We start from the raw sequence: 70,066 nt of genomic DNA, 5'->3' as shown, positions 1-70,066 counted from the left end.
AAACATTATAATGTCGAGTTAACGACAACATTATAGTAAATAAAATAATTACACCTAAATATACAATTAATAAAGTGAATAAAATAACGTTTTAGTCTCAATGTATGGTTTGATATTCTCAATCTTTTAATGATATTTAATTATTTACTACTTTTTAACCCATTATATTAATGGTGAAATATGTATATAGTCGAATGTAGTAGTAAGAATATTTATTGTTCTTAGATAAAAACGTAAATAATGAAATCCTTTCCCCTAATAAAACATATCCTCCTTTCCCTTTTACCGATTAAGCTATGCGGTGGGTGAGCTTCCATAAAAAGTTAAAAACAGAGCAAAACACAAAAACAGAGTATGAGGTGAATTAAATTTGATATGTTTGACTACTAAATGATCTGCAGAAAAAAGAGTGGTTAGAAGAAATGGTATCAGAATCCGTGAAATATGTTGGGAGTCCTTACTTGTTGGGACATGTTCAACTTGTGAATGGTTTTGTTTGAAACTACTTGTATTTGTTTGTTAAGACTTAAGAGGGTGATGGTGATCAAATAATTGAGGAACATGTGACTACTACTACACCAAAGGTACAACTCGTAAAGGCAGATATGGGCATCCAGAGTCCGAGCAGAAACGGATTATAAACATTATAAAACGAAACTAGTACTCAACTTTCTTTTAGCAAGAAATAAAAAATTAAAAAAACAATTAAAAAAAAAAACAATTGATAATATGGATCTGGCTTGTGTCAATGAAAAATTGATCCTCCTTTTTTTAATGTTTTTTTCATCGTTTAATATGGTTTGAACATGTAAGTATAAGATCCAGTGATGCCCCGGTTGGAAGGATAGAAGGGTGGCATCATGGTATCATAAATAAAAATACAGGGGGAGGACCAACGCGCGGATGGTGCAGGGGCCTGCACGTAGATCTACGTGCACCTGCACCAAAACGCAAAAACATTAAAAGAAAACGAAAAAGAAGATAATAAACTAAACAGAAAGAACATAATAAAGTAAACGAAAAGAACATTAACTAAAACCTGAAAAGAACACTAATGCTAAAAAACTAAAGAAAATATACAAAAATGAAAATAACATATTCTCTCTCCTGGTAAACTATAAAAAGAACAATTATTTTTCAAAAAGAACATCGTGTGAAAAATACAACAGAAAAACAAAAAAAAAAAAAATTGTCGATAATGTTATTAAATATTAAAAAACATAAATAAGTTAAAAAGAACACAAAATAATTAAAAAAAGAACAACAACTTTTTTACAAAACAGAAGAAAAAAGAACAAAACACATGGAAAAGAACAACATTTTCTTTTTCCTTATCAAACAAAAGAACAGAATGAAAGGGACGAAAAGAACAACAAATCTATGTTCTTTTATTAGTTGTATTTGTTCTTTTCAAACCACTTAGTGTTCTAATTAAAAAGACGAAAACGACGATATTTTGATGCACTTAAAACTAGATCTATATTTTTATTTAAATGTATTTTTGTTCTTATCCCACGCATCAGAACTATGTTCTTTTATTAAGTGTTATTTGTTCTATTCAAACGATTTTATGTTCTAATTAAAAAGACGAAACGAAGATTTTTTGATGCACTTAAAACTAAATCTATATTTTTTTAAAAAGTATTTTTTGTTCTTTTACCACAAATCAGACTATGTTCTTTTTTAAGTGTTATTTGTTCTTTTCAAACCATTATATGTTCTTTTTTGACAATCTATGTACGTTGATATAAAAGAACAAACTATGTTGATTTAAAAGAACAAACTATGTTGATGACACAGTAAAAGTAAAGTTGTGAAAAGAACATAACAACTTGAAAAATAACATTAGAGGAAAGAACAAGGAAACGTACCTTAATCACTTGATCAACATGTATCAGGAACATCAATATCTTTTAATAAATCTTAAAAAACTGATCTCAATCCTCGGAAAATATCACGCTCTCCATAGATTCTCTTGCTTCGAAAACTAACCAAATTGAACTAGTGTTTTTTCTTAATTCACTCATTTTCAACAAACAAGGAACATTCAGAAGGAATTTTAGAGGGAGAATAAGGAGAAAATGTTTTTTTTACTCTATCATTCACCATCTAACTCTTTCTCTTTCAAAAAATCTCTCTTATGTTGAGAGAATATAAATCATCTTCTCTTTCTCTCTCTAAAATGTATTTATAAAATGACTAATGGTTATGACTCATAAGTACAATTATTATATATATAGTTGCTGAAAAATAGAAAATGAACAAATAGGAAGTATAATCAAATAATTGAAGAACAAAGAAGGAGAAAGGAAAAATTGTTAAAGAGTGCATAATGAGAACTGTGCACGTGTTTTTATTTTGTTATTTTAACAAAGTATTATAAAAAGAACAAATGAAAAGACTAAAAGAACAAATATAGAGACTAAAAGGAACAAGTCAAGTACTTTGTCCCACAATAACATATGATTCGGAATCATCATTTTCATCATTCTGTTATGAATTATCAAGCACATTATTCTTAATATCTGGAAAAAAAAATAGGTTAACATGTATAAAAACAAGAAAAAGAACGCAATCAAAGAAACAAAGGATAAATAAAAAGTAACAAGAAAAATAACACAATAAAATAAAAAGAACAAGTTATGAAACGCAAATAAAATTGAAAATAATAAAAAAGAAGAACACAGTAAAATAAAAGAACAAATTATGAAACGCAAATGGTCTATTTTTCTACTATAATGAAACTGTTCTTTTAATACGAGCATAATGAAACTGTTCTTTTAATACGAACATATGTTCCTTTAATAGGTAAAAATGTTCTTTTCTGGGAAAAAAATCGTAATTACGTAATCAAAATCTTCAAAATCAACGATTTCAACAAAATCAGCGTGTTATTACATAATTTGATTCATTAAAATCATCAAATTCATCAAAACACGATTATTACACAATCAAATTCATCAACATAGTCAAAATCATCAAAAACACAATTATTACAAAATCAAAATCATCAAAACATACCATTTATTATTACAAAATTGAAAAATTACCTCCCAAAATCATATTACCAGCTGCAGAATTCAGGTTTGAAGAAGAAAAATCAATTTAATTTGATGTTGAAGCAGAAAAATCAACGAATTTTTGGGGATTTTCATTACTTTCTCTCTCTAAAACCCATTTAAGAAAACCTAGTTCACAATTTCTCTCTCCTCTTCATAGTTTGAATTCAAAATATAAAACCCAGAAGAATATATATCGCAAAAATAACAACGAATCAAATAAAAACGCGACAAACATAGCTGAAAAGAACAGAGCCTTTAATGTTCTTTTGTTTAGGGGAATTGTTCTTTTGTCCAAGGGCATTGTTTTTTTTTTCTGGGAATTTAATAAAAACGCGCGTTTTATGTTTAATGTTGGCCGTTTTGATCCCGGTGCACCTAGAGCTACGTGCACACGCCTGCACCATCCAATTTGCGGGGGGAGGACACGTGGCATCATGGTATGCAAATTATCCTGCTTTAAAATACTCAATACGTCTTGCATTAGGGTAACTTTTACCCAATTTTGGTAACTTTCATATGTTCTTATCAACTTTTTATACAGATATAAAAAAATTTGAAAGCATAATTATTTATACAAAAAATATCACTAAAAGAAATCAATGTTACTTATATCAGGGTAACTTTTAAATATTCCAGGGTAATTTTACCTCCGGCTTACAAAATTTATAATATACCAGCTGGTAAATAAAAATTCCTGAAAATATTTATTCCGTTTTTCGGTGGAAAGCCCACATCTTTTGTAATTTCGTTATTTTTCCTTTAATCTTGTTTTTTTTAGGTTTATAGTAAATTTTTCTTCTTGTGCGATTAACTTTTCTCCTTCGAAAGACATTATTTTTCTTCTCCTTTGAAAGATAATTTTTCTTAGGTGATAGGTAGTGCATTTGTGCGTGAGGGGCAAATTTTATTTAATTTCGCCAGAAAAATTGATTCATTGATGAAGATTTGCGTGGTGTCACGATATATGTCATTTTTAAGTCCCTCTAAGTCTACAGTTAATCAAAACAGATTTAATGCAAATTTAAAAATGCAACAGATCGAAAGATCCCTCATTAAAGGTTGTATCAAACAATAAGTGAAAGAGAGTAAAAAATATGTTCAGCGTGCAACGATTATAATTTTGCTAATAAAATAACAAAAGGTCTTGTGCGCACAAGGTGCACAATAAATTTATTGTACACCAAGATAACTTTTACCCCTTTTCTCGTAACTTTAACCTAGTTTTGATTAACTTTTATATTAGTAAAAAAAAGTTGATAGAAATGATTAAATGATTAATTTTATACATTATAAGTGATTTTGAAGAAATAAGTTTTACTAAAATGAAAAAATTAATCACTTAAAAATAGACAACTTTTACATATATAAGCTTAACTTTTAAGCATTTTGAGTTAACTTTTACTTCGATGTACAATATTTATTGTACACCCATTGTAAATAAGAATTTGTGTTATCACAAATTCTTATTTACATGAGGTGTACGATAAATATTGTACACCGAAGTTAAAGTTGACGTAAAATGCTTAAAAGTCACCATTATATAGGTAAAAGTTATCTACTTTTTAGTAATAAAAATTTTCATTTTAATAAAAAATATTTATTCAAAATCACTAATAATGTATAAAATTAATCATTTAACACTTTAAAATGTTTATCTATTAACTTTTTTTGTAATAGTATAAAAGTTAGAGAAAACTGAGTAAAAGTTAGAGAAAACTAGATTAAAGTTATGTTGGTGCACAATAAATTTATTGTACAACTTGTGCACGCAAGACCTTTTGATAAAATAAAGTGTTTTATTTGATTCGATATATTATGTATTTGATAGATCATTATCTTTTTTATAAATATCATACTACGTATGACTTTCTATCATATCAATAAATTAGTTTTAAGATTTTAAAAAAACATTGTTACATTCCCAAATCTTAAACCCGATATTTTAATTACAGAGTAATTTGAAACAACTCTCTTATCCATCGACCTAACCACTTATTGAGTTATTTGGTGTAAATGGTGTTTGGTACCAGCAATCTAAAACACCTTGTTGTTTAAAAAAGGAAAGAGAAAGTGGATCGCGTATGATGAAATGAAAAAGGGACCCACCATACCAAAGCGTGAGTTGGGCCACGTGATTTGGGAGGCGACGTTGTGGTAGGCTACCCAATATTTTAATCACGTGAGGCGGTGCATCAACCATGCATGGTGCGACACGTATTCTATCAAACTATACATTAATTAATTTAATTTTGATTGATTAATTAAATAATTAATGGTACTACATTAAAGTTAAAGTATGATTATCCTAAGGCACGTAGAAAGATAAAGATTTTATTAACTGATCCCTATATTGATACTCTTAGCCAGAGAATGTCCATCTTCTAGGACCTTGCTCTCTATCATTATTATGGATTACTCCTTTCATTTCCTTTCTTCCCTTGTTTTTATTATTTATCTCATTTAAAACTTGTATTTAAACGAAAAGAGAGATCATCGATTTTGTACAAGGAAAAAAAAGTACTTATATAAGAGTCTGGTTAATTTTTTATTGTTACACACGGAATATCATAATATTTAACTATATAAATCTCGTTAGATAAAAGAAATACTCTATGAACTATGAGTATTAAAATTCATAAATATTAAAAGTTACTCTTATAAAATTTTATTTATTTATTTTTTGTTTAGAATTACTGAACAAAAGTGAATGGAAGTTCGTTGAATTAAATTGAATTTAATTGAATGTGCGTTATGGCGCTAGTGGGTCTTAATTGTACGCGGAAATAAAATGGAAAAAGGCAAGGTAAGTTATTCTAACGTGTTTAAATTTGACAATTATATAAATCACATGAGGTATATAGATTGAATACCTTTAAGGGATGGTAGGAGACAAAGAGATGGTATGCTTAGGTAATAAAGTATATAGAGTGAGTGGAATGGTTCAAGAGACAATTATAACAAGGTCTAAATAATTAAGCGGTAAGTAAATCTAGTTAAAGGACATAGTAACCTAATACTTCCTCCGTTTTTTTTTGTTTTTTTACGTTTGGTCTTTTGCACGTTTATTAACGATTAATAATGTGCATTGTGAATCCTCTATTTTTTTATTTAAATAAGGAAAATTACGTTTATTTATAATATTTTCACTCTTTTCAAAATTCTGATATTGGAAAAATTTGAAAATTTTAATGAACCAATAGAAAAGTTTGAGAGATTAAATGAGCCAATAAATTTAATTGGTAAAATAATCAATTGACACAAATTTTGATAGAATATTAAAGTATTTATGTGATAATATAAAAGGAAATGTAAAGAACATTTTAATACACCAAAAAATAAAAACGTAAAGAAAAAAAAATGGAGGGAGTAGGTATAAAGGAAACATTTATTAGTCGGTTTATTATTGACCCGTTATTGATGTGTGGTCTGTGTGTTTCACCCATTTTGACTGATTATAACTTAAAAGGTGTCCTGGCCCTCTTTTAATCTCACATAACTTGTACGGACTTGCTAAATAACATGGGTCAAATGGTAATTAATCTATACATAGGAAAACAATAGATAACTGGATGACACATGTCACCCCATCTATCATCCCTGTATTTATTTTTATTTTTTTCAATTTTTTATTTTGTTGTTCGTTATACAAAGTATTTTACAACTTTAACACATCTTCCGCAGTTCCATTTTATCTTTCTCTTTAACACTCAATATAAATTTACCATTTAATTTATATACTTTTCAACTTTCACCTAGGTATGTAGAAATCATATATTCCCACTAAAACCATAAACGCTCAATAAAATTAGCACTTTTAAATACGGCTAAACAATAATTACATAAAAATACGGATAAACAACTCCGTACTACACAGGTCGTTCTTTTAACGGGCTTAGAAGCTACCGTAGTTCAAGCGCTTAATTTTAGTTCTATAAAAATAATTATGTAAAATAGACAGGATATAAGTTTATTTTTGTGTAATTGTGTGTGTATGCGCGTGTATGGGATAATAATAGTGATAAATTATATTTAAACAGGTGGAAGTAATTATAATATCTTTGATTATAAACAAATTAAAAATGTGGAACCTTTTATGAGAGGAAATATCCTAATCAATTGGAAAATAGGTGGGGCGCCCATTGGGCGGGCAAAAGATCCCAAATCTTGACCATTTGGAAAGACCAAACACAAAACCCTACAATATCCCAATATATGTTAACACCTTGGATCTATTGAAAACAAACTTCTTCACTTCTATCGATTCGTGTATTTGTAAATGTTGTCGAAATATATTCTATCCTCCATGTTTAGGGGCTAACTAAATTGCTGATTTTAAGATATAGTGCAATGCACACGACAATGGCATAACTAATTGAGCTCAATATATCGGCAATTCATAATTTTGATACACGAAGTAACAAACATGTTAATTCCTCATTTGGGTAATAAAAGAGCGAAACATTGTTGATTTCCAGCTTCTTCACGTGATCAAATGGTAACTTATGGTATGCAAGTCTTTTGTTTGACACGATGACTAAATAATATGGTTAAACCAATCAACCATCACCAGCTTCTGCCATTTATTTATTTAAAACTTAATCTGTCAATAAAAACTCACTGGAACATGTTTTATAAGAATTTTTCGACATTCACATCTTCACACACTTTACATTATACGTAGGATATAATTAGGTAAAATATATACCTAGATTATGACCTTAATCAAGTAAACATAATATAAAAATTAGTCGACAATCCCATGTGACAACATACTAGTAATTGCCTCCCATTCCAAAAGCTTTGGTGCGTAGCTATCAACTAATGTCTAATGAATACCTAACTTAATATTATTATTTGATTGTGATTTACTTAGACGACGAACACACCCCATTTTTCCACCAATTAAATTAATTTTTAAGTAACATTTAATTTAATTAATTAATTTATTAATTCATATGTAATCCAACATTATACTCTTTTTCACACAAGTATCTTTTTCAAGCTACATTTTTATATAATTAAAATATAGAAAGGTCTTCGAATTACCAAATCATGTTCCACCGTCATCATAGGCTCAATTAATTAATTAGTTAAATAATTAATTAATAATATAGTCATAAGATAATAAATCTAACCTTTACAATAGTTTAATTAGTACCCTAATCTGTAAAATGAAAAAGAGACATTGCAATACTATCTGTATACATGCACCTCAATGCTGTCTTTTATGTATGGAATCTTATAGCCACCCCTCTTTAGCTCCTAATAATTAATTTATTAATTAGCTTGTTTAATTATATATCGGACTTACCTTTGCAAGGTATAGTTATATGTCGAGTATGTTTAAAATTTTAAGAATCAAACTACTACTTAATACTTATATTGTCTTTTAGTTGCAACGTTTCTATTTTGGGACGTTTCTTTTTAATTGACAACTTTTTCCACTTCACTTTATCAAACTATCCTCATTCATATTCAATATTTTACTATTTTCGCTAATTATTTTGAAAATGGGAGTTTGAATGTAATTGGTGTATTGTAAAAAGTGGGATGAATAGTAAATGTCACAACTAAAAAAGAACAAAGGAAGTATTAAAGTTCAGTTTATAACTAAAACAAATTTAATATGAATTCAGATAAGTGTATTATCGAATCAGATGAAAAGAACTCATGTGCTTTGGTGGTATATTGGTAAGTCTACCTACATTATCCATATTACTATCTTGGAAGCTTCCGGAAAGGGCTGAACTCATGCAGGTAAACTAAGAAACATATAATTAGGGGAGGTACCACCCCTCGTACCGGCCAGTATCTGGAGCAATTTACTGACAGAAGAACATAATTCCAAAGTGATATAAGGACCTTAATTAATTAGTACCGATTATTAAATTAATTGCTATTGAAAGTGTTGCTTTTCATTTTGAATTTTTCTCACGAATTCCAATGAAATAGATATAAATATATCTATACCTAGTATTTAAAAAGGAACACCATAGATTATTAGAAGCCATGTGGCATCTCTCATTTCATCCATCATTTTATTTTGTTTTTTTCAATTTTTTTTTTATTGTTTCTATGATTTACACCTTCTAATGCCTCTTCCACTCCATTTTCCTTATTCAACATCAAGTTATTAATAGTTTAATATACTCATTAGTCTCTTCCACTCCAACATCCAACATTTATTCAACACATAATTTTTATATTTTTCCATCTTCAAATTACACCTCTATTTAATTTGTATATTACCAAAAATCACAAGTACTCACTAATTAAAACTTCAAAAGACATCTGAAAAACCACTATACAACTGCTCGTTCTATGAACGAGCTCAAAAGCTAGTTAGTATAATTTACGGCTTTATTCTATTCATCTTCTTACTTAATTGTGTCAAAAGAAATAAGTTCAACAAAATTATTGCAATTGAAATACAATTTATAATTAATTATTTTTTTTGTAAAATTCAGATAAAGTGAAAATTACGTGAATATAATGAAATTTAAATCTTATCGGGTGAATCAGTTTTTAGGGATTATAGTGGGAATTTTCACACTTTTTTGTGGGTCGACTAAATTTAACAAGGATATAATAATCATAGATGATTTTTTTTAGGGATTGAGTGGCATGATTACATGACTAGTGCCTTTAACTTAAGGTCAATATAGTACGTACATCCCCCTAGTGGTTATGGTTAGAGTTACGTTGGTTATATAGTTATATATACGGAGTAGTAAACTATACTCTGCATAGTGAAGGGATCAAATAAATCTGCCATTATTTATAATTGAAGGAGCTAGATTTATGATCGAGCCTGTGGAAGAAGAACCGGTTTTTGATCTACGAAAGATGTCAAGAAAAAACTCATGTGCATTTGTGATATACAGTAACCAAGATTTAGCATGTGTAGATACAATTGACATGCACCCTTAAGTCACATTATTATATATTATTAAATTTGACTGCGCACATTTATTTTTTGTTTCAAGTTTCTTGTACTCCCTCCGTATTTATTTAAGAGATACACTTGGTCGGACACGGGTATTAAGAAAAAAAATTGAATGAAATAAAATAATAATGCAAGTGGGGTTGAATAGATATTTTAATAAGTAAATAAGTGGGGACCATGTCAGTTTGGTGGGGTGGGAGGTGAAGTGGGTTTATGAAATTATTTGTTTAATAGGATGGTGGATCATAGGGTAAACTAGATTTTAGCCCGTGCGATGCACGGATTCTATTAAATTGTTAAGTTAAAATAAAACTCATATATATACCAATTTTACATATTAGATTAGATTAATTTTTGATTTTTGATTGTATTTCATTTTAGATTTATTTTTTTAATTATGATAGAGTTTGATTTTTGGATGAAATTGTATATGCATAATATTAATAATTAATTAATAAATATATCTATGTGGCACACTCGACTTTTTTTAATTCAAAATTAATTTTGAAATCTTATTTTTCATTGGCCGAAACCATTATATTTCCTACGTGGCACTCTAATGTTGGATTAATGTTTGATTTTGGATTGAATTTTATTTTATTTTATTTTATTTTAGATTAGTGTTTGATTTTGGATAAATTTTATTTTAGATTTATTTTTTAATTATTAGAGTGTTTGATTTTGGATGGAGTTGTATGTATTAGCAATTACTTAATTAAAATATCTACGTGGCACCTATTTAAATATCTATGTGGCACTCGATTTTTTTAATTCAAAAATAAATTAGAAATCTTCTTTTTCATTGGCCGAAACCATTAGTAATCCTAGGTGGCGCTCTAATATTTCAGCAAATATGTCTCCTTTATATATATATTTTCATTGGCCGAAACCATTAGTAATCCTAGGTGGCGCTCTAATATTTCAGCAAATATGCCTCCTTTATATATATACTAGATTAGATCCCGTGCACGCACGAATTTTGATCATTCTTTTTTCACAAAATATTTGACTGAATATCTCCCAAACTATTGCATAGTACTAACATTTTTAACATACTCGTTTAAATTAATTTATTCATCTAATATGCATATTTAAAATGCTAATATGGTAATTTGACCAAAATATTGAGTGATATATTTTCCATTATTAATATATAGCGATTTGACTAAAATATTACCAATTTTGAATAATTATTATTATGTTATGCCATGATTTATAAATTAAATTTTGTTTCCATAAATAAATAGTTTATAAAAAAAGGTAGAGAATAAAAATAAAATAAAAACATACTACGCATATTTTTTTGGGGAAAGTGATTTTTGGCGGGAAAAAGTCGCACCAGTAATTGACATGTGTCATTCCTGGTGTCTCTTTTAGTATATAGTAATAGATATTATATTAGATGTACGTATTATTTAATTAGATGGTGGAGTTGATAAGTTACTAAAAATGGCAAGTGTATCTCTTAAATAAATACGGCCGGAAAAGACAAGTGTATCCCTTAAATAAATACGGAGGGAGTACATTCTTACAAAAAAATTATTGTACGGCTATTTTTTTTTTCTTTCAAATAAGCTATAAGGACAATGAAAATTGAGTACAAAAGAAAAGCGGATCAATACACACGGAGTATTAACCATGGAATCTTAGAAGATTGGGAGGAAGTACAAGCGCATATCAGATATGTATAGGTAAATACATATCAGAACAAAAGACAAAATAGGAAAAAGGACAAAAAAGAAATTAAATGGTACTTTTTTTTACAGAATGATACCTTTTTTATATGAATGGTACTTTTTTTAACATGAATGATACTTCATTTTTTGTCTTTTAGCTATTTATCTTTTAGTTGATATATGTGTTTTCACACATATCTGATATGCGAAAAAACAACCTCGTTGATTTACAAGACTCAGTCTTTTTTTCTCACGTCATACTATAAAATAAGTGAAAAAAAAATACAAAGTATTACGAGTACAAAAATCGATATATTGTCCATGGCGATACGGTCAAATAATCAAATTAATTAGAAAAAAAATTGAAATTAATTGTGGGGAGGTTGGGGGATTTGATTGGGCAAAGAAGTGAACACGAGGAGAAGTTAGCTAGGTAGACAAGGATGTAATATGAGCATAGTGATGTGACATATCATATCACATTATGGTCCATTTTGGACATGACACCATTCGAGTTTTTTTCATCTCCTCTTAACGGCCTTCCAATCCCAAGTGCTATCCATGTGCACCGTTTTAGACAACTTTGGAAAAACAAGTAAATTTCGGGATCAATAAGAGAGTTTCAATCAATTTCGAGTTTTTTCCTCACACTCGTATTCAATCATATCTAATAAGTTTTACTTAATTCAAACAAAATAAGTAAGTTTAAATAAGTTTAGGAGATTGCAGTTGAAAAAAAGCAGTCTACATTTTTATTAATTGAATTTATTTTCACTACGGAGTACATCATTTTTAAATAACTACTGCATTTGTCTCTTTGAATTGTTTTTCGACTAGTTAACCCATTTTCTCCACAACAAGGGTTTAAGTATTTTAAGTTTTTAACAGTTCTAATATCATGTAAATAAAATCAGGTTAAACTAAACTACTGACATGGAATTCGGCGCTCGCGTGATTAACTAAGCCCCTGTCCCTCTGGGCTTTTTTGGCTGAATTGAACTGAACTAAATTAACCTGAACTTAGTAAAGCTGAACTGAACTTAGTAAAGATGAACTGAACTTAACAACTGAACTGAATGAAACTAACATTAAGTCCAAATGAACAAGGCCTAATTAACATTCGAAAATAAGCCACAACTTATATCTCCAAGCTTTAATTTGTGCACAACCAGATATTGCTATTAGCGGTTAAACGGAGACAAAGGGAGTAATGATTTCTAAGATCTCCATAAGTTTTTTTGGTTATTGTTACTATGTGAAAAGACAATCAAATTACTCATCTGTAATTGTAGGTAAATCACAAAATGATAAAATGACAACCAATTACCTCGTGTGTGTTTGTTCGGGCAAATTAATTAAATTTGTGTTCGTTGTTAATTCGTATAATATACGAAATGTTATTTGTTATACATTTATATACATTTGACAAAAGTCTACAAATAATCATGATCCCTTCCCCCAAACGTACACTTATAAACTTGTCAATTTAATAATTTATCATGCAATTATATTAGGGACGTGTATATATGATAAAATAAGGCTACCATCTTGTCAATTTCAAAGAGTAACGCCTAGCTAACTACTTTGAAGAGAGATATGTACTTCGTATATACGTGTGAATTGAAGGTATGATTTCTTAAAAGATGGAGTACGTTTGTAAATGAAGTCATGTTCTTAGACACAATGCTGTCGTAATAGGTCACAACATTCAAACTCATCAAGACATATGTTGTTGCAATATGTCACAACATCCAGACTCATCAAGATATATGGTGTCGTAATAAGTCACAACATTCAAACTCATCAAGATATTGAACCCTATGTAAATAATAAATTTTTTATTTTATATCTTTAGATAAGTTAGGGAACAACTTTGAGAGAAGGCTACCTTAACTTCAAGTATTTTCTTTTTAAAAAAAATGTTCCTAGAGACAATCAGTAACACAATCAAACTTAAACTTATGCTACGATTTATGAAAGTGATATTCAATTTTAACGCAAATGAATAAATGATTGAGGGATGAGGGTGGCCATGTGGGTCCATTCATCGTACAATGGATTATACTTCGTACCTTATAATGTAAAATTTGTAAATCAGACTCATTCTCCATGGGATATAAGTATATAACAATATAACACTAGAATATTGTTATGGATTAATGGTGTAAAATCACAATACAAAATTTGACGAAGAAAATAAGTACAAATTATAACTTCACAAGTCTCGTCAAAAGAAGCGTATCTTGATATGGATCGGTCTTGATTAGGGGATTGTTGACGCTGTACATGAACAAGCAACAACACCTTATCTATTAGGGTGATAAATGTGTTTTAGGGGTACTGCCCATAAAAGACGGATGACCTTTTTATGGAAAGGCTTCGATCGTGAACGAGTAATTTCGGAAGAAATCACCAAATTGCAACCCTTTTCTAGCAAAGTTAATGCGAAATGAAATGCTTAATTAAGTATAAAGCAAATAAATATCATTGATTGATATATGAAAACTGGACAAACATTAAATCGTGAAGAAATGTACCTCCATGGTTGAATGCTTGAAAACACACTGACGTAAGTACGTAACTGCTTAAAGTTCTTCAATACATGGGGGAATTCTACGAACTACTGCTACGCTACTGCATGTTACACTGCTAGGCTACTAATTAAGCCTATGGCCAAACTAAGCGTTACGGCTAAAGCTAATGAACGCTACAAAAACATGAAAGGCTTTGTTTGTGTGTTGATGATGTCCTTCCAAAATGTTAGTTTATGTTGTATATATACCCCTAATAAAAGGTGGTTGAAGAGCGGTTTGTGTGAGAGTTATCTCCATATCTGCTTGAATAGGAGAGAGGAATTTTGTGATCATGGCCACGTCAGTCTTGACTTTTTCCACACTCTAAACTCCTTCGTATCCGGAGTTGAGAATTTGGTCTTCCTGAACATGCGCTTCTCTTGGGCCTTTCCTTCGTTGGGGTAGCTTCGTCTCTTCTTATTGGGCTTGTGACTTGATTGGGTCTGACTTTATTGTCAGCCTGTTACTGTTTTAGGGTAATTGGCCTACCATATGCCCTTACTAAGAGTAGGTTTTAAAATGTGTACAAAAGGGATGATTGATGGTTATCGAAAATAAGGAAATTTAATTCATTGAGCATCCATAGTTGGCAAACCAAAATAATACGGAGTATTAATTAGAAATCGGGAATTTTATTGCTCATACATAGTTGTAGGGTATATAAAGGAAAATGGAGGTATCTAAGTACCCAATGAATTTAATTGATTAAAATAATAATTGGACACAATTTTGATAGAATATTAAAACATTTATGTGGTAATGTAATATAAAAGGAAATGTAAAGAACATTTTGAAACACCCAAAAAGTAAAACGTAAAGAACAAAAAGAGACATAATATGAACATAATATGAACATGTTCCATCATCCATTCCACTTGAAACACACATAGTACATATAATAATAAGAAGGGGTTAATATGAATTGAACCCTTGGCTAACAAGAAGGTAATAAGGTAATTAGTTGAATACGAATTAGATAGTTGATTAACAAGAATTGGGAGTTTGGAAAATATGGGAAGAGTCACGTGAAGAAGGTAAAGAAAGTGGTTGACGTAAAGGAGTAAATAGTTGACTTAATGAAGCAAAACAACAATTACTCGTACTAATAGTACAAAACCTAAGACATGATTAGTGCACAGATCCCAATTAGTAAATGTAAGTTAAATTAACTTAATCAAATTTTAATAAAATAACAAAATAAAATAAAATAAAAGAACAATAAATGAACAAGTGTAGTATAGTGGTAAGCAGAGGATGTTGGTACAATGGTAGATTAGATGTCACGTGACTAGTGCCATAAGCCCAAATGCCCAAGTTGCATACCCCATACCTTCCGTTGCTCTTTTTTATTTTATTTTATTTTATTTTATTTTATTTTATTTTAAAATTTGTGAATTAATTAGGTAGGGACTGTAGAGAAGTAGGGTGCTACTGTTTTTATTTTAGCTGCGCCGGGAAACCCGGGACTCGTTCTCCCCATGTGCCCTTCTCACTTTCTCTTCCTTCACCCTCATTTTTACACTTTTTTCAAATTTTTTTTTTTAAAACAAAAAAACACACACCCATTTGAATTGTTATGTATGAACTCTTTCCCTCAAAGTGTTATCACTTTGGTGGATTTGGACTTGCAATAAAATTCCAGCCTAACTTTTCCCTCAAAAAAAATACATCTCCTTTACCTAAAAAAAAACTCTTTACATCTGGATAAGACCCATCTCCGGTCTCGGTCTCTTGTTAAAAAAATAAAAAAATAAATTTGTCAAAATTAGCGATAGGTAGAGCGGTAAAATGGTTACTCGAATCAAGTTCGACTCTGATTATCTTGGATCTTGGTTCATAATTTAATTGGTTTGCGTAGGGCCATTTTATCACCTGAGTTCACGCCGGATTCGGTCAGATTGATTTCTGGTCAGGTCATATTGGGTTAATTTTTTTTATTTCAGGTATCGACCGGGTTCGGTCGGGTCTTATTTCGGCCGGCTATAATTCCGTATTTGGGTCTTATCGAGTTGAATTTGAGTCGGGTTTGTAGCTTTGATTTCGGGTTCGAGTTAAGTTCGGATCGGATAGTTATCGGGTCGGTTAAAATTCAATCCGGGTTCACTCTCGGACACGGAACAGGTTCGATAACTATCAGGTCTAGTCGAGTTTTTAATATAATTAATTTTTTTATATTGTAAAAGTTAATGATTAATTTATTTCAAATTTGAGTTTTGTTTAAATCAAGTCATCGTGTGTTTTTATCAAGTCAATAAGCATATAAAGTTAACATGGGATTACGAGTAAATAATCGATTTGGTCATCTCAACATTTTAAAGCGTAAATGTATAATTATACTACGGAGTATTAATTAAACATAGGCGAAACATATCTTGTACGGTATTACATACTAACAAATAGGTTAAGTTTAGTCAAAATTATTGTATATATATACATTCAAGTTAGTTTCTTCTAAAAAAGGGTTCGAGTTTATTTGACTATAGGACATAAAAGTGCGAGTTTATAACTACCACTTGGTTTAAAGCGATAATGATGATCAAGCCACGTAGAAAATATTTACCATTAAGATTATTAAGATGTCAATAAGATTATATTCTAGTATGACTATTGAGAGTATAAGCCTACAATAGTATCGATTAGCATCTACAAGCCTATAAGTTTAGTTATAGCAGTTATACTAGTTAGTTATAAGCTCTTATATTAGTTAATTTTTTTAGGTTTAACACTTTTCACTTGTTCTGGATTAGATAATTATAAAGATAATATTAATTTGATTTAAGTTACTATTTGGATAGGTCAATGACAAGTCGGGTTGTCAACAGGTCAGGTAAAATCAGATAAAGAGGTTTCACAGGTCTGTTCAATAACATGTTTTATCGGGTTAGAATCGGTTTTGAGTTATCATCGGGTCGGGTGTTGAATCGGGTTCGGGTGATTGTCCAATCGTGTCAATTCTGTTATAGGTTATATTCCGGTCGGGTGTCAGGTCCGGAACATACATTAGCGGGTCAAAATCGGTCATCTGTTTTAACGTGTTGGATAAGGTCGGGTTACTGGTTTCCTGTTTTAACAACATTTCAGTCTCGGTGAAAAAAATAATGCCCTTAGTACAAGTTTGCGTTTAATGCAATTAATGCTAAGTCATATATATACGGTTCAGTATTAATTAAACAAGTTAATTATTCAGTGAGATCAAGTGATCTGAAAGCCTAGCTAGAGGCCGATTCAGTTCAAGTGGAATTAATATTATTAATGCTACAACTTACTCTTGACGGAACCCGTAGGGTCACACAATACTCAAATTGGTTTAGGTGAATATTATATTCAATAAATACTCTAATTATTTAGATGAATACGATCAAGTATTTCGGTGAATATTATATTCAGTAAATACTCAAATTATGGATATTCGAAAATGATGGATGTTGGTTTCAGTGTGAGTTAAACAAACTATCAAAAGGCAAAGAAAAAATATTTGCCGGAAATGAAAATATTACCGGAAACGGAAATATAAATATTATCGAAGTCGAAGATATTGCCGGTAACGGAAATGTCAATATTATCGAAGTCGAACATATTGCCGGAAACAAAAATATGGTTTGTATCGGAAATAATAATGGAAATAAAAATATTGCAGGAATCATAAATATTACAGGAATCAGAATTATTGTCGAAATCGAAAATCGAAAATATTGTCGGAATCGAAATATTATCGGAAACGTAAATATCGTTCGAATTGGAAATATTTTTCCGAATCGGAAAACGAATCGGAAGCACGAAACGAGCGACGATCGAGATCACACGAGAAATGACACATTGCTCGATAGGCCGTAGCAGCAGGCAAATAGAGCTGATAAACATGGACCCGGCCCGTTGGCCCGACCTGGCCCGAAAAATACCGGGTTCTGGGCAGAATATTTCGACCCGATTTTCGGGCCCGACCCGAACTTTTGAAAAAGTTGCGGGCTTTGGGCAACGTAAAACGACAAAAATAGTTATAAATTTGGCCAGACCAGAAATTGGCCCGAAAAGGCCGTTATTTTTAGCCCGAAATAGCGGGTTTTGGTCACAAAAAATCGGCCCGAAGCTTGGCCAGACCCGACATAATGGGCTGAATTTTTTTGTCCTCGGTCCGGCCCGACCCGCCTTTTGATCAGGTCTACAGCCAAAGCAAGTTGGGCAAGCGTGCCAGCGAACAAGGCCAGCGCGCGTGGCAGCAACAAGCTGGCCAGCACTGCTGTGCCTAGAGAATGGACCAATGTTGTTGTGCCTAGTGCTTGGGCCAGCGCTGCTGGCGCCTTGCGTGCAGGCTTGGGCCAAGCTTGCTTGATATGCAAGCAACTTGTGCACCAAGCAGCCGGCCATGCGCGCCCTATATGGCTTAGGGTTTTGGGATATTCCTAAAACTGCCTAAATTACTCTAGGATTTTGGCATCTAGGTTTTCATATTTTCCTATAAATACATGACATATTGTCATAAAAAAATACATCAATCAATACACTTTGCACGTCACCTAAAAGTGAGAAACCCAAAAAAACCTTTGTTTATATCCTAGTTGGTACGAAATAAGGCGGACAAACGTATTGTGAACTTACTACGGAGGGACACCGTTTGACGTTCTAACTTGTTCTTGTTCGGTTCGAGAGCATCTAGGGAAGACACGCATCATAAAGTATGTGTATTAATTATTCTAATTGACTAAGCACAATCAATTTGGATTCTGGCATTTATGGTTTATTCCGCATGATATTGGATTGTTCATAACCTAACACTCGGGTCGGGTACTGGTCCTTCCAAACACAGGTCGGTTCACGTTTTTTTTCTCGGGTCGGGTCAGTTTTTGACAGCTCTAGCGGTGGGGGATAACTTTTAACAATTGAGTTATGAGTAGTGCGGTTAATGATTAATTTCATAATGGCGGATAACTAGTATATATATGACTGGTCGGTAAAATTAGCAGTTGATTCAAAAGTACAATAAAAGCTTTATACAATAGTATTGTTTTAAACTTTACTGAGAAATATAATTTTATCAATTGTTATCCACTACTTTTAAACTGTACTATTTTTATCGTTTGGGAAAACCTACCTACACATACCCCTACCTCAACTGATAACAATTACTTAGACTTACTACTTCACTAAACTCTAACAAGTCTTACAAGTAGTGTACCCGTTACCACTGAATACACCTTTTGTTTTTGTGAAACTAAAAATCATAAATATGAAATCACAAAAAGTGGATTCATAGTTTTTATTGTCATTTTTCAAAATCAATATGATTAGAATATTGAATAGGCTCCGTTCTATTCGATTTATTTTTTCTGAATTTATATTATCTAAACTTATTTTATATGGAAAAAATTATTTGTGCGTGAAAATGTCTGATTTTTTTTATTATCTGAAAAATAAGTCAAACAGAATAGAGCCTACTTTTAAATTTATGACAACCACATAGCTTTTAACTTCATAAGCGAGTTAAGCTAATAAATGGGGTCTAACGTTTGAACTTTTCACCGTTTAGGACCTATAACTTTTTTTTTCACCGTTTGGTACCTCATTCCCCTTTTCCGGTCAAATTTAACTAGAGTGCATTAAAAGGTTAGGTCATTGGGTTAAAAGGTTAAAGTAAATCAAAAGTTTGAGGGCTAACCTTTTCATTTTTTCACCTTTCAGGACCCGAACTTTTTTTTTCACCTTTTGAGACCTCATTCATATTTTCATGTAATTCCAATTCAATTATTAAAGTTTCTAATCATTGACATATTATAAGCTCAAATTGAAATAATAAGTAACTTAATTCATAAACTTAGCCCATATATATATAAAAATTGATTTGGGTATCAAATAATCTAATGAATAAAGAAGCAAATAATTATTTACAAGTTGATCATATTTTATATATTCGGTTATGGTGTCCAATGACAATAGAAGAATTAAGAAATTTATATAATAGAGTACGATATTTATACAATTATACTCAAAGGTTTACAGGGGATGGTGGAACTAAAAATACACTACGGAATTTTCCGCCCCGGGACCCAAGTTGTAAGGAAGATCCGCCATTGATGGTATATCCTCGCAATTATTTGTGGTTTGATTGAAGAATATTAATAATGTCCACACAAAAACGTAAAAATAATAAAAATAGGTTAATTTTAAATGACTTCTGATTTTGATCACAAGTTAATACTTCGTATATCATACTAGTTCTTGAGTGTTTTATGAGAGTAGAGACAATTGGATTATTGATGCCCATATTTGATGAGGTACATAATGATTTATGCTTATCTCGATCATAATTAATCAACAATTTCCGAATTAAAATTTCTGACCTCAAATTTTCTATAAACATATTCAAATCAGTTGTTATTGGATTACGTAAATTAAGTTTCAACTATTAAAGGTCTTATAAATGAGTAAAGATTATGTAGGATGTTTGGAGAAGAGTATTGTGTAGTTTAATTGTATGAAGGGGTTTGGAAAAGATGAATTATTATTATTATTATTATTATTATTATTATTATTGTTATTATTATTATTATTATTATTATTAAATATAATAATAACAATTATTATATAATAATAATTAATAAAAATAAAAATATTAATAACTATTATTATAATTATTAATTAGAGTGCTAATTTTTTTTTTGCATTTTACTGATATTTTTAGTAAATAACGTTTGTACGCAAAAAATGGGCATGAGGTCCCAAAGGTGAAAAAAACTATTTGGGTTCTAAACGGAGAAAAAATCAAAAAATTGGACCCTAACCATTGTCTTAATTTATTATTTGAGTGATAGTATGGTTAACGGTGGGTTAAACTATATGGTTAACTGGCCGAAAAATGAATATGAGTCCCCAAAAAGTGAAAAAAAGAAAAAGTTGAGGTCCTAAAGGGTGAAAAATTCAAAAGGTTGGACCCCAACCTTTAGCTTAACTCCTTCATAAGCTAACAGCAGTACCAACTGGAGCATATAAAATCATGATTTGGATCATAAAGTTCTACAATTGCATTGAATCACTCAGAAAATCGCAATCCATAAGCACTCAAAATTATAGAGTATAACCATACATAATTGTATAGCAGCGCGTCTCCTGTGAGACCAGTCACACCATCAACTTGATGGTGTGACGAGCGCGAAACCAATAGCGTACCTCTCCTAAAACTATATATAAAAAAAAAGTAACAGATCTAAACTATAGAAATAACATAACCTAAACTAAAAAAGTACCTCCTCTAAAATTATAAAAAAAAGTAACATGTCTAAACTATAGAAATAACATACCTAAACTAAAAATGTACCTCCCCTAAAACTATTCCGTATAAAAAAAAGTAACATGTCTAAACTATAGAAGTAACATACCTAAACTAAAAATGTACCTCCCCTAAAACTATTCCGTATAAAAAAAAAGTAACATGTATAAACAATAGAAGTAATATACCTAAACTAAAAAAAGTACTTCCTCTAAAATTATAAAAAAAAAGTAACATGTCTAAACTATAGAAATAACATACCTAAATTAAGAAGGTATCTCCCCTAAAACTACTCCGTATAAAAAAAAGTAACATGTATAAACTATAGAAGTAACATACCTAAACTAAAAAAAGTACCTCCTCTAAAATTATATATAAAAAAAGTAATATGCCTAAATTCGCAAGTGTGAACTGGTCTCACCATCAGTTGATGGTGAGGACAGTCTCATATAAGAATTTGGAATTGTATAGAATCATGAATCTTGATTATTTGATTGTAGCCTTATGTTTATTTTTTTTTTGAAAAAGAAACTCTAAATAACCATAATAACATTAACTAGAAGCACATTGAGCCAAGTCCAATACTCCCTCCATGCTACTCCAATTTGACTTTTCAGGATCTTTAAGACATTAATTATTAATGGATGCATAGGTATACATGTATCTCTACATGCATACTACATGAAACGACGGCGTTTCTTAATAAAAGAAACACGCTATATTTATATTACCTGCCCAGATTTTTTGCCATTTTCTCTCTCCTCTAACCTCTCTCCATTTTTCTCTCTCCTCTAACCTCTCCCCAATTCCTCTCTCCAGGATCTCGAATTTGCGGATGACTTCGCCGGAGTTCAGAGTGTAATTTGCGGATGAATATTGCCCTATGTTCTGATTATTTTGAGTAATTTTGTTATTTTATTGTGTAATTTGTTGATGTTGTGTATTTTCGGTTTGATTTTTTTTACAGTTCAAAGAACGACGTCGGAGAACGCGTTTGCTAGATCGGAGTCGTTTTGAGCTGGAGAAGAAGATGAAGAGGCGCTTCATTGGGAGGCGGTTGAGAGGCTTCCTACCTACGCTAGGGTTCGCCGTGGAGTTAACCGGAAGGTTCTAGGTGATATTAAAGAGATCCATGTCGGTAAACGTGAAGCTGATGAAAATTATTTTGGATCGACTTTTTAACTCCGTTGAGAATGATACCGAGTTGTTCTTCGAACTGATTTGAAGATTCGCCGATGAGACCATAGCAGGTGTTAATTTACATTCTCGTTTCTTCATAATTAGTTTACTTACTCTTTTTTTGGTGAATACGATTAGTTTACCTGCTTTTTTGAATAAGATTAGGTTACTTACTTTTTTTTTTGGTGAATACCTTGGAAATGATGAACTCTATGAAAGTAAACCTAGCTTCGGTGTGCAAGTTGTGCAAGTATGTCAAATGTTTCTGTTGTGACTTTGAAATTTAATCATGTTCAGATTTTATAAGATGATGTTCATTATTTTTACATAATGATCTAAAGTGGTGTGTTCAAAATTTGTCATGTTCAAATTGTAACAATAGATGTTCAAATTAATATTGTTAATGAAATCAATTATAATACTTTTGAGTGATGTTCAATTTTTCAACTCTCTTATCCAACCTATGTTGAATCATGTCCAACTAAATTGAACTAATAAAACTATTATATGTTCAATCTTTTGTGGAATGTTCAGTTTCTCAACTTTTATGTTCAACTTATATAAAATGATGTTCAACTAACCTTAACTTAAAAAATTAATATATGTTCAACTTTTGTATGATGTTCAGTTTCTCTAGTCTCATGTTCAACTTATAAAGAATTATGTACAAAATCATGTTCGACTAAAAGGCTAGCCATAACAGTAATTAGCAGCTGTTCATTATTCTTTACTAAAAGATCAAAAATCGCGTTGTATAAATATTGTCATGTTCAGTTTATGATTCACCATGTTCAATTTATAAAAGATGATGTTCACAAATAATAACACTTTTGTGTGATGTTCAGTTTCTTAAGTTTCATGTTCAACAAAAAGAACCATGTTCAACTTATAAAACTATGATATGTTCATAAATAAGAACACTTTTGTGTCATGTTCAGTTTCTCAAGTCTTATGTTCAACTTATACAGAATAATGTTCATATATTTGCCACCTCCTTGTATAAAAGAGAGCAGTTAATATATTTGCTTCTTAATCTTTTGGAATTGTTTCCTTGTTGCGAGCTTTTGGTTAGTTGATTGGAATGCGGAAAACTAATATTTTTTTTTTTTTTGGAAAACTAATATATGTTCAATACTTTTGTGTGATTTTCAGTTTCTTACATATCATATTTAATTTATAAAGAATTATGTACACATTCATGTTCACTTTACTGAAAGATCAAAAGTAGCGATGTCTAAATATTGTCATGTTCAGTTTATAGTTCATCATGTTCAACTTCTAAAATATGATGTTCATAAATAAGAACACATAAGAACACTTTTGTGCGATGTTCAGATTCTCAAGTCTCATATTCAACTTATAAAGAATCATGTTCAACTAAATTCAACTTATTAAACTATGATATGTTCATAAATAAGACTTTTGTGTGATGTTTAGTTTCTCAAGTCTTATGTTCAATTTACACAAAATCATGTTCAACTAAATTCAATATATTTTCAATAATTTCGTGTGATGTTCAGTTTCTTAAGTCTCATGTTCACATATATATATATATATATGTTTGATTTCTGGGTTTGTAAATTTGAATTATTGTTAAAATATTTAATACTCGATTCTGGAGTAAATATGTTTAAATTAGTAATAGGTTTTTTTTAGTTTCTAAACAAAATCACCTATTATTCTTAGTTATGTTCAATTTTTAAAACTCAATGTTCTGTTTTAGAAATTTAATGTTCATACTATGTTTGATATCCCGTCACTAGTAGAAATAACCCTTATTGCAGCGGGCTTTTAGACCCCTGTTGCAGCGTACATCGTATGCTGCAACTGGGGGGCCTGCAACAAGTCTGAACTTGTTGCAGCGTACAATGTTCGCTGCAAAAAGTGATTTGTTGCAGCGGGCTTTTAGATGTACGCTGCAACAAGTGCCAAAAAATTGGCAAAATTTTGGACTTGTTGCAGCGTACATATATATGTACGCTGCAAAAGACTCAACTTTTTGCAGCGTACATTTATTTGTACGCTGCAACAAGTCTGAATTACTCAATTTTTTGCAGCGTACATTTATTTGTACGCTGCAACAAGTCTGAATTTTTGCGAAATTTTTTCCCTTGTTGCAGCGTACAACATATATGTACGCTGCAAAAAAGCACTTTTGGCGGGAAAATTCTAATTTTGTTTAGGGATACCTAGAGTGCCTTGCACCAAATATAGAAACCTGTCAAAACAATAATAGAATAACGCAACCTGTATAACAAATATAAAAACAACAACTGGAGTTTTGTATACTATATATCCCAAAACCAAAGTGCACATATTACATTTAAATATATGTTCCAATTTCAACATAAACATACATTTTAATATAAAATTTATTCTATAACAACTAAACCAACTCGATCAAGCGCGCTAAAGCCAATAATAAATACTTGTTGGTAAAAAACTTAGCCCATTGCTCACGAACCACATCAAATTCCTCGCATAAGGCGCAATCCTCGGAGTGTAGACCTTTACAAAAACAGAAATTTAAATTAAACATTAGATTAAATACAAATTAAATATCACATTTTAACATTCAAGAAACTAATTACAATGTCCTAATAGTCTAAAATGAGTCCTTAGGTTCTTTAGTTCAAAGTTGGGAGCGAAAATGTCATTTTAGCCTAAATATGACCTATAACGACCCAATGAGCCTATAGGTGCATAAATAGATTGGAACGAGTCTTAGATCGTTAAAATTATGCATATTAAACATGTATTAAGTTTTAAATGAGTCCTTAGGTTCTTTATTTTAAAGTTGGGAGCGAAAATGCCTTATTTTAGCCTAGATATGACCTATAACGATCAAACAAGCATTAAATGGGTATAAGGAGATTAGAATAAGTCCTAGAAACTCAAAACTAAGCTTATTAATCATATAATAATTTAAAAATGAGTCCTTAGGTTCTTAAGTTCAAAGTTGGGAGCGAAAATGTCATTTTAGCCTAAATATGACCTAAAACGACACAATGAGCCTTAAATATGCATAAATGGATTGGAACGAGTCTTATAAAGTTAAAATTATGCATATTAAACATGTATTAAGTTTAAAATGCGTGCTTAGGTTCTTTATTTTAAAGTTAGGAGCGAAAATGCCTCATTTTAGCCTAAATATGACCTATAACTATCAAACAAGCATTAAATGTGCATAAACAGATTAGAATAAGTCTTAGAAACTTAAACTAAGCATATTTATCATATAATAAGTTTAAAATGAGTCATTAGGTTCTTAAGTTCAAAGTTGGGAGCGAAAATGTCATTTTAGCCTAAATATGACCTATAACGACACAATGAGCCTTAAATGTGCATAAATGGATTGGAATAAGTCCTAGAAAGTTAAAACTAGAATATAAAACATTTAGTAGGTTTAAAATGAGTCCTTAGGTTCTTTAGTTCATAGTTGGGAGCGAAAATGTCATTTTAGCCTAAATATGACCTACAACGACCTAATGAGCCTTAAAGGTGCATAAATAGATTGGAACGAGTCTTATAAAGTTAAAATTATGCATATTAAACATGTATTAAGTTTAAAATGAGTGCTTAGGTTCTTTATTTTAAAGTTAGGAGCGAAAATGCCTCATTTTAGCCTAAATATGACCTATAACTATCAAACAAGCATTAAATGTGCATAAACAGATTAGAATAAGTCTTAGAAACTTAAAACTAAACGTATTAATCATATAATAAGTTTAAAATGAGTCATTAGGTTCTTAAGTTCAAAGTTGGGAGCGAAAATGGCACTTTAGCCTAAATATGACCTATAACGACACAATGAGCCTTAAATATGCATAAATGGATTGGAATGAGTTCTAGAAAGTCAAAACTAAGCATATAAAGCATATTTTAAAGTTGGGATCGAAAATGCCTTATTTTATCCTAAAATCCACTGACACTTCAAATCCACTGGAAACAGAACAAACATATGGACATTTTGATCCGGTAATAATCTTTTTATCACAAACATATGGCAGATAGTTCCTATTGAAGCCATTAACAAACAGGAACAGAATTTAATGCAACCAAGATTCTGAATGGCAACAATAGAAACACAAACATAACCGTACGTTTCCAAGCACCAGATAATACAAATAAATCACCAATGACACGTTCAAATAGGAGCAACCACCCAAATTTCAGAGAGGAAGAAGGAAAATAGAAAAATAAAACTTTAAGAGAAGTCACTCACCCCGAATGTGACTGTTTGTCGAAAGTAACAATCATACTAGACCACAATGCAAGGAGCCTAACTCCACAATGCGCCTCAACTTGTCCTTGTACTCACCAATCACCATTTCTGCTGTCGTAGCCTCCTCTTCGTCAACAGAAAGTACACTCTCAGCCATGCGCAACTTTTCCTCTAAATTGCGAAGTTCTTCCTCTCTAATAACAATCTCTCTCTTGTACTCTTCCACAAGTGCTTTTGTACACTGAATCTTGAATTTCCGTTCAGTTTGAGTCTTTCTCAATTCGGATGATGGCCCAAGCATAGGGATAGCTTTCTTTGCTTCGTAAATCTCAACGAGCCTCTCTTTGAGCCATCGAACTTCTATACATGCTCCTTCAATATCACTAAGGCCAGCTACCATCTTTTCAAGCTCACTCGTAGTGATGAATGCAATACTAGTCTTCTTCAAAGTTTGAACAATGTCACATACATGTTGTATGAACAGAGAACGAACTGATGGTGTTTTGAAATTGCAGTTATCAGCAATATCCCCATGCTTGGAAAGAATAGAGCCGAGGAGGCCCGAGTCTTCAGATTTTACCTTATAACCCCCAACGAAGACATGACTGCTATCACATACAGAGTTCATAATGTCATCATCATCATCATCAACAACCATCTGTTGAGCCAGCTCCGTCAGAGTTAAGCTTGTGGTCTTTGTGGATGATTGGTCTTTATGATTGTTCATTGCAAAGATTGTATCTTCTATGCTGTTGGTATCATCTATTTCCATATCTATATCAGCATCTCCCTGTGATATATTCTCGACAGTTTGCAAATTGACAGCATCACCAGGAGTTCCTTCTCTTTCTACAGCAGACTGCATTTTCAGCTTCACTGCTTCTGAATGCTGAAATATAAGGGATACAAGTTCCATATTAGCAACAAAAGTTCATACAGGAAATTATTTAATGTATTCTCCATATTTCATATTCAGGGTAAAGTAACAGCAACATAGACATAGACATTACTGCTTAAATGCGGCAATTAAAATGTAACTTGCTGCAAACCTAGAAAAATGCAGCAAATAAGGCGAGGGAATTCAACATTATTCTGCTAGTGTAGGAAATCTTCTTAAACACCTGAATCATACCTGTACAGCAGACAACGGGATATCAGGTTGAGCGGCATCTGAACCAGAAAGATATTTGCCTTGTAAATTGTTCTGAATGAAGCTTGTGTTTTCTCCAATGTTTGGACTTAACCCTTGAGTCACTTCCACTATCAGATTCTCGAAATTTCCGGTTTCTAAATCCTTCTTTGGCATCCTTGTTCTCCGTCTTTTAGGAGAGTGTGTAACCGCGTTCTGACAATGATGCTTTAATACATCAGAAAAGAGGAGCCTAGCTCCTGAATTTGTCGATTGTGGTATAACAGTTTCCTATTCAATGGATGCACAAAGATGAGTGAAACTATTTCATTCAAAATTCTGCAGGCAAAGAGGTTGGAACATCTCATCTCCTAATTGAAAGTGAAACTGGTACAGGGCATATGGATATACATAAATTAAAAACAAACCATTCTCAGTTCATACAACTAAATGGCAGATGATTAATATTTACCTGAGCTCAAGGACTTCAAAAGCATGTTAAGATACTCAGAAGAGTCGGAACATTAAACTTGTTAATTATATACCAATATAGCAACATACAAAGAAGTCAACAACTCACACAAACTATACTCAAACACAATCACCTTCTTATAATCTTGTAGAGCCCTCATTTGACCACTCAAAACTTCTCCATCATTTCACAAGCGTAAACAACAAAAACATCCAAAATTCCAATACTATTCTTAAACTAAACCCTAAATATCCAACATTTCGCACAAATCAAGATTTTGTATGAAGTAATGAATGATTAAAAACCCATAAACATCATTTGAACAAACCCTAAGAAACCCATAAATCATCGAACTCAAAACTATGTGATTTTGTCAATCATAAACCTAAAATTGAACCCTAATCTGAAAACGAAAATCAAAAACTAAAATTGAACCCTAATCTGAAAACGAAAATAAAAAACGAAAATAGAAATTGAACACACCATACCGAAACCACCGGAACCACGACGCCGAGCAACCACCGGAACCACGACGCGACGGGGAGATGCTGAACCCCCGGCCGACCAAGAATATATCTTTCAGTGACAGGCCGCGCGAGAATTGAAAGGGATGGGGGAGATGAGGCGAGAACACCACACACCGGCGAAGACAGCGACGCAGGGCTGAGCAACGCTTGGGTTCGACGGCGACGCAGGGCTGAGTTCGACGGCGACGCAGGGCTGAGTTCGACGGCGACGCAGGGCTGAGTTCGACGGCTTCTTGGATATTTGTTTAAGGGAAAAAGCTTGGAGCTAGAAGAGAAGGAACAACGTACGTTTGAGCCCGCTCGTTTGAGCGCGGTTTGTTGCAACCTAGGAAAGTAAAAATTTGCTGCGAACAACTAAAATGTACGCTGCGATAACCCTTTAAAGGGTTTGACCCGCGTTGACCGACTGGTTGTTGAAGCGTATTTATACATGTACGCTGCAACAAGGGGGCTGCAACAGGGGTTTTTTCTACTAGTGCGTCAAGTTCATTTTTAATTAAAAAAATGTTCTATGTTCAATTTTCAGAATTTAACAAGGAGGAAAATAGACAGAATCGGAGAAGAAGTGGAGGAGAAGTTGGTGAACTCAATCCGTCTGCATTTGGTGGTAGAAAATTTATCGACGAAGAAGGGAAAATAAGAACTATTAAGATGGAGAAAAGTTGCAGATGAGAGAGAAAGAAACATAGAGGAAAGAGGAACATAGAAGAAGAAAAAGATTCATCAATGTTCATATTTTTTATTTGTTTATTTTCCGAATAATAATTTTCTACCGAAATGTAGCGTAGTGATTAAACTTGTGCAGACGTACTAGAGTTTTTGATATATTAATTAATATTATTTAATTAGTCTAAATATTATTTCTCAAAAGATAAGTATGAAGAATGATATTTTTTTCATGTTCATTTTTTTTATCATCATGTTCAATTTTAACTGTTTCACGATGTCTAAAAAACCTCATATCCACCCAACTCTGCATGCATAGGTATGCAGCCAAAAATCTGGGTTTAAGACATGACTTAAAACATAAATATTTCTAATTCTACACGTATAAAATTTATAAAAATTAATATTTTAAAAATATACTCCCTTCGTCCCGAAATACTCGACCCGGTTTGACCGGCACAGAGTTTAAGGGACTTGAATTGACTGATTTAATTTAATAGGTAGTAGTTGATAGTGGGGTATTATTTTAATGTAGTTAGTGGGAGGTGGGTTAAGAGGTGGGGTTGGGGGAGAGTAGAGGTTGAATTTTTAATTATTTTTTGTATGGAGTAGGGGGTAGGTGGGTTAATAGGGGTGGAGTGAGAAATAATATAATATTGTTAGAATATTTCCATTTTGAGAAACAAGTCAAGTATTAAAGGACGACCCGATAAGGAAAACAGGTTAAGTATTCCGGGACGGAGGGAGTATATTAAAACGAATGTAACAAGAGGGATTAAAAACTTTCTTATATCTTTTTACTTCAAAGTTATAATCACACAAATTGATCAGGTGAGCTTAAATAAGTACGGAGTACTTGTTACTCTTGCCTCTTAGATTGTTTTTCAATAAATCAAGGATAGGGGTTGGAGGACTCATATTAAAAATAAATTAAAAGAAAAGATGCATATCCGTCATTGTTAGTTTAAACATGCTAAAAATTAAAATTAAAACATTTGCTATTGCCTCATAGAAACATTTATTTACATAAAAAAATGATACGGATAATTATTATCAACATAATTAAAAATCTATCTATCTATCTATCTATCTATCTATTACATTATATTAAAACATAAATTAGGAATGACACGTGTCAATTCCTGTTACAATTTTTTCCTGCTAAAACTTTTTTTCATCTGTAAAAAAAACAATTGCATTACTTAAAAAAAAAAAACTAAGATAAAAATGAAATAAAAATATAATTCAATAACCATAAATGTAACTACATAATATATTATTGGAAAAAAGACGAATCAACATTATTCTTTCCTTTACCTTTTGATTTTATTTTTGTATTATTCTAAGTTTTTAGTTTGATAACAAATTTAAATAATATTGACGGACTTCTAACATTAGTTTATTGTTAATAATAATACATGGTTAGTGCGGAGGTAAATTAAAATAATAAGACATGGTATGGAAAAAAATAATAGTTTATAAATTATGGCAATAATAGATACCACGTAATAATAATAACGGCAACTTTTGTGTAAGACCGCCTCACCGGAAAGACCACTTTTGTTGCTTAACTAATTGGTTCAATTTCTTAACTAATTGGTTACATTACTTAATTAATTGATTCAATTGCTTAACTAATTAATTCATTTGCTTAATTAATTGGTTTCAGTGCTTAACTAATTGGTTCCATTGCTTAACTCATATGATACCAAGGTGGTCTTTTGTGTAAGACCGCCTTATAGAAAAGTTTGTATAATAATTTTTATAGGTAGTTTATAAATGGTATTTTTGTTTGTTAAATATTTACTCAAGACATCAAAGTAATTTATTTATTTATTTATTTATTTCCATAGGTAATTATTCTAAATGAGTATTAAACTATGGAAATGAAAATATTTAACTCTGATGCCTTGACTAAACATCATTTACGTATATTTTTTTTTAAGAAGGTAAGACGAAGTGTCTACCGGATTTGAACGTACGCACCGGTCAACTTGATTCGAGTTAGCAGGTTATACACTTTGAAAGTGCGGGGGACTTTCCTCAAAGTTCCATTAATGGTGATTGAAACCCCTAACTTTTTGATTGGAAGGTGAAATCTTTCCACTATACCGAGACATTGCTAGGTGAGTATTTCGTATATTTTCTCGTTCCATTCGGCATATCATTTCTCAATCAATTATTTGTGCCGATCAATTTCTTTCACAAATAATCATACTACCTCCGTTTCAAAAAGATCTTTACAGTTACTATTTGCACGAACTCCAATGCAATATTTAACTACTAATATATCCAATTTCGTATGTAAAAAAATTATAAAAATTTGATATTCTGAAAATACATCTCGAGACCAATCTAACAAGATCTTACATGTAACGTTTTGATGTATATAATGGTGAGAATTTACGGTCAAAGTTTTTATACTTTGGACACATTTTTCTAAGCGTAAAGAACTTTTTGAAACGGAGGTAGTAATTCTTAAAATCAGCCTGACTCTTTCTGTATATTTCTTTTACTTTTTATGATTAATTAATTTTATTGATGGTAAAAATAGAATGATAATTTAACAAATTGATGTTTCTACTTTGTAATGCAAACCAAATTAAAAAAAAAAAGAAGAAGAATATTGCGCAACTTTGTATCTGGGGATGTGTTTTCGATATAAGAGCCCTCCTCGGGATTGCCAAATATCATTAAAAAATCCCCAAATCTTAAACATCTCATTATCATTGTCTTAAATCTTAATTAATTTAATATTTTTATTTCTAAAAAAATAATTTAATTCAATATGTTATTACCACTCACACACTCCTTTTTTTTATTCTTTAAAACGAAAAAAATGACAACAAGGAACGCCGTTAAGGCGTTAAGTTACCCGCCGCAACGACGTTAATGAAACGGCGTTTACCCCCTCTTATAACGGAGAGAAAGAGAGCCACTGTATAAAAGATCTGCTCACTGCAGTAAAGAGGTTTTCGAAGAGAGAGAAAGTGAGAAGTAGAGAGAGAAAGTCTGAGAGGAAGAGAGAGAGAGAGGGGGAAAGCAGCGCATATCGCGCGTCAAGCAGTTTCTTCAGGAGAGAGAAAAAAAATATTTACCAAAGATCGAAGCGTAATTCTCACTGCATTTATTTTTCTCTCTTCAGCTCGAATTGAAGTTCCATTAGTTTTGTATTTTAGGGTTGGATTCAGCTGAATTTGTGATAGTTTAATTGGAATTATTGATTGAAAAGGTAAGCTTGATTTTAATTGTTCTTTTCCGTCTTAGATCTTGTGATTTGATTGATTTCGCTGAATTTTATGTTTTTTTCAACTGAATTATGCATAATTCTGCCGTTTTTTGCCTTTCGAAGCGTAATTCAGTTGAATATTGCACAATTCTGTTGTTTTTGGCAATTTTGATGCGTCATTCAGCTGAATTTTGCATAATTGTGTTATTATTTGCTCATTTAATACATAATTTAGGTTTTGATTATGGAATTAAATGGCAGATTTGCAGAACTGGAATTTAGTTGAAAAGAGTTGAAATAAGCAGCTTGTATCTGAAGAGTTTCGATCATCTGCGTCTTTTCCCTCATGCAAAATATAATTGCATGATTTTGGATCTGAAGAGCTGGATTTGAATTTCGCGAAAGTTCGGATTATCGCGAAATTCAGCAGAGTTTTCCTGTTGAATTTTGGAAATTTTGAGAATTCAGTTGGAATTTTAGGTTTTTTATTTAAATTTTATTCATGGAGCTCCCTCAATCCCGTCCTTTCGGAGCCACACAAGGTAGAATTTCCTTGAAAAAAGATTCGATTATATTTAAAAATAAAAAATTAGATTAATAATATATTTTTCGATTTATAACTTTTAATTTTTTTTTTCCTGTTGGTTGAAAATACAGGTAGAAAAGCTACGCATGACTTCCTTTCTCTCTACAATCACCCCTCACTTCAGCAAGATCCAAGGTCTTCTTCTCACGGTAAATTCCTCTTTCTCTATATCCTCACCGTCCTTTCTTTACTACAACGTACTTTCCTTTGGGTGACACATTGACACGTATACATGGTCGATTTTTGTGAAAGGTTACACCTTTTATATAAAAATAGAATATTACTCGATCCGTAATGCCATTTTCCTTGGGCAGATTTATGGCTTACGGAGTTTTAGATGTCGAATGACTTTCTATCCATAGACTAATTTTAGTTGCCCGTACTTGATAAAAAGAAAGTGAAACTTGTATTTTGATTTCTAAACACATTTAACCTTTTGGGAGGTTGGCTTGTTTTCTTTATGCATGTGAGTTTTGATAAAAGGGAAAAGAAAACTAAAATACTTATACTTTATCATACAGTAATTATTAGGTTAGAGTTGGAATATAAAACTATATATTATAATTAGGCAATCACAAAAAAGATGAATCATGCATGTGACAATCAAAATTGAAATACTTGGTATCTTTTTATGCTAACAAATCGCATTTTATAAGTGATTTGGTTGGTTATAGACTTATAGTCTTATAGCGATGACTAAAATGTTAGTGAAAGCAGGCTTGTATTGTTTTTCAGCCCAAATCTGGAATAATAGATCTGGGTTCTGGCCCATGGGCCCTTGTATAAAACTAGAAAGAAGGAGGGAAGAGGGTGGCCACTGATTCTTAGACACGTGGGGAGTGCTGTGTGGGGCCCATATGGAGGGAGACACTGACTGATTGATGTTACGTGAGGCCCAACCCACATAGAAATTGCAAAATCCTTTTTTTTTTTTTTTGTGTGGGGCTCATCAGAAAATACGCACGCTCTTGTCTCTGATTGTGATGTTTGTGCATTCAAGAGTAAGAAGAGAGAGAGATATATTCAAGTCGTGTGGTTCTGTGGTGTGTACCTTTTTGCAGTTTGGCCTTTACCCTTTTGAATGGAGTCCTGTCCTAAATGTTTACGGGTCTGTTTTGGTACAGCTTCTTTAACACAGCAGTAATTATTTTGACTGTTAATGCCTCTTCTCTTTTACTCCGTAATGATGTTCACGGCATCGCTCGCAATCTTTTTATCTACGTACGTAGTATTTGAAACCTACTCTGTATATCGGGTTGAACTGATTGTTATTTATTCTCGGTTGTAAATTTGTAAATAGTCATAAATCTCATAATACACAAACAAGAAAGAAATGTTATGGAGCATGCCTTAATCGTACTGCTATATTACTTGGACTCCAGAACTCATGTCAAATACATTTTGTTCAAAATTCCAAATGCCAAACTTCGCTGTTTAAGGAAAAATTTCCATGATTATTGGTCCAAAATGAAGTGTCGAAGTGTCAATTTTCACATCAATAGCCGGGGACTAGACACGAGTACTTGTAGTAAAATAAAGAGTCTAGAATCTCTAGATAACAGTAGATATTTTCCGTTGTAATTTCTTTGCCACGTAATGAACATTATAAGCCCTTACATCTATGCAATCGTGGCTGTAATGTTGTTTGTAATTTTTTTTTCTCAATAATGGCGACATTATGTCACTGAGGAAAGTGGATATCACATTCATAGCAACATGTTTTTTTTGTCAGTTAGAGCAACATGGTTGATGACTTGATGTCAATAATATATTGATCAGGTTGTTTTGTGTCCTTGCCATGTTAGTTTCAGTTGAGATTTATTTGCAGTCTATTTTATTTTGCTTGTGAGTTGTAACTCATAGTAGCTGATCTACATTGTTGTGCATTTACTAAACATGTCTCACTATATAAATACTATGAGCGTAATATGTCTAACTTACCTACATTATGCTCCGCATTACGTAAATCTGTTCATTACGTTCTTTTTTTTTGTCTGTCGTCTTTTCAAAAATTTTAAGCAGTTATATGGATAGTTCTAGGAAACATTTAATTGATTTGCACTTGTTATTGTCAGCTATTTATACAATATATATTCATCTGCACGTAGCTATGTGTAAGCGCTGATGTAAAGTGTTCAATGTATCGCAAAGTGTATAACTTTGTCTTTCTTTTCAACTCTGAAAGGAGCAGGAGGTTTACTTAAAACACATAATTTCCTGCAACCTCTTGAAGGTGAAGAAAAGACTGGTCCTAAGGAAGACAATATGGTAGATATAAATGTTAAGCCTCCACCAGCAGCTCCTCCTACTTCAGTTGTAGAACATGTACTGCCTGGTGGCATTGGAACATACAGTATAAGTCACATTTCCTATTTTAATCCAAGGGTGCCTAAGTCAGAGGAGAATATCTACTCAGTGGCTCCAGTAACCAGCAATGATAAAAACGACGATAACTCAAATTGTAGCTCTTATACGGGAAGTGGTTTTACATTGTGGGATGAATCAGCCGTGAGAAAGGGAAACACAGGGAAGGAGAATTTGGGGGATGTAAACGTAGTAAAAGGTAATTATCATATCCGTTCATTCAACTTAGATTAAGCATTGCATAGAAGGGTTTGTGGTTGATACTCAATATATAAAAGTTGCTGTTTAGACCTTGGTCCGATAAATTGTATTATGTTTTAGTTTGGCATACAAGACAACCTTAGAAGTAAGCAACTAAGCACAGGCCTCTACTAGCATGATGGTTGTTTACTTGTTGTCATAGAGATGCACGTATATGAGGCCTTTATGTGGGATTGGAGGTCAAACTCCCATATTAAACTTCTCATTTGTATCTTTAGCGTGTCACAAAGTTATTCTCATTCCCTTTTTTTAAAGTTACATTCACCTTCTACTTTTTATCTCTTCATCTCATCCCCCGTGTCATTTAGAAATGGAAAATATGAGATAGAAGGAGTATTTAAATGTTGGCACATCACCATTATGTTAAATACAGTTTCTTATCGGAAATTTGTTATCCAAAACTCCACACTGATTTTTTTTTTTAGGAATTTGGTATGGGGAGGAGGGTGGGAGTGGGCCGCAAACAGTGTTTGGATAAGAGGAAATGGAGAGAAAGGGAGGGAAGGGAAAAGGAGGGGAACAAGCTCCCTTGCTTGGATAAAAGGTTGGTGGAAAGAAGGGGAAGGATTCATTTTACTTCCCTACTTAATAAACACCATCCCTCCAAAATTGGAGAGATTTGAAGGGAAAATGGAGCTTCCCCTTCCCTTTCTTTTCCCTCCCCTTCCTTTTCCTTCTATCTATCCGAACACACCGTAAGTGTAGAGAAGCAACAAGGTGAAAGGGTTGAAGTGGTATTAAAGAGGTTCATAAAAATACATTGAATTGAATACTACTCCGTAGTAACTTTCTTTTTGAAGGAAAATTAAATACTAGTAGGTACTAAGTAGTAAAACTATCAGATTTTCTTTTGAGATAGAGTATAGATACGAAGTATAATTTTTGGTAGGAGGCCGTGGGCTCGAAGACTCAAAGTATTACTACAGTTGTATTCTATGGGTTTAATTTGATTTCGACTATGTTTCTTTACATAAGTTACGACTTGCCTTCCTGTTTTAAGGCTAACTAGATCAAAGTTTATTAGGAATTTGTTACGCGACTTTCGATAAAGATTTTTATTCCACCCGAACTTTTGAAATGGTAACTAGTTAACATTGCTAATCCTACAATTACAAGTACGTTTTTTCTCTCTCACCGATGAAGATAGTTCTGCTCCTCCGTCATAGCCTCATAGGAAATAAATATGGATTCTGAGTGACCAAGTCTTCTAACTTTTTTGTTTTTTGATAATCATTATTTTTCTGTACAAGAATTACGTTCTCCAAAATAAATCACTAGATTTTGAGTTTTCCCCTGTTTTTGATGGACAGAGTCAACAATAAAAATGGGGCAATGGCCTTTGGATCGGCCGCAGTCTTCTTCCAACCATCGCAGCAGTGTCAGCCCTCTTTCGTCTTCCCAGTCAGTGATTTATCTTAATCTGATTCTCTTATCCCCTCAAGCAATATGTCCAACTGATGAGGAATTTGGAATTTGTTTAGGGTACTTATTCAGAAGAGTCAAAGCTTTATGGAGATGATCAAATCAGCAAAAGGACCTCACTCCATGGAGGAAGAAGTTGAAGAGGATCTGAGCCTCAAAAAGGAAAGCGGCTCTTCTCAAAAGGGTTGGTATTCTGGTCACTTATTCTGTTCATGAACTTTTTGTTTTTTCTTGTGGGAAAAAAAAAAAATCAGTAATAGATGAATTTTTTTGGTGAACAGTTGAGCTTTTGTCCTCTCTTGATAACACAACATTTTCGACTAACTTCGTGTATGCTAATTTTTTTTCATAGGTATACAATTTAGGATAATGATATATGTAACCCTTAGGACTGCAGTTATAAGAGTATATAATCATTTGTTGATCATTCTGCAGGAGAATTACGCGTTAATGTTGGTGGTAAGAGCAATGATCAGAAAGCTACCACCCCCCGGTCCAAACACTCTGCAACAGAGCAGCGAAGAAGATGCAAAATTAATGACAGGCAAGTATACCTTACAGTCTACACATGAATAGTTTGGTAAACCAGTCTTTTTAGTACTGTCTGAATTACTGGAGCACCTGCTAGATGCACCCGGGGATATGTCCCTCAGAGAAAATAACATATTAATCCCCTTGTGTCCCTTTATATTGTTGCTGCATCATCAGGGGGTTTGTGTTTTTAGGGGCATCTAATAATTTTCTGAACTGGATTGAAATTAAGTTTTGGTTTCCCTAGACTTTAGCAAGACAACCAGTTAGCCATTCTAGTAGATACAAAGTATCATGCAGAAGAGCAGTTCCGATATATGTCACTCCAACTCGCTAAAAGTGTCAGATTTCCGACTTGGTTTTATGCAGATATAACACAGATATGGAAGGTAGTGTCTAAGTAAGCTAGGTTCCAAGTTTCCCATTGTGAAATGTGGTCCCCGAGAAAGTCGCTTGTTAGTCCAGTTTAAAGTCCTACATGCATTTTAAGAAATTTGATGTATTCCAAGAGTTATTGATGTCTGTATGTGCCTTAACAGATTTCAGATGTTGAGAGAACTCATTCCTCACAGTGACCAGAAAAGAGATAAGGCGTCATTTCTGTTAGAGGTATGAGGACAGGCACTTTCTTCTATTTGACTGTACTGCAGTGTCTAGGTTACTCTTTGATGTCTGTATTTATGCAGGTAATTGAGTACATTCAGTATCTACAGGAAAAGGTTAATCGGTACGAAGGGTCATACCCTGGATGGAATAGTGAACCACCCAAGTTAAATCCATGGGTAAGTTCTTAATGCCTTTAAAGATTCTGTTAGCAATATGAATTCTCTGAAAGGACTTCTTGCTTAGGAATATCAGCTTTACATGGTTCAATATTCTGATTGTCATTATTGGATGTTTGCCTTCGTTCAGCATTTTATTTGTTAATTTACATTTAGGCCTTGTTTGGCAATCATGCCTTGTTTGGCAATCATGTTGGCTATATTGTAATGGTTGTTAAGTTCGCTGTTCATAATTATGTTTGATGCCTTTGGGTGTTACTTTGGAAAATGTCCAACTTTTTGGATAAAAAGCCATTCCCAAAAGGCCACTCAAACAAGCTTCTGTGTTTTCGCTGAAAAGCCAGTATTGATTTACGAAACAGAATTCTGGACTCTTTGACCACATAAAAAAAGTCATTGCCCACTGAAAAAGCTGGAAAAAGCCATTTTCCGGACAAGGCCTTGGTTTTTTTTTTTTACGCAGTATAAATGATTAAAAAGACACCTCTAAGCAAACCATTGTTCATTTTTGATTTGTTTGATGCAGAGAAATAGCCATGGGGTAACTGAAAGTTTTGTTGATCAGTCTCGAGTGGTGAATAATGGTATAACCAGTCCTGGGTTAATGTTTGGTGCCAAACTTGATGAGAAAGCTACTCCTGTTTCATTAGATGCCCCGCACAATCCCCAGAATGCAGCAGAACCTATCATGGCCAATGCTATCAATGTCAAGGCAGTTGATCAACAGCCTGGGATGATTACTAAAGCAGAATCAATTTCTTCCCAACTGCAGCGTGATATCCAGGCTCCTATTATCAATAGTTGTGGTATACCACAACCTCCCGTGAGGCTTCCATCTGATGGTGGTAAAGCTTCTTTCCCTCAACTGGAGCTATGGCAAAGCAGGACTTGTGAATCTGAGCATTCTGTTGCCGCTGATAAATTGAAAGAGCAAGAACTGGCTCTTGAGGGTGGCACTATTAACATCTCTAGCCTATACTCTCAGGGGTGAGTATCATAGACTTTCTTTGTTGATGTTCTGCTCTTCCGTCATCAAATTAGAAAAATATTTTATTACCGTATTACTATTTGATATTAAAGATGATTGGAGTTAATGAGTAGCCCTTCTGTGCATTGAATCGGGAGTCAAGGACAGTGCTCTCGTACAACTTTAGTATAGGTTTATAAAGGCAAACATGACTTCTCTCGGATAAACGAACAGAAATGAAGAATCCTGTTTAAAGCCATGATAATGTTTTAGACTTTTAGTTACCTAGTATGTTAATCAGCAGATTATGCTGATCTTACTAACCTCTTTATGAGAATATAACTTCCCAGTGTAAATGGCATACTATATTTTGCTTTGTACTAACTTCAATTGATGATTTGAATCAGGTTGTTGAATACGCTAACTCGAGCACTGCAGAGTTCTGGGTTAGATTTGTCTCAAGCAAGTATTTCTGTTCAAGTTGACATAGGAAAACGAGCAAATAGTAGACAGAACTCCCAGGAGGCTGCTGGGAAGGTAAGCAAAACCCATTCTCTATACGAGTCTATGAAAAATGTTTCCAATATTGTGATTAAATCTAAGCAAAGAAATGTTTTGCTTTATTCAGAGTGCCGAAGCTCCCGCTGGTAATCAATCTTTGCTACACGCTAGAATCGATAGCACCAGTAGTGAGTCTGATCACGCGGTGAAGAGGCTCAAGACAGGCTAAAATGTTATATTAGAAGTTCGGTACATTCTTTTGCTTTGTGATTAGATCATTTTTTGCGGAGCTCTCCTGGGCGTCTGGTAATCAGTCCCATCTCTTCCCACATCGCCAGATAAACCAGCTGAAAGCTCGAGCCAAATTGTACATGCTATTAATTATTCTTCTATTTGATTTTGCCTAGTCTTAATTTCAGGACTTCTGATGAGTGAATAGGTAGTCCTACATAGAACATTCTTTTGTCTTTTTTTTTTCTTATTCTTCTTAAATCTTTGCAATTTTTGCAATTTATTATGTATTTATAGAGGCCTCCATATCGTGTATGAGGAGCCGCCTATTGATTATTAAGCTTCCATATTTAGGGAAGTTTTACTTGATTTCTTAACTTGTATCTTAAAGAGCTGTAGCAGATTAGCAGGTTATATACTGATAAGAGTTCTCATTTTTGTTTTCCTTGCAGGGGAAAACCTTACATGTAATAACAAATTCTAGATTACTGTTTTTAACCAGTTGAACTTCTTGAGATTGCATCAACTTAAGAGGATTTTGCTGGGCATTGGGTTTAAAGGATCACAATACTTCTGTATCTAGGTCTCCAAAATTAACGGCTAATGAACTGTATTAACCTGTGAATCCGAATTAATTGTACCCCTTTGGGCAAACTAAGTATTGCGCATCCAACTAACTGTACTAAGCCTTAACTTCTTTAGTAGCAACGTGAATGAACAAATGATGATTGAAGAACTTAATCATTAAACGAGTGTTTGGTTTGGTGTAAAATATTTTCATTTGAAAAAAAATAATCTCCCCTTTTAATAATTTTATGTTGTTGGGTTTGACGGAGAATGTAAACAATTTTCCATATCTCACTCAAATGTGGAACATCAATTTTTTATTTAAAACGAACTTTTTCTCCTTATCTCCCTCTTCCCATCAATCAAGAAGTCCTCTTATTTTTCTTTTCCTATGATTTTTTTTATAAGGAACCAAATAAAGAAAAATTATTTTGAAATTGTGTTTTTTTTGGAAAGTATGTCCATGGAAAATCATTTTTCACTGGAAATATTTTACACCAACCGAAACGGAAAGTAAAAATTTGATGCTACTTCGTACAGTTAGATGGTGAATACACTAATTAGTTTTTTCATACGGACACTTAATCTGACACATAAAAACTTGTCGTACCGGCTTTATAAGAGTATGTCAAATCTTTCTTTTGGAGTGCTGCTGAAAGAAAACACGAGGCTTATGTATTATACGTAGTACTTAGTGTCTCATTGGCATTTGGTATGTTGGAAGCCAAGGCTTGGAGCACAACTTCCTTTAGCTTGGATACATGATATGAAAAGGAAAATGTAGCTAAGCGATGGAACTTGGAGAACCAAAAAAACAGACCAAAGGCCTAAATAGTAAATACAAGAGTGGACCTAACATGGCTAGTCATTCTCTTGAAATCTATAACCCTTATCTATAACCCTTATAAAAGCCACAATCCCATGTTTGGAACAGTAAAATAATATGGAATACCCGTTTTACCCTTACGTCTTTGCCATGTTGGGCCTGCTTTCTTTGCCACGTTTGCCTCATTTCTTTGCCATGTGCGATCTTCCTCATCGGGAGCGAAATTTCGGCATGCTGTGATGTATATCACATGGGCATTTTGTGTACCATTCATTAAAAAGAAAGTACCATTTCGTTAAACGGAGTACCATTACGATGAAAATATGTACCATTACGATTAAAACATGTACCATTGAAATTCAATTTATTTACAAAAATGCCCCTGTGATATATTTTGAAACACAATCACAGCATGCCGAAATGACTTCCTCCTTCCTCCTCTCCCTCACTGAGTCAGTAATGGCGCCTCTCCTTTCTTCTCTCACCAGCCCAGCCCAGAAAAACTCACCATTCGCCCGTCTTTTTTCCTCTCCTCCTCTCACTAACCAGGCCATGGAATTCGAACTCAAAGTAAGAACGAACAAACCCAACATTTTGATGGGAGGGGTGGGCGATCTTTTGATGGCGGGGGTGGATCTTTCTTTTTCTTTTGAATTGCCAAAATTGAGGCAGAGGATAGGCTGCAATCGTAGGCGAGATTGGGTTTGTGTCGGCCTCTCCCTCATTTTTTGCGGTTCAGACGAAAATGAACAAGGTTCGTACGAAATCCTAAGAATTTGGAGCAGGATGGTTGATTATTTGTCCAGTTAGGTTGGTTTTTTGATTTGATGCGTCGTAATTTTGGGGGTTTTTTTGCCAGGTTTTCAGTTTTGTTTTTGGGATTGTAGGTTTTCAGTTTGGTTCGTCGTTTTTTGGGGGTTTGGTTTGCCAGATTGACGATTTTAAGTTTAGGATTTTTAGGATTATTAACAATTGTTTGGGATTTTGATTTTCAGTTTGGTTCATCTAATTTTTGGGGTTTGATTTGCCAGATTTTTAGTTTTGGTTTTAGGGTTAGAACATATCAAATTAATTTGTAAATGTTAGAAGGGTTAGAACATATCAAATTAATTTGTAAATGTTATAAGTTCACTTTTAATTTAAAGAAAACAAGAAAACAATTTGGCCTGCCCTCCCATCTGTTAAGGCTCACGTTTAATTTGTAGTTATGAATTATGCTATTTGGTTATGTTACACTCCTTTGCTTCCCTTGTGTTGTGTGCCAGGTATTGGAAAGAAAATGGGGGTGTGAGGCTGCTTATACAATTACATCATGCTTACAAGTATTGTTGCTTTATCTTTTAGAAGCCTTTTTCTTTCTTTATCATACTTTTTATTTGACATTTTTCTTATCTTAGATACTCAATGATCATGTGGATATTTGTTTACTGTACTTTTCAGAGTTAACCACTGGTTCAAAGATTTCATTTTTTTTTTCCCATAAGCTTCAATTGTTCTGTTATTTTTTTTATTATATATATGGAGGTGCTTATTGCCTTTGGTTCTTTGCCTTTCTGCTCTTCCTTTACCCTTCTTTGCTCATTAGAAACTAGAAAGGTTGGTTGTGTGGTTTCTCTCTTGGGTTTTCCCTTACTATAATCTGTTTATTATGAGGAAAGTTCATAATGCATACGTTTTGTGTTTGTATCTCACTCGATTAATATTCCCGGACATTTTCATATACCTTTGACTTTGAATTACCTAATACTAAAAAGAGGAGCTCATTTCATAACATGATCAGCACCATGACTGAATTGCCTTTGCTTTCTGCGTGTTGTGTGTTAAGGTTCTCGTTTTATTTGTAGTTTGTTTTCCTGTTTTGTTGCCCTTCTGTTTTGGTTGATTCTTTGCTTTCTGAAATGGGTGCTAGGAATTTGATCTTTCGTGTGTTTATGGTTTAATCTGATGAATATGTGTTTGGAATTTGGTATTTCCCGAAAGAGTGTTCAAATGTGTTGTTGGTGCTGTTAATCTTCTCAGATGATATGTGGATTTTTCTGTTTTCATTTACATATCAGATGATATGTGGAAATATTGACCCTTTATGATTTTCTAAAAATTGTGCTTGGAATTTGCTCTTTCACGAGTTTGTGGTCTACTTTGATGAATTCGTGTTTGGAATTGCTGACCAGGTGTGCTTTTCTATGCTTCATAAGTTTTCATTTGCTGTTGTATTGAGGTTCTTGTAAGTATTTTACTATTGATTAGATACGAGTAGACGACAGAGTACCGTTTACTTTAGTTTCTTTTGCCACAGTAGTGGGATTAAGCATGACCCTCCTCATATTGAACAACTTGATTGTTTTAAAATATGATTGCTGTAGAATGCAACCAGAAAATACTTCCAAGCAGGCCCTAGGTGTGAATTTGATTGGCTAGACAGACCAATTTTGTTGTTAGAGTGTATGGCTGATTTTCAAATACTGGTTTTTGTGAATATTTGTTCAGTTTCCCGACTTTTGGGTATTGGTAAACGGGTTAATAACTGTTTCGGTAGACTAAAGATTGCCAGGATATCAACCTTTCTGTTAGTATATCACAGGGATAATATTAAAGCATTCATATTCTGTGTTCGCCATAGTTTGGTGAATAAGTGTTTCAAAAATTGGATTTTTTTGGTGAAAGTGTTTCAAAAATTGGGTAATTCAAATAGTGCAATGTGTTGGATCATGGTCTGCTTTTATGGAATTTGTTCTTTTAGCTTGAAAGTCTCTTGTTGGCTAGGTTTCAGGTTAGTTTACTTTTTATGAATAACCTTACCTCTGGTATATGAAGGTGCGTCGTAAGCTCATGACAACATTTAGGTACCTCGTCGATGCTTGTCAAGTTTAAATTTAATGAAATCTTGGAACTGGTGTGGTAACTGTTGGTATTTTTACATTTGTTTTTTTTGTTCAATTGGTTGAATTTTGCTTCTCTCTTGGGTTTGCTCATTGTATTCTTTTATAATTCTTGATATTGTGTATGTTACAAGTACTTGGAAAGTAGCTTAATTGAAAGTGAGCTACCTGGTGCTTTGGTTGACTGGTATGCAATTGGTCTTCGTGGTTGAACTGATTCGTTGAGGTTTTGTTGCTTGAATGAATTTTGTGTATTTGACAAGCGGGTTGTGTAGTAGATACATGCTTGATTGTTTGAAACCTTTACTTATTGCCGCTGTTATAAAGTGAAGCGTTCTTGTCAGACTGTTGGGAAAGTATACATTAACGCCTCTGTTTATGCATAAATAGTTTCACAAGCACATGTCTGGAAACATTATATGGTTTCAGATTTCTGGGTTCCTCAGAGTTTTGGTTTTTCCCTGGTTATTTTGGGCTTTTGGGATGATCTTCTGATTTTTATGTAAGCTTTTGTCCCGTTTTAGTGTGTGGTTTCTTTGTCTCTCTTGCAGTTGCACAATGTTGCATTCGTTTTGTGTTTCTTCTGTTTTTACCTCTTTAAATTTCTTGGTTTTGTGCATGTTCTGTTTCTGGAGAGTTAGACCTTTGCTGAATTAGTGCCTTCTGAATTAGGGTCTGTTAGATTATGGCATACTTCTATTTTGATTGCTCAGTGTAATGTGTTAATTAGCTTCATGCTTCTTGTCGGCTAAGTTACACCTCGCTTATGTCTGGTACAACATACCACTGTTTCTTCAAACATGTCATCTCATTTATAGTTCAGGCACCTTGTACTTCCAAGGCGAGGTGGAATTTTAAGGTGATATCTCCTACACTGGTCAGCTTCCAAGAACTATTATTTTCATCCCTGAGGATGACATGGTTGATGCATGCAAACCCGGAGACGTGTTGCAATTTGTGGAATTTACAAAGCTCTGCCTGGAGGGAAAAAAACTAGGGCAGTGTGAGCTGCTTTTCGTTTTCCTTGGACCATACTTATTATACAAAAGCTATTAACACAAGCATTGTTTTCACAGGAAAATTCTTATTGCTAATACCTTGACCCTGCTGAATAAAGAGGTAAATGCACCCATTTATTCTGCTGAAGATTTGAAAAGCATAAGAAGATAGCTGATATACAAGATGTATTAGACATGCTTGGTAATTCCCTTGCACCATCTATTTATGGACACACGTGGATCAAGAAGGCAGTAATTTTACTAATGCTTGGTGGGACTGAGAAGAACTTGAAGAATGGTACACACTTGAGAGGGTTAGTTTCTTTAAGGTCCTTCTTCTACATTTCAGTTCCTGTTTTATTTCCTCGTCAGCCTTGTGGAGTTATGGTGGATCTATCTTAAAATCTCACGAGAAAGATTACTTGTCAACTAATATAATTTTTTCCAGGGACATAAACACGATGATGGTTGGTGATCCTTCAGTTGCCAAGTCTCAACTGCTAAGAGAGATCATGAACATTGCTCAGTTGGCCATTTCGACAACTGGTCGGGGCTCTTCAGGTGTTGGTCTGACAGCAGCTGTAACTTCTGACCAGGAAACAGGTGATGTCTTGTGAAATGCTCTAATAATTTTCTCTTGACTATATGACTGCTATGTTAACAAGCGTTTGCTGTATTCAGGGCAAAGCTGGCGCCATGGTTCTTGCTGATCGCGGTGTCATATGCACTGACAAATTTTAACAAGATGAATGACTTAGATCGTATTGATATACATGAAGTTATGGAACACAAGACAGTAACCATTGCCAAGGCTGGTATCCATGCATCACTTAATTCTCGATCGATGCAGTGTTGTCGCTGCTGCAAATCCTATCTATGGAACTGTGAGTTGAGCTGCTTGTTTTATATGCATGATTTCATATATACTCTCTGTTTTATCTCCTGTTTTCTGAATTTAATCTTGTATCACAGCATGATCGATCATTGACTCCAACGAAGAACATTGGATTGCCAGACTCCTTACTTTCCCGTTTTGATCTGCTATGTATTGTGTTGGACTAAATGGATCCTAAGATGATGGTTATATTTCTGAGCATGTCTTGCATATGCATCGTTACCGTTTTCCACAGGATGGAGGTAGCTACCCTTTAATATTGAGGTTTATTTATCTTTATATCTGTTTAAGAAAGGCATAACTGACTGTCCATAAATGTAGGAGATATACTACTTGATGGTTCTCAGTACGGTGGCAATCCAATGATCTAAGGTGATTCTCCGGCGAGGCCTGACAGCATATTCTATTCAAGGTGAGGTGGACTTTTTTTTTTTTTAGCTTGGATTTCATATATTATGTGTTCATGTATCATCAAGAACCATTATTCTCTCTTCAGATTACTTGAACTCTACATTTTATATCGGATATCCATGTTAGCTATTTGGTAGTCTGACTAGAATGTGGGCACTTGACGATTCTTTTTTTTACTTATTTTAAATTTGATTGAGTCTCAAACCGTTGCATATATCCATGTATATGTTGAGTAAAATTGGTAGCCTTCTGCAATCTGCAAATTAAGCGCACTTTTGGTGGATATTAATATTGCTTGTAATGTGCATTATCCTGATATCTGTCGGTGTCCAAGAATGCAAGGTGTTGACTGATTGCTGTGTTCCTGAAAGTATGTATAATACAAAGTACTATGTCCATTTAATCATGATTGGATTTTTTTTTAGTCATGCTACAACAGTGCAAGAATCCTCTGGATTTGCAGTACATGAGTGCATCAAATTACACACTCTTGCATTGTAGATGACATGATGCAGGTACATATGATCCAAAGACACATAAAACCTTTACCCTCACTTTGGTTTGATTTTAGGTGGCGACACAAGTTTAAGGAGTGGTCACCAAGCTTGACGAAGGATGATCTCATTAGAATAGGCTGAATAGCAATCCCAGAACGAGTCTTTTATATCTCCTCCCACAGTTCTAGGTTATTTTTATCAACTGTCTATTTAGGATTTTTGATTTAGGCTTGTAATATTTTTTGATAATGTGGTTGGTGAAGATGATAACCATATCTTGTGGTTAGGTTATTGCATAATCATGGAATGTTAAAAGAATATGTTATGTGATGTAAACAGTTGATTAATTAGTTTGATTCATATGGAATTTCTATGAGTTGCTCAAGAAACAAATTGAAAATTCGGGAAAGTATTGCTGAAGATTAAAGAAAATTGCTAGGTGTTGAAATTTGGTATAATTAATTAGAAATCAGAAGTTTCAGTTCGATGCATAAAAATCAGATTAGGATCAATAAGTGGCTACGTGAGATGATTTGCCGTAAAAGCTCTGAAGGCAAAACTTAGAAAGTTAGGGGTGAATGGCCTGACTTTTAGACTGAGTAGGGCTGAGTAGCTAGAATGCATTTTGAATAGAGTATTTTTATGTCGGGCCATTGTTGACATGTAATGCAAACATGTAGTAATATTATTAAATAAAGTTGTTGCAGATTTATATAAAATGGAGTAGAATTTAAGGATTTTAATTTTGATGGATTTTATGTTTGTGACACTGTCTGGTGTGTTGACAGGCCCTGGTCCTGCTGGAGAATTCCACCTCCTTTCTGGCGGAAGCTAAGTACATATGGTGGCCTGACTTCTTATGGGATACTGTATTCGGGGTTCGTATGGCGAGTTGGCTGTGTTTGGTGTTATGTGGGAGCCACCGCAGGCGGTGTTTGGGCGCAGTAAGGAATACATCGAAGCAGAGGCCTTATACTATGGGTTACAGAAAGCCTTGAGATTCGGTTACAAAAAGTTGATTGCTGAATGTTCATGTCTTCTACTTCTTACAAAGATAAGAGACAGGACGACAATACAAGACCTGGGGATTGCAGAAGTTGTTACTAAAATTCTTGAGTTGCTTTGCGAGTTTTAATTCCTTTTTATGTTCAACCGGATGGAAATTATGTAGCTTATGAAATGTCTAAGTGTACTGTTGCTGGATCGGAAACTGGATGTGAGGTTATATGGTTAAACAACTTTCCTACAGTTGCCTCTGATGCTGGAGAAATGCAGATAAACAGGTACTTAATGTCTGGTAAAAAGATGGCTTATGGAGTTGAAAAATATCACATAAGAATTGTTGCAGGCTCATTTCCTTTTCTAGAGGAGTATTGATGGTTCTGTTAACCGAATTAGTTGTAGATTGTGCAATTCAGTAAATCAGATAATAGATGGGTCCAATTCTTGTGAATTGTGAGGTAAATATTAACCTACTTTGTATATAATTTTACAGACATATAGTCCATGAAAATCCGCAAGGGTACATGTCTGATCATGTAGGTATGTTTGATCTTGGCTCAATCGGATGTTTTAATCATCTTAGTATCTATTGTTGCATTGATTTCTTGATAGCTATAACGAATTCCATTTTGATTATTTGGGTATCATCTTAGTATTTATAGTTTCATTGGTTAGGTTATTGCATTATCATGGAATGTTAAAAGAATATGGTAAAGCTATAATATGTTAAAAAAATAGGGTAAAGCAACATAATTTAGCAGTCCGTTAATTAATAAACGTTGATTACGCTTTGTTCTTGTATCTCTCTTCACAACCGTCAACTATAATAGGTGTAGTTTCATGAGCTTATTTGCGGCATGAGCTTGAGTACGTGCTACAAACCGGATCTTGTAAGTAAGATCAGGCCTATTCTGATTGGAAACTACAAAACAAAGCAAAATAAAATACATCTCTGTTCCTTAGTTTTTATCGTGTTTGATTTCGGAAGTCAAAATTTATCGTTTTGTTTGGTATCGCGCGCGGTCCGATCCTAGTGAAGTAAAAGACAATGAACCCAAACATGCTCGTGTAAAACGATATCGTTTTCTTTACTGTTTCTATTTGTCCCGACTTGTATTTAAATATCATTGCGTTTTCATTCATTCCCTATTATACACATTGTATATTATTGCTAACGCGCAGTTACTAAAACCAGTTGTGTGACCATTTAAGTACCACCAATTGAATACTTTATTTATATGTTAACTAACTTTTAGATAGGGCTGTCAAATCTCAACCCGAACCGTTGAACCCGTTGGGTTAATCCGATTCGTTAAGAACTCGAACCGTTAATAACCCGTTAGTTGGAACCCGAAAACTAACCGAACCGATAACATTCAACCCGAACTCGAATCGTCTCGAAAATATTAAACCGATTAAGACCCGATACCCGATAACAACCCGTCATACGTCAACCCAAAACCGTTTCTACCCGAAACCATTAATGACCCGGTTTATTTCAACCCGAACCGTTTCAACCCGGGGAAAACCCGTTCACAACCCGAACTGTTTCAACCCGAACCGTTTACAACCCGAACCGGTTCAACCCGGACCGTTTACAACTCGAACTGTTTCAACCCGAACCGTTTACAACCCGAACCGCTTACAACCCGTAACCCGTTTACACCCCGTTTAATTCAAACCGTTCATAACCTGCCTCAAAAATAAGTTTTTACTTGAAATGTTTTCCGTCAAACCAAACAGAGCCGAAATGCTAAGATATCAAATGATATACTCCGTAATTCGTAAGTAATTGTACTTCTTAAACCTTTATAAACCAAAGATATAATTCAATGTGCGTTGTTCAACCGAGTATTCGAACTGTTGTTTATCAACTGACTAAGTAACTAAACATGTTATCGTTTAACATATTGTTCTTTATTAGATGTATTTTCAATATAGCTATATTATTGTATAGTTATAATCTTGTAGAATTGAATGTGCACTCTTTTATTGACTCGTATTCAACTGACAAATTGTCTAATCAATCATTAAACTAAATTGATTTAATTCAATACCTTATTATCTTATAAGTTTGTAACCTAAGAACTAATCGAAAAATCATGATATTTTAATTTAATCGACTTAATTCATTAACAATTGAACTTGTTTGTCTCGTTTCGTTAATGAACATGTTAGTCTCGTTGTTGTTTAAACCAATATGAGTATATGACAAACTTGTATTTACAAACTTTACAAATTCATTACATATTAATTCATCATTATCGATTATTATTTACTACGTTATTATTTAGTTCATCAATACATGTTTCGTAATACTCTGGCATGGTGGGGGAGGGCATAGATGATTTTGATTCCATTTGTATCATTTGATTGGTAAATATATTACATGACATAATGAGATATTGACTGACTTTTCTTAATTAAGTTTATGAAATTAATTGGATAGTGAATATTACTACATTAGTTGTTCGTCAAAAAAGAAAATAACATTAGTTATTAATCACGTAATCAAATTATATGACCTCTTTTACCTGTCACTTTGCTTTAATAATGTAGATATTATAGTATAAACGTATTGAAAATTGTGATTTTAGTAATAACTCGACATTGTTTGTAATTTGTATCCGAATTAATCTAACTTAACATGAACCCGACCCGATATGAACCCGACCCGATATAAACCCGACCCGATTACATCCGGCTAAACCCGTTAACAAACCGAACCGAATTGACTCGACCCGACTACAAACCGACCCGATCTGACCCGACCCGGTATGCACCCGACTTAACCCGGTTATGACCCGACCAAATATGAACCGACCCGATACGAACCCAACCCGATATGAACCCGACCCGATATGAACCCGCCCCGATATGAACCCGCACCACATAACCCGAACCCGAACCGAACCGTTAATTTTTCAACCCGACCCGAACCGAACCGAACCGATAGCAAAATGAACCGGTTTCAACCCGAACCGAAACCGAACCGATGACCCGATTTGACACCCCTAGATACATGTGATCGTTATAGAAACATTGCTAGTAGAGACTGTATAGGACAAACTGATCACATTTACACATTATAGTTGTAATCTTGCACCATTGCACCAATCCATAAAATCATAAATTGGTGTTATCTAGGTACTAAAAACGATGATTTTGGACGTTGAGTGATAATTCGATCATGAAGCTAGGTTAAATACTTGGTGCCATGCATTGGTGGTTAATTTGATTTAAGGTGGAGTAACAATTAATGCAGGGGATTTCAATTTTGTAATATTGTGGTCATATTTGGAATTGTGTAGCCAAAAGAAGTAATTCAACAGGATTTGGATTCGCAATAATTTGAATAAGAAAGTTAAAGTAAGACAAATTCACAAGTATCACGGATATACTTAGAGCAACCCCACGTAAATAGGTGTAATGTAGTAATAAGTGGCTTACAAGTTACAAGCTTACTAATAGGAGTAGTACTCAGATCTCAGTTTCAATTTTCAATTTTCAATTTTCAATTTTCAATTTTCAATTTTCAATTTTCAATTTTCAATTTTCAATGGCCAGTAAATTGACTTGACATGCTCGTCTTACTCTCGTCTCTCCTCCAATCTTTTGCCTCAAAACAACACCCACATGACCCAATGCAAGATCTATCATAAATCTCATATTTCCGCATTGGACGACAACAACAACACACATAAACAGTAAAATCTTTGATAGTACGAAGTATCAAACTACAGATATCAGAGTATGAGAAACTAATTTTGACACATCCGTGGTGAGTAGAACATGGAAAACTGTGTCTCACAATGGTGCGTCAAAATCATATTTTTTATGTGTCAAAATCATTTCCTTTGTTTATGACATAGCCGCTCTTATACAAGTAAGTTGTATGATAGATTTTGAATGTCGTTTTTTTAAGGTTAGATTACTTACTGTGTAATTTTTGTGTTTTCACATTGTCAAACGGACTTGAAACAAGTTTTATTTTCCATGTGTCTTGATATTGAATGTATAGCTAGTTCGATACCGTAGTACTCCGTAAACAAATTTTGAAACAAAAGGATTCCAATAATACAAATATCAATTAAAAAACTTACTAAACATCGTCATAACACTATAAAGTCATAATCTATGTGGGGATCATAAAGAGATTACGCTCCGTAATTTAACTAATCTAATATATATATACTCACTTCAAAAAGTCTTGCGCGCACAAGGTGTATAATAAATTTATTGTACACCAAGATAATTTTAACCATTTTTTTTTGTAACTTTAACTTAGTTTTGATTAACTTTTATATTAGTAAAAAAAATTGATAGATAAATATTTTAAAGGGTTAAATTATTAATTTTATACATTATTAGTGATTTTGAAGAAATAAGTTTTACTAAAATGAAAAAATTTATCACTTAAAAATAAATAACTTTTACATATATATGCTTAACTTTTAAGCATTTTGAGTTAACTTTTATTCCGATGTACAATATTTATTTTACACCCATTGTAAATAAGAATTTGTGTACTTACTTACATGATCAAGTTGGAGATATAAGAGTAGTAGTAGTTTAGTTTAGTACGGATTATTACTTAATTGTTTGAACATTCTTTATGTATGTTCCATACACCATTTAAGTAGTTTAATAATCCATCCACCTAACCTCCTAATTAAGTAGTCCTAACTCCTCCGATAATACAGGCACGGAATGAGAATGAATCTAAATGGGACGTTTGGTTTCTAGGTATGGGAATTTGGAAAATACACAGTAGGGTACAAAATGAGAATTCAAGAAAATATGTTGATTCCCTTGTCTATTTTGAATAAAAACCATTTTGAATTCAAGAAAATATGTACTTTAATAATCCATTTTTGAATGTGTTTATTCATAAGAATAGATTGGGAGAAGTATTGAGAATAATGATAATATTACTAAATCGCCCTTATCTATTTTGAATAGACCCCTTTTATACCAATATAACATTTCCACAAACTAACATGAGAATATTAATTCTCACCTTCGGGACCATTTGGATTTTTATAAGGAATAAAAGTTTACCTGAGAGTAAATAAGTGGACCATTTGGATTCTTATAAGGGTATAAAGGAGATAAATATTGGACAAATAAGAAAAGATTTTAAAACGAACTACTAAAAAGAACAACTCAATACGAAAAGGGGACTAGTTATAACATTTAAGAACGGAGGAAGTAATTAATTTAATTTATAATTTATAATTAAATAATTAATCATTAATAATATATAATTGAATAATTTTTAGATTAATGAATAATAATAATTAATAATATTAAATACTTAATAATTTATATTTTTTTAATTAGTACAAACTAAATTATAAATGGTAACAATAATACTCTAATTAATAACTTATGTACCTTGTACTTAGTTATTACGTACTACTCCGTACATATTTATTAAAAAATGAATAAAAATCATAAATGTCCTTAAATGTCATTTTACATAGCTACAACCAACAACCAACAACTAATTTTACCAAATATATTTGTAAACAATTAATAGTCAAACAGTCGATAAAAACAGCCAGTTTAAAACATTCAGTCAAATCAACCAAGTAAAACAGGCAACAGCCAATTGCTAAACAGGATAAAGAAGTGGACATATTCAAACCAAAAAAAATATGGAAGGTATTGGTGTATTGTACACCAGTTCGGGAATCTGAATGACTTGGAAAAGAAAAATACAAAGGTTGTTTAGCTAACTTTAATAATGCTGGGCGTGCAAAGATTATCTACCAACTCCGTATAAATTAACCATTTTATTATTATTATTATTAGTGGATAAGTGTTTTAATTAATTACTTTCAACCTCAATTATCCCCCCTTCATATCCCACTAAGAACTAAAACGGCATCTTGGATCATAGAAGCTTTGCTTGAAATCTTCCCACATTCTAATCTTAGATGTTTGAAACTTCAAAAGGATGATATGTTAGTTCAACTTTTCTGTTATACTGCCTCCGTTTTAAAAAGTTCTTTACACTTTGGAAAATGTATCCAAAGTATAAAAACTTTGACCGTAAATTTTCACCATTATATACATCAAAATGTTACATGTAAGATCTTGTTAGATTGTTAGATTGCATTGGAGTCCGTGCAAATAGTAACTGTAAAGATCTTTTTGAAATGGAGGTAATAAAATATACTTCCTCCGTTTCAAAAAAATCTTTACAGTTACTATTTGCACGAACTCCAATGCTATAATTAACTACTAATATATTCAATTTCGTATGTGAAAAAATTATAAAATTTGATATTCTGAAAATGCATACCGAGACCAATCTGACAAGATCTTATATGTAACATTTTGATGTATATAACAGTGAGAATTTACGGTCAAATTTTTTATACTTTGGACACATTTTCCAAAGCGTAAAGAACTTTCAAAAACGGAGATAGTATGCGGTATGCCGGAATACGGAGTACTTAACATCGACAAAATTTACATGATACGTGTAATTTAATGGAGAAACTAATGACGAGTTGAGGGAGTGTGTTATTGTTTTTGTGGAGAAACTAATTTACCCTACCTCTATTTGTAATTTGTATTACTTTTGTGGTTCATGCATACCAAAAATAATATTTGAGGTAGTGTATTATGGTTAGGTCTTGTCTTTCTGAGTTTTTTGGTAGAACTTAACTTAACTTAACTGAATGGAACTGAATAAATAATAAATACGTCATCCGTTCCGGAATACTCGAAACGTTTTTCTTATAGGGTCGTCACGGATTACTTGCAACGTTTCTAAAAATAGAAACTTTTATTAATATTATATCAATTTCTCACTTATTCAAGAACCCACTTACATTCCTACTCCCTAAAAAAACATTAAACGTAGTCCCATGAACTCCCCTCCCCACCCTCATAACCCTTTAAAAGTTTGACACACATCCCATTATCTATATTAAAAAATACACCACTACCAACTATCATCTTATTAAATAATAAGTCAATTACTATGCATTAAACTCTGTGTAGGTCAAACCATTTCGAGTATTTCGGGACGGAGGGAGTAATAAATCAATAAATAAATAAATAATTATTACTAATATTTAACATTATAATAATAAACAAAATAATAAAATAAGATCTTTAAAAGACGAACATGAACACAATGCCGTTCTTTTGAACTAAACTGAAAAGAACTGAACTGAAATGAAGTAGACTGAATGAACCCGAATCGAATTGAACTGAATTGAAGTCTAAAAGAACCGGGCCTTAATGTGCGAGTTCATATATACATATTAAAAAAAAGGATAGATATTGCAAAAAAAAATTCAATATGGAAAGAATGTAGGTGTTTTTTCGTAGAAATTCTAAGTGTAATATGAATGGAGACCTCGTCCGAGTAGGCGACCGACGTCATATCCTCGGGCGACTCGTAACCTACAAAATCAATAAAGTGGACTACTTCGGAGCGTTTTCGAGAAAACCCTCCCCGACGCTCAAGTCAGTTGTGTGTTGCAAGCTAGAGATAGAAAGTAAAGAGAGATTATGTGTAAGAAGAATTGAATACCTCTAAAGTGATGTGACTCATAAATCATAAGTATTTTTATGAATGTGTGATGGCATTGTTGATATATATTTGCAATTGTAGGGGTATACAATAGGTGGACCTATGGTCGGAGGCTTAAACTTGGACCCCCGAGATTGACTTTAGAAGCCCATCTTGAGGGTGTCGTTATGGGAATTTTGATAATTGTATCCACTGCGGTATTTTGGTAATTTCCTTGTTTGGAGAACAGTAGGTTTAAAAATAACAGTGCTGGTTTATACCAAAATTTGATATCATACTCCGTATTTTCATATCATTTATAACCCAAGCAGTGGCGGACCCACGTTGGGGCCAAGGGGGGCACGTGCCACCACCGGGGAAAAAAAAAATTGAAAATGTTATAAAAGCAATTAAAACTAAGATATTATACGTTAATCTCACAGATAATGCACATAAATGGGTCTTGTTGTAGTGGTAGCAAAGTTATTCAGAAATAGAGTATCTAGGGTACACGAGATTTGAGGTTCGACCCCCCTTTAAGTGCCATTTTTGTTTCTCCTCCATTTGCACATCTTTTTGTCCTTTATTTTTATTTTTTATTAATCGTTCTTTTGGATGCAATTCTTTTAATCGTTTTTCCTAATAAATTCATTGTTTGTATTTTTCAAATCTTTTTTATCTTCTTAAATTTCTACACAAATTAAAGCATTTTTTCTCACTTTCACATTCAGTTGGACTACACTTAAAGAAAAGTTTATTCCCGACCATAACAAAATAAAATCAATCAATTACTATTCTATGATAATATTAGTCTCTAAAAAAAAGTCGTTATGATTCTTATACTTTTTTTTTTAACTTACAGTGAGATATTTATAAAAATAAATTTTTAATCAATTTGAACTTTGGGCGATCTACCATCTATATATTGATACAAAATTAACATTGTGAAAAATATCTTCGACTTGTAGCTACAAGTTACCCTCTTCGTAACTATACATTATTCCAAAACGTAGAAGCAATTTTTTTTTTGTATATATTCTACAACTACGAAATACTTGTCTAATTTTGTGTCACCCCTGGCCCAAAATCCTGGGTCCGCCACTAAACCCAAATGACATTTTTCTAAAGGTATAGGCAGAATAGAAACCAACTCTATCAAGATGAATTTGACCAATGTGTTAATGGCACATTGATAAATTTAGTTAATGATTACCAAATTTATCTTTTGTGGAAGTCTTAAAACCTTCGAGTTAAATTTGATTTTTCTTGCTCGATGGACAATTAAAGCACCTGATTATTGACATTTTACCCCAGCAGTCCGAGTGGGTATGAAGTCTGGGTCATCTATCTGAGTGACTGAGTGGAGTTGGGGCAGTGGATGATTTATACTATTTCATGTCCAAAAATACACTTCGTTGGTTTTTAAAAATATTACAACACCTTGATTAGCACGTTTTTTAAGATACGAATTTGACCGCAAACATCTCTAATTATCCATAATTATTAAAATCTTAAAAGTTTACTCCCCTTCTCTTTTTGTTCTTTACGTATTTCTTTTTGGTGTTCCCAAAATGTTATTTACATTTCCTTTTATATTATCACATAAATGCCTTAATATTATACGAAGTATCAAAATTTGTGTCCAATGATTATTTTAACTAATTACTCCCTCCGTCTCTTTTTGTTCTTTACGTTTTCCTTTTTGGGTGTCCCAAAATGTTTTTTACATTTCCTTTTATATCATCACATAAATGATTTAATATTCTATCAAATTTGTGTCCAATTATTATTTAAACCAATTAAATCTATTGAGTCATTTAATCTCTCACACTTTTTCATTGAGACATTAACTTTTTCTCATTTTCCTAATATCAGAATTTTGATAAGAGTGAAAATATTATAAATAAACGTAATTTTCCTCGTTTACATAAAAACTTTAGAAGAATCTCAATGCACAATACCAAACGTAAAAAATAAAAAGAGACGGAGGGAGTAATTTTTTTTTTCTCATTTTTCCAATAACAAAATTTTGATAAAAGTGAAAACATTATAAATAAACGTAATTTGTCTTGTTTAAATAAAAAAAAATAGAGGAATTTCAATGCACATTAATTAGTCGTTAAAACGCGTGCAAAATACCAAACGTAAAGAACAAAAAGAGACGGAGGGAAATATACATTAAAATCAATCCAACCACATTTTACTTATAACATTCGATTTTAGTAAATTAGTAAAAGTATATGGTCAAAGTTAGTACTTCATGAATAGTGACAATACTAAAAGTGTTGCAAAAAAAATTAAACGTGACTTTACGTTTTACAACGCATACTTTGACTCTTAATATCTCGAATTATGTATAAGATTTTTTTTTATTTTTATATTTAGAAATTATACATCGATACAAATCTAACAACATCTCACATGATATAATTTTTCTTAGGTATGAGTCACAAAAGATGACCAAAAGTTTAGTATAAATAGTGTAGAAAACAAGATGGTGCGATATATTTAAAACGGAGAAAGTATAAAATATATAAAAGCATTATAAAACAAACTAAAATGAAAAGTGTTAATTAAGAATATTGTGAAACGGAGGTAGTATACGTTTCTCAAAATCGGGTTCAATTAGGACAAAAGTATATCCCTCAACTTTGATAGCAGCCTCCCACCAAAACAACAATAATACAGCATAATCTCCAAAAAATTTGCGTTAAATTAGAACATGATGACTCACTAAACACTGTTCCTGTCAACTTCTAACAAGGCTAATGACCACTCCCAAATCCGTACAACTTAGGATAGCATAGGCTATTAGACTACTAGACTAGTGAGTAGTTATACACATACACCCACCGGCAACATGTCACCAACTCACCGCGATATGTGGTTTTATCGACACACAATCTAATATGATCAAATCATTAAATAACATGTTATTAATTTCACTTATAAGTTGTATGTTTAGATGTCATGAAATACCGCCTGTTAATAGAGATGATTGAAATCGAACATCAGTCTGCACCAACAAACACTATAATAAACTACGTTACAAAGCGCACAAGATAGATAATATACTATTGTCGTAATGTATCTTCCTTAAATAATAAACTACGTTACAATTTATACACGCACAAAAAAAATAAAAAAATAAAAAAATAAAAAGTGGATGGCCCAAATTGAAGATGACTTGCCAACAATACTACTCCCAGTAATGTTGGACAATATGATGCTCTATATTTTATGCCAAGTAGGAGACTCAACTAATGTATACATCAAACTATCAAGATCGAGAATATTTAGTGGTTGTTGAATATTTATAAGGCCGCCTTACCTCATGATGTAACTATAGCTTCCAACAATTTTCATTGGATTATTACTATTTAAATACAATCACTTTTTAATTAATTTATTAATTATGTTACAAGCCGTCAACCAACTAATTAAAATTTCTAATTTAGGGTTTTTATTTTATGTCAACTGAATATGATATTCATAGTTGTCATACTCTCGACGTGTCAACCACTATAAGTCCATTATGAATCATTATCGCCCTCATAATTTATTCTTAAAACAACCAAGAACAATATAAAATAAATTGGCAGCCGAGGTCGTAGGAGTGGGCAAGCCGGCATTTTTTTTTTTTTTGGCGCAAATGAACTACAAGAGCATTAATAAATTACAAATAGGAGAGGAAATTCGAACATGAGACCTATCGTACGGCGACGGATATGTTCGTGTAACGGGAGGTGTTTATTGGAGAAAATGCTGATAAAAAATTAGTGCAGGGGAGGGGAGGGGTAAGAATTTCCGACAATCATGCCGTTGGACGGCATACAAACACACTAAAAGCTAACACCACATGCAATGACCTCAACGTCAGGCAAAGTTTGTGAGTCTAACATGAAAATGTGCAATTACTTTTAAAAGTTTCTCATTTTGTGATACCAATAATGTTGATTGCATGATCTATGCAAGTCCAAGATTAAACGGGGAACTGAATTTGGCACAACAAATTTGCTATATTCACATAAAGGTGCGTCAAAATCAACCCGCAGGTGTGCCAAAATCAGTTTCCGATTAAATAATAGAGTTACAAATTACTTAAACAACTTACAGGTAGACAAAAGAGAGAACAATAATGGAATAATAAAGATCTTAATGAACTATTAAATGTAACATGAATAGGATCAGTAGAGTAGATATATTATATATATAGTCCTAAAGAAAAAAGAAATACAAAAATATGAAGGAAATGGTGGGGTAGTAAATCTACCTCAAAACTCCCAAGAATTTAATCAAACAAATTTTTATGTGGCAATAAGTCATTCCATGTACAAGGTAGATGCATCTAACTTCACCCCAGTAATGGTCAGGGTGTGTTTCTATACAAGGATTTCAGTTATTAACATCTACCAACATCATACTATGCTCCCTTCAGGACTATCTTCTCTAGCTCTCGACAAATTCCTCGATATTGTTTTACTCAAAAATGTCCGCCCCAAATAGATATATGTACGCCTAAAGCAACAACCATAATCCTCTTGAGAGGGCGGCCAAAACAATGCCATTCCATGTTAAAGCGTAGCATTGTAAGTTTTCTTTTACCTGAATTTTAGCCATCATAGAAGAATACAACAAAGGTATCAATCTTCTTCTCCAGGCATTTAGATAGATCACATGCTGCTACTTAAGGATTCATCGGATTCGAGACACTCCTGAGGATTTGAGTAGAAATAGTCTTCCTCTTTCGGTCTGTCAGGTATTATCAACCTTTTTGTTGGTTGTCCACTGCGATGTGCATGAGTTTCCTTAACAGCAGTTGAGAACTCATCCCAACTTAATGACCCAACAGTATATTTATCTATCAAATCAACTAACAACCTTCTGTCCAACAATATAGTCCTTTTGTACCCAAGGTACCTGAAATTGCATGAACCACCCATATTTCAGATAATGGTGCTACTTCACCAGAGGGACATGAACATAACTCATTCACATCATATTTTCAAACCGCAAACTTCAAGATCCATATAAATGAAATGAGAACTAACTTACATATGTAGTACGTTAAAAAAATGTTTATAATTAAACAGACTATGCAACAAACTTATTGGAAGCACATAGAGGTACCTGCGATGTCCTTCGACAACTTTGGCCATATTTCCATCATAAGTAGGAACGAAGATATCACTCTCCAGTGAAACAAGATAATCTAATGCAGCCATCTGAGACGAGTGATTCTGAAAAAATCTCAAGTCTGCAGGATTCAATAGTGTCTCTTTCCTCACCTGTTGCATCATAAAATAGAAAGAAATGAGAGGCTATGAAACAAGAGTCATAACTGAGCACCAAAACAAAGAAAGACCAAGACATCTGCCCTAAACTGACCAGCTTTGGGTAAGCCTCAGCAAGACTAGCCATCCTCCTATCGCCACCATATATTTCACCAGCTGCAATATATATCTGATAACTAGGGTCTATGTCTAAAGCCCGAAGTGCCAAAGCAGTTTCCTCTGGCGTCAGTGGACAGAGTCCATCTTTCCTTTTCAAGTCAGAATTTATAATTTTCTCTTTCCACCATGGGTAAGCATATCTATCAGTGCAAATTAAAATGGAAAGTCAATTAAGAGGTTGATACGGAAGAAAAGAAAGATAAAATTGATATCTTGTTCTCGATTTCATAAGGATTGTAAACATCATCTCAGGTACCTCATTCTGGTCAATTCATTCACCTCCTCAGTATTGCAACCCTGGGAACAGCCAGAAAATGCTAACATGTCCATTTCATATCGCAAATGAAGAACAAGGAAAGGACCATTTTGACGCAGCAGCTTGACAACCCTTTTTCCGAGCTCCTCAATCTGTGGAGTAAATCTCAAGCCATTGAAATTAACCCGACATCTAAGCTTTTGAATTTCCATCGGTTGACCATTATTGGCAAGCCGGGCATCTGTTCTGTTTAAATGCAAAATCTTGTACTTTTGTATCAAAGGAAGAATCTGCAATGACCAAAGAGAAGAACTGAGGCATAGCACGAGAGACAATGTAGAAAAACCTGCAATCCGGAACACTAGGACTAACCTGGTAGTTGTAATATGATATATCAGACCAGCTAACAGGAGCCATAGTATGAACTTTTCCTAGCTCCAGTCTTTTCTTGAGCCTAGGGGGAAGCTCCTTCAGAATCCTAACTTCATCTCTCAAGGATGAAATAAAATGATCCACATCAAATATGTCTTGAAACTCACTGCCATATGAAAACTTCAATTAGGCCAGCTTCATAAATGATCTTAAGAATAAATCTGTCATTCCCAAAAAACAAGTACGCAATTTTCAGAGACTATAATAACATGCCTAGGATCAGCCCAGAAGGACGTTTTATCCAGCTCTGGAACTATAAGAGTGACATTAAGGTATCTAGCAATGGTCACCATGTCACATATCTGCAGAAAGCACGAATAATCACCATCAAAACCAACAATAAGTGCATCAGTTTAAAACACAGCTAAACACTCACTGCTGATCTCATTTGATTAAGTCCTCCATTGCACGAAACCATCAGGTAACCATTGTTCTTATAAACTCCTGGCGAAAACATAGCACTTCACAAATTAATGGACAAGCGGTAAAACGAAAAGAAGTTTAACATAGGAGCAAAACCACATGTTTCAACCATACAAGCAAAAGGTACCCACAATAAAAGACAACAACATGGATACCACAAATAGAAAGGACATAATCTCTATACCGATAAATCCTTGAAAGAAAATACTCCAATTTAGGAGAAAGAGAACTGAAAGACAAGAGTGTCCTAATAATAATTCCATATTTTTTTCATCAAAATACAAAATCCACCCAACTCAGCTGATAATGAAAGGCATTATCATGTTTTTTCATCAAATTAGAAATTTCACCCCACTCAGCTGATAATGAAAGGCATCATCATATGAGTTATGACTACATCAAATTTCATCATAGAAACAAAACTAAACCCAATACACAGACCAGGTGAACCTAAACAATATTACCATAGTTGGCTAATTCTTCAAAAAGTGTGACAGATACAACATTTTAAGTCAACAAATCAAACATCAATTCTAGCTAGAACAATCACTACAAATCTAAAGATAACTTACACAAAAACATTCAGACAAATCATAAATTTATGAACACCCACAATTTGTTTAAAGCAATAGAGATAAATGGGTGGTAGAAAAACTCACTTTTAGGAGGAAGAACACGAGGTGGGGTTGAAACAGAAGACGGCAACTTGAGATAAGCAGATTCCTGAGTAAAACAAGAGGGCCAACCCTTCAAGACTCTAGGCCCCCAAACCTCCCCATAAGTGGTCAAATTGGTCAAATTGACAATACAAGTCCATAGCAAAACTGATGATGTAGCTCGAACCATCCATACCTTCATCTTCGACTTATTCGAGACCTTGGATTTCTCCTTCTTCTCATCACTAACTACAATTTTAACCCCCATATCAAACCCAATCCCAATCCCCCACCACCTCCTTCTTCTCCTGCTTTCCTTCTCCTCACTACAACAGCTACTACTACTCTCTATCTTACACATATTCCTCCTCTCTTTCCTCTCATCCCAACCTCAAACCCCCCAATAGAATAACAACAACAGCAGCAGCACCAATGCCAATACCAAGGCCAAACAACAAATTCCCTAAAAATGTCTTGCGTTTTCCTAATCAATGCTGTATATAATTGGAAACAGTTTTTCCGATTGAATCAACCTATAGTATAAAAAGATCCGTGTAAAACCCCAAAATTGGAAAATCCAACCAACCCCAGAAAGACAATCCACCAAATCAAAATCCGAAACTTACCCAGAATAGACCAATATCCAAAACATCAAAATTCAAAACACCCAGAATTTCAAACTTTCATGAAAACAAAAAATAAAAATAAAAATAAAAAGAGAAATGATCAACAACACATTACCGAACAAAAAAGAGATCTCAGAACCCTAGAAAAAAGAAGAAAATGATGGACCCAAAATCCAAATTGGATCTTCAGAAATGCAGACCGGATCCGAGAGAAAATGAAGGTGAATGTAAGATTCTCCGGTGACCGGAGAATGCGGGGGAGGAGAGAGAAAGTGGAAGAAATAAATGTAAGAAAAGAAAAGAAAAGAGGAAGAAGAAGAAGAGAAATGTGAAAGAAGAGAAAAGAAGGGGGGAGATTTGCAGGGATATACGGTGGGAGAAAAAAGAGGGGAGAGACAGTGTCGAGTGTCGTAGTCCCCTCAATTTTTGATGTTGGGATTTTCTTTCTCTCTCTTTCTCTCTCCTCCTCAACCGCGGTGGAATTGATACGAGCCGACATTCGGTGTCAAAAACTCCAAATTCCTCATTTGGAGATGTACTGTAATTCTTTCATAGTGATGGTAATAATTAATAATAGTAACATTTAGGAGAAAAAAATAGGAATATTGGGAAAATGTGGAGAATGTTAGGTAATTGTTGACTACTCTCTCGTCCCTAAAAGATTATTTTATTTGACTTTTCACTATCTTTAAAATACGACTTAAATATAAATATCTCTAGTCTTACATGCATAAAAGTTATAAAAGTCGATTTTTCGAAAATATATATTGAAAGGAACAACAAGTCCCACATAGAGATGTCAGTGGGGCAGATTTTATAGGAAACCCGCCCCGCATCCACCCTCTAAGTAGGTGGGAATGTAGGGAGGTTTGACAGGTGATGGGACGGAGATGAGTATAAAAATCATACCCGCCATGGGTGATGGGGCGGGTGTGAATTTTGTGTTGGACTTGCCCGTCCCGCCTCATCTCCACCGGCCACGCTTAATACTCGTCAATCCTACTCATGTAGCACTTCCTACGTGAATTGAGAATTTTAAAGAAAATACAAAGTTGAACAACTTTTTTTATGCGTTTGATTTATTTGTAATATGTATGTATGAATTAATTAAGGTGAGATTTTTAAGTTTATTTGTTTATTTTTTTTGTTATGGAAGTTACCTTTTTCCATAATGTTTGCTAAATAAGAAAAACCAGATGGGTGTTGGCGCAGATATTGGGCGGGGATAGGGATGTCAATGAGCCGATACGCTCGTGAATAACTCGTGAACAAGCTCGGTCAAAGCTCGGTCAAAGCTCGTTCAATAAATAAATAAACGAGCTTGAACAAAAAATTTAAGCTCGTTTAATAAATGATACTAGCTCGAACAGCCTAGTGTTCGGCTCGTTTAGGCTCGCGAACAACTCGTTCATGTTCGTTTCCAAGCTCGTTCGTGTTCGTTTATAAGCTCGTTTAAAAGCTTGTTCAAGCTCGTTTATATTAAATTTCTAAAAAAAAATATGACAAATTTTTATTTATAAGTAAATATAAGTTGCAATTATTTTGTTAGATTTTGATTTTTAGGAGATTATAATTTATAAAATAGTATTAGTTTTTATACTGTGCTAACTTTTTATTTGGGTATGGTTATGTTTTTATAATTTTTTAAAATAATATTTCATTTATTAATATGATCATTTAAATTCGATCTTGCTTGTTTATTAAGGCTTGTTTGTTAAAAGCTCGTTTCTTAAGGCTCGTTTGTTAATAGCTCGGCTCGGCTCGAGCTTGAACTTAAACAAGCTACTCGTGAGCTAAGCTCGAACAACGAAAAACTTAAATGAGCCAAGCTCGAACAGGGAAAATGAAAGCTCGGTTAAGTTCGGCTCGAGCTCGAGCTCGGAAATTTCTTATCAAGCCTAGCTCGAACATCCAAATACTCGGCTCGGCTCGGCTCGTTGACATCCCTAGGCGGGGATGAGACGAGGATAGATACACAGGCGGGTGATGGGACGGGGATGAATTTTAGTTTGTACCCGTTGGGGCGGGAATGAGGATGAATATTGTTCCCGTCATGGGTGATGGGGCGGGGATGGGGATGAAAATTTTGGGTGGGGATGAGGATGGAGGGACCTACACCCGCATCCCGTTCCGCCTGCCCCATTGTCATCCTGAGTCCCACTCCCACTTAGGGATGACAATCACATTCGAATCCGAACCGAGTCCGACTCGATCCGAAGGAAAAATCCGATCCGAATCCGAGAAAAAAAAGTCCGAATCCGATTAAAAACATCCGAATCCGAATGGATATGGATCGGATATGGAGTCTGCAGAGACTCCGACCCGACTCCGACCTGAATCCGAATCCGAGTCCAAATCCGACTCGAAATTATTTCAAAGTGTATTATTTTTCGTACATAACTTTTTTTAAAAGGAAGTTCCCAATTTAATCTAATATATATATATATTTAATTAAATCGCATACATTTGTAATTTATTAATTTATTAGAAACTCATTAGATTTTGGTAAATGAGAAATATAATTTCTAATTTATTTTAAAATTAAGAAATATAAGTTCAATGTAAGTAAAGTTAACGCATGATTCGGATTTGGATATGGATATGGATATGGATTCGAAATTTGGATATTATATGGAAGCAATTTTGGAGTCCGAATTTTAAATGGATTTGGATTTGGATATGGATATGGATATGGATATGGATGCAATTTTGGAGTCCGAATTTTAAATGGATATGAATATGGATGCAATTTTAGAGTCCGAATTTTAAATGGATTGGATTTGGAGTTTACTACATCCGACCCGAATCCGATCCATTGCCATCCCTACTCCCACTCCCACATGAGTATATAATTTCTTATAGGCTAATAAAAATTTATGGTCAAAATTTTCAAAGTTTGACCCAATTGTAATGGACCTATATTATAGGGACGGAGGGAGTACTATTACTCACTACCCCATTCCTATTTGTTTGCCTTGCACATAAAATGTGCTTTATAAAGGGATTGAATTGACTTTTACCTCCTAAAAAGATTGACAAATTATTTTTAACCACCTCAAAAAATAGAAAGTGTTTTTAGCATCTACTCCCTCTGACCCAAAATGTTTTTACGTATTCCATTTTGGTTGTCCCAAAATATTATTTACATTTCCTTTTATATTATCACATAAATGTTTAAATATTCTATCAAAATTTGTGTCAATGATTATTTTAACCTATTAAATTCATTGGAGTATTTAATTTCTCACACTTTTCCATTTTCTCCATGTCAATTTTTTTTTTATAAAAGTGAACACATTATAAATAAATGTAATTTACCTTATTTATATATAAAAAAGTAGAAGAATATCAATGCACATTAATTAGTCATTAAAACACGTGTAAAATACCAAGCGTAAAGAACATTTTGGGACTGAGGGAGTAAAAATAAAATTAAAATAATTTTTACCACCTCTTAACAACAAGATGGATGAAAACGTTATGTGCAATGCCTTTTTGATATTTATATGGATTGCATGATAGTACTTAGAGTAATACATAGTAGGTGTAAGTGTAATAACTTAATTAATTTTATTTTTAATCATGGAGGACCATTGGATAATAGGTTATCTAGTTTAAATGTAATTGATGCAGGCTCCATTCTATTTGACTTATTTGTCTAAATTTATATTATGTGAACTTAATTTATCTGGAAAACAAAATTGCATAAAACAACTTATTTGTGTGTGGAAATATATAAAAAGAAGGGGAGAGCTGTTTTTTTTTTTTTTTTTTTTTTTTTTTTTTTTTTTCTGAACTTGTCTTGACTGAATGATCTGAACTTATTTTATTTGAAATAAGTCGAACATAATAAAATCTTAGTTTGTTAGGCATAGGGTGTGTTGTATTCATCCGATTTTCACTTATATTTTATAAACTTATTAGAGCTTACAAAACTGATTTTACTTAAAATTATACTTGATCAATCCTTATTTTTTTCGAAACTTACTTTATCTTAACTTAACTGAACTTATTTTTTTTGAAATAAGTTGAACGGAAAAAAAGTTTAAGTCAAACATAGTTTTCATTCTTGCTAATGGCCTAATAGGATAAATTAAGGTTTGGGCTTGGCCGATTTATTTTATGGGCTATGTTTCAATATTACTCCGTAATTGAGCATTAGTGCATAACCTTGGTCCTTAGAACTAGAATTTGGCATTTTCAATACAATAAAAAAAGAAAAACACATTAGTTAAGAATATTTTTATTGAGTCATTCTCCTATCAAACGTTCTTCTGAAACATTAGTGGTATGCTTCTTGAGTAAAAGGTGAATCATATGCCATTTTATTAACTGTCAGACCGTATTTTATAAGAATTGATTTTTTTTTTTCATCAAAGGGTTAATTTGTAAGGTAAGAAATAAAGGTTTGGATTATTTACAAGGGCTGACTTTTAAAAAAAAGAATTGTAATGTACGTCGTACGGAGTTCGTTTTACTCTCCCACTCAGGAATCAGGATGCAACCTTTGTCAATCCAACTCTATTGGAAGCAGTGCACCAACGTCGTAGGGAATGATGGGATGATTATGAATTTGAGTGAAGCACACATCACAATTCCCTCATTTAATTTGAAAATTGTTTTCTAAGCATTTAAATTTGATTAATTGTTTGAGTACACGACTACACGGCTGATAAATGATAATGTGTTGGAAATAGGGTTGTAATTGTTTGATTAATTTAATTAATTGTTAACTTATACAAGCTCGTAGGTCTCTTTCTCTGAGCCCTAACCTCTCTCCCTCTCTTATTTTCTAGGGTTTATTTTCTTGACCGCCGTAGGTCGCAAATAGTCTAATTTCTTCGGAAATTAGACTATTTCCGACCCTTTTCCTTCATTTAATTCAGTTATTTTTTCTTAAATTCAATAAGTTTTCACCATAAGGGTGGAGTTCGTCCTTGTTCGTTAGTCTCCCTATGGTGGAGTTAGTATTAGTATGTTTGGTTTGTCGTTCAGTTGATTTATGTAGAATTGGTTCGTTGGTAAAGTTTTATGCGGGATCGCAAAAGATATCAATTTTTCGACTACATTCAGATGAATCAAGTGGAAATCATCATCGCGGCTACAACAAATCGTTAGACCCTCCCTTTGAAAATGCTGCATGTTCTAGCGTTATATACGGGAGACGTTCTACAGTGCAAGATCCATTCAACGACCGTAGTTTTGATGAAGGAAACCTTTATTTGATTCAATTTATCATGTATTTATATTTCTCTTGTAGATGTCATGTATTAATGAATTAATTTTCCTTTCAAAAAATTTAATTAATTGTTTTACTTCCTTCTAATTCCTTAACCTGATTATTTTTTATGGGAGTAGTTTAGACAATTTATTGATAGTGTCAACGTCTAATCGTTTTGTTTAATGCTCCCTACATGCAGAATTAGTTGTCCAAGTATGGACCGGAATTTGTTGTTCATTCTCATTACTACGATGGAGTAAGGAAATGGCAAAATTTCACAAAACACCCTCCACGTACTTGAGTTATTTTTATCCTCTTGTTATGTGGTTTAATTAATTAATGACTTATAAATACAACTAATTACTGGACTGGATGATGCCCCATGTTGTAACATGTATGTTGACATTAATTTTTTATTTAAAATGAATTTAGCATAATTGTTATTATATATACATAAATATTAGTCAACAAATTTATAATTAGTTAACTAAAATTTGTTAGATTCAAGTTTTTTTTTTTTTTTTTTTTTGTAAATATTGTATGATTTTTTTTATTAAAATTTAGTTTTACTTGATTGGTACTCGGTATAAACTTTATTTTTTTTCAAGTAGTTTACTTGATTGGTACTCGGTATAAAACTTTGTTTCTAATTCACTTATAAACACAAGAAATTTCTTAATGCATCAATTATTATAAATTGAATAACAAAAATGATATACTTTTGGAAAACACACACAATATGTTAGCTAATGAAGTAGTGCAAGAGTGATGGATAGCTCAGTTAGCTTCTATCCCGGTTC

At 33.1% G+C, this 70,066-nt stretch overlaps 3 protein-coding genes and 1 pseudogene across 6 annotated transcripts; 2 read left to right on the top strand and 2 right to left on the bottom strand.

The window, feature by feature from the left end:
- Nucleotides 1-25,028: 25,028 nt before the first annotated feature.
- LOC110794656 (uncharacterized) lies at nt 25,029-28,395 on the bottom strand. The gene is made up of 3 exons (XM_056829374.1): nt 28,055-28,395; nt 26,923-27,811; nt 25,029-25,205 (listed from the first exon to the last, which is right to left on the bottom strand). The coding sequence occupies exons 1-2, from the start codon at nt 28,226-28,228 to the stop codon at nt 26,954-26,956; spliced, it is 1,032 nt and encodes a 343-aa protein (XP_056685352.1). The 5' UTR covers nt 28,229-28,395; the 3' UTR covers nt 25,029-25,205; nt 26,923-26,953.
- Nucleotides 28,396-32,657: 4,262 nt separating this feature from the next.
- On the top strand, nt 32,658-41,091 carry LOC110794621 (transcription factor BIM1). Of its 4 annotated transcripts, none has more exons than XM_021999589.2 (12): nt 32,658-32,948; nt 33,207-33,487; nt 33,603-33,680; nt 35,717-36,094; nt 37,467-37,557; nt 37,638-37,762; nt 38,014-38,122; nt 38,649-38,718; nt 38,814-38,891; nt 39,418-39,878; nt 40,266-40,395; nt 40,487-41,091. In XM_021999589.2, the coding sequence occupies exons 2-12, from the start codon at nt 33,448-33,450 to the stop codon at nt 40,586-40,588; spliced, it is 1,662 nt and encodes a 553-aa protein (XP_021855281.1). In that variant the 5' UTR covers nt 32,658-32,948; nt 33,207-33,447; the 3' UTR covers nt 40,589-41,091. The 4 variants fall into 4 exon arrangements, with proteins under 4 accessions (XP_021855281.1, XP_021855279.1, XP_021855278.1 ...); XM_021999587.2 differs by having other exon boundaries at nt 32,659-32,948; nt 35,723-36,094; nt 38,796-38,891; XM_021999586.2 differs by having other exon boundaries at nt 32,659-32,948; nt 38,796-38,891.
- Nucleotides 41,092-45,685: 4,594 nt separating this feature from the next.
- On the top strand, nt 45,686-49,200 carry LOC110794655 (DNA replication licensing factor MCM3 homolog 1-like; annotated as a pseudogene).
- An 11,129-nt stretch (nt 49,201-60,329) lies between these two features.
- On the bottom strand, nt 60,330-64,582 carry LOC110794620 (rhamnogalacturonan I rhamnosyltransferase 1). The gene is made up of 8 exons (XM_021999585.2): nt 63,423-64,582; nt 62,717-62,784; nt 62,554-62,642; nt 62,281-62,446; nt 61,909-62,198; nt 61,588-61,792; nt 61,330-61,487; nt 60,330-61,119 (listed from the first exon to the last, which is right to left on the bottom strand). Exons 1-8 carry the CDS (start codon nt 63,778-63,780, stop codon nt 60,873-60,875), a joined length of 1,581 nt encoding a protein of 526 aa, XP_021855277.2. The 5' UTR covers nt 63,781-64,582; the 3' UTR covers nt 60,330-60,872.
- Between the last annotated feature and the right edge of the window lie 5,484 nt (nt 64,583-70,066).

The sequence above is a fragment of the Spinacia oleracea genome, chromosome 5 (assembly GCF_020520425.1).
Source record: "Spinacia oleracea cultivar Varoflay chromosome 5, BTI_SOV_V1, whole genome shotgun sequence".
Classification (NCBI taxonomy): domain Eukaryota; kingdom Viridiplantae; phylum Streptophyta; class Magnoliopsida; order Caryophyllales; family Amaranthaceae; genus Spinacia; species Spinacia oleracea.
This window is presented reverse-complemented; position numbering and strand designations above follow the sequence as displayed.

Coding starts and splice junctions, on each gene's coding strand:
- LOC110794656 (XM_056829374.1), bottom strand. CDS start 28,228: ATGCCAAAGAAGGATTTAGAAACCGGAAATTTCGAGAATCTGATAGTG. Junction 27,812..28,054: donor TCCCGTTGTCTGCTGTACAG/GTATGATTCAGG, acceptor CTTATATTTCAG/CATTCAGAAGCAGTGAAGCT.
- LOC110794620 (XM_021999585.2), bottom strand. CDS start 63,780: ATGTGTAAGATAGAGAGTAGTAGTAGCTGTTGTAGTGAGGAGAAGGAA. Junction 62,785..63,422: donor TCGTGTTCTTCCTCCTAAAA/GTGAGTTTTTCT, acceptor TGTTTTCGCCAG/GAGTTTATAAGAACAATGGT. Junction 61,120..61,329: donor GTTGTCGAAGGACATCGCAG/GTACCTCTATGT, acceptor ATGCAATTTCAG/GTACCTTGGGTACAAAAGGA.
- LOC110794621 (XM_021999586.2), top strand. CDS start 33,448: ATGGAGCTCCCTCAATCCCGTCCTTTCGGAGCCACACAAG. Junction 33,681..35,716: donor TCCAAGGTCTTCTTCTCACG/GTAAATTCCTCT, acceptor CAACTCTGAAAG/GAGCAGGAGGTTTACTTAAA. Junction 38,719..38,795: donor AGGCGTCATTTCTGTTAGAG/GTATGAGGACAG, acceptor GTATTTATGCAG/GTAATTGAGTACATTCAGTA.